This window comes from Lampetra fluviatilis, chromosome 15 (genome assembly GCF_964198595.1).
Source record: "Lampetra fluviatilis chromosome 15, kcLamFluv1.1, whole genome shotgun sequence".
NCBI classification, from domain to species: Eukaryota; Metazoa; Chordata; class Hyperoartia; order Petromyzontiformes; family Petromyzontidae; genus Lampetra; species Lampetra fluviatilis.
In genome coordinates, this window is record NC_136289.1 from 7,433,764 (window position 1) to 7,494,711 (window position 60,948).

A 60,948-nucleotide genomic window follows, 5' to 3' on the forward strand; every position below is an offset into this window, starting at 1 on the left:
CATCACCGATAGCGACACATCCTTCAGAGGAAAATGCAGCACAGCGTTTTGCAAAGCCACAAACAGCCAATTTCTCAGAGTTGCTACACATACTGCGCACCAAGAGTCAGATAATAAAATTCAGCACCCGAAGAGCCAACCAAGGAATTGTGCAAATCCGCTCAAATATGGCTTCGTTGCACTACACCAAGAAGCTGACACACGTGTCAGTCACGTGGCAGTACAAAGCAAACATGGATTGCACTCGCATATATATGTATATACATAGCTGTATATATATAACCCATAAGGTTAACCCGTATTCTTGTGCAGGGACATTGAGTTTTCAGGTCCATACGGCGTACAGCCGTTTCAATACGGGCAAAAAAATGTGTCTATTTGTTTGTGTTTCTCCCTTGTGATGGGACTTTGTAGGATGCACGTTGAGATTTATAAGGGCACGGGGTGACCAGTAAGGTCTGAATTGGTCTGTAATAAGGTAGGCACTGATAAGGGGTTGACAGGGATGCGTATATCTCCACGCATACGTTTCACAAAGTATGAACAGCAGCAGTAGCGCTCAAGTCTAAATGATGCACATTTCTCTTCTTGGTTCTTTCGGTAAAGTCACGTAGAAGGGAAGTAATAAAATAATAAAAATAAAACATAATAAAATAAAATAATTCTCACGACGTTTCGGCTACAACGCAAGCAGCCGTCTTCAGGTGAAGAATGAGACACTACCAAGCTAGGAGCTTATATATAAGCTGGGTTGGAGGTGGAAGAGCGCCTTAACAAAAAGAATGTGCATATGAAGAGGAATTTAGCATATTCATGGAAAATGCGTAGGAGGTGGGCGGGGGGGTTTCAAAGTCATATTATGCCCATGCATTATGCAGGATCAGCAGCACCAAGGGGGGGTGCAAGGAGTAGCATTAACAAAGGAAAGGAATGTTAATGATATGTAGCTGCAGTTACTAAACAACCACGTAGAAAACTAAAGTATAAACTACATAAAAAAAACTAAAGTATAAACTGCATAGCACCATCAGTATACTTACTATACTCTACAATAAGCTGAGTTACTAACAGCAAGTAATACATTACAATTCTACGTCGTAAAAATTATATAATATGCTTCCATCTAAACTTTATTCTCTTACATCACACGAGCATACACCGTACTATATACTGCCATAGATAAACCCAACATTAAATTATATACTGTATTGCTATAAACCACCTTATACATTTTAATATAACACTATGTATTATTCTACCCACCCTAATGTGTATCACACTGCTATATGTTTACTATACAATTACGATACTATATATTACTTTGTACATTGTACACATTAGGGTGGGTAGAATAATACATAGTGGTTTATAGCAATACAGTATATAATTTAATGTTGGGTTTATCTATGGCAGTATATAGTACGGTGTATGCTCGTGTGATGTAAGAGAATAAAGTTTAGATGGAAGCATATTATATAATTTTTACGACGTAGAATTGTAATGTATTACTTGCTGTTAGTAACTCAGCTTATTGTAGAGTATAGTAAGTATACTGATGGTGCTATGCAGTTTATGCTTGAGTTTTTTATGTAGTTTATACTTTAGTTTTCTACGTGGTTGTTTAGTAACTGCAGCTACATACTATTAACATTCCTTTCCTTTGTTAATGCTACTCCCTGCACCCTCCCTTGGTGCTGCTGATCCTGCATAATGCATGGGCATAATATGACTTTGAAACCCCCCCGCCCACCTCCTACGCATTTCCCATGAATATGCTAAATTCCTCTTCATATGCACATTCTTTTTGTTAAGGCGCTCTTCCACCTCCAACCCAGCTTATATATAAGCTCCTAGCTTGGTAGTGTCTCATTCTTCACCTGAAGACGGCTGCTTGCGTTGTAGCCGAAACGTCGTGAGAATTATTTTATTTTATTATGTTTTATTTGTATTATTTTATTACTTCCCTTCTACGTGACTTTACCGAAAGAACCAAGAAGATGAATCCCTGCAGTCACGAAAGCTTTAAATCGAAAGATGCACATTTCCTTAACTCGGTTTAACTTGTGTTTGAAACAACATAACGCAATTATCCTTGACATTTTAAGCCCGGAGTCAATGTCAACGCATTCATTTTAGCGTGCCCAGAGACCAAGGCTACAAAAGCGAGTTTCTCATTCGTAAACCCCAAAGTAATGTTGACTTTCGATATGTCTAAAACCGCCACGTTGCACCGCTGTGCGGAGGGAGCTGGTAGGAACGTTGGGTTGCTCGGTCAATGGCCAGGGTCAACGGCGGCGTGGTGTATTCCACAAATATGCCCGACTGTGAGGGCGGGCACAAGCCGGCGTGAGTAGGTTAAACGTTGAGTTTTATAAGGGCACCACGTGGTGACCAGCCCCTCCCCATCCAGCCCCACCACTCCCACCCCCCACCCAGCCCCACCCTCCCCACCCAGCCCCCCCACCCTCCCCACCCAGCACCTCGCCACCCTCCCCACCCAGCCCCTCCCCACCCTCCCCTCTCCACCCAGCCCCACCCCTCCCATTTTTGAATGCACGACGGACGGACACAATAATCCCCTGTGGGCTGGTGTAACCAGGAGGTTCCTACCAGTATAAGCATCTTGTTCAGGTAGTGGCGTAGTAACTGCATTGCCAAGCTCAGGGGGAAATCGGTTAGGTGAGGCCCTAATATTTGATGTGACTCGCACGGTCGCACCTTCGGCTATAAATCGCGGATCATCTTGCCTAAGCACATCGTTACATAAAGTTTTTGTTCTTTTACACCGGGGGGGGGCAAGGACCCCCACGCTAATTACGCTACTGTGTGTAACAGACTCACACAGAATCAGCTGGCGAGAGGTCACACGTTTCAAGCGAGTGATACGAGCAGGGTCCACGTGTGCCTGGGGCCATGGAGTCCAACCTGTATTAACGTGTTCAAGAGCTAACTCATTATTGCATGAGTATGGAATACATTTCTAACCTGTTTTAACATGTTTAGGAGATTATTTATTAATGTATTCATGTCAGAGCTGGGACGATCAGTCCATTAATCGACCAAAACATTATAATCCACTGCTTTCTTTGGCGGCCGATTACTCGGGGACACTTTTTGGTGCCGAAGACGACATCAACCCCCCATCAATCACGTCCCGTTCACCGTGGAAAACGTGGGAACAGAGGCGAGACTTACCCAACAGCCAGAAGTGCAATCCACTCGGGAAGGACAGTGCTATATCCCCTGCAAACTATGAATACTTGAGTCCATACGTCCATACGTACAAATTACAGAATGTGGCATGGACAATGCAACGCTCACAGTATCGTGTCCCAAACGTCGCTTTTAACATACTATTAGATTTGTCGGTAAAGTCACGTAGGTAAAAAATAAATAATAATTTAAAAATTTTAAATAATAATAGAAATAAAATTGTAATTATTTTAATTATTTTAATAATTATTCTTATTTTATTTCCATTATTATTTCTATTCTTTTATTATTACTTATTTTTTACCTACGTGACTTTACCGAAAAACCTTGCAGTCACGAAAGCTTCAAATCTAGTCGCTTTTATCATCACGGATGATGCACCTGATTAGTTCATTAGTGCCCCCCCCCCCTCAGAATATTGTCTCGGGCGAGTGGTGGTGTGTTGTGCTGTTTGGGTGGAGAGGAAGTGTGAGATTAGCCCCCGTTTAGTGAAGGGCATGGCACACATTCTAACATTCTACACATGGGGCGGGTCCCCGTGGGTGCATTTTCATTTTTTGAACGAGAACACACGCAGAGGCGTTACGCAATTTGACATTTCATTGCGCTCGTCAATTCCCACAAATCTACCTCCGTCTTTGGTGCATGCCTCGCTCGAAGCAAGATGCTTTAATTTCGAGTGGAAGGCAACACAATAATATCATGGCAGGTATTTTTGACGACATATTACAATTCACAAATATAGCACAATACCATGCTGCATGGCAAGTTAATAAAACTAATTGGTAATTACTTAACATACGTATGTCACAACATATTGGCACAAATACATCATAGTTTTTTTTCGGTAAGTCACGTAGGTAAAAAATAAATAAAAATAATAGAAATAAAATAAAAAATAAATGTGCTTTATTATTTTATTTCTATTATTACTTTTATTAATTTAAATTTAATTTTTTGCCTACGTGACTACCGAAAAAACCTAAGAGTATGAATCCTTGCAGTCACGAAAGCTTCAAATCTAGAACAAATACATCACTTATGTAGGTTACTTTACACACTCAGTAATGACCTGCAGAACTGTGGCCCATTTGGATTCCACCCAACAAGTCAGCAGACTTAACAACCCGCGGATAATGAATTTGGAGAAAAATTAAACGTCCAGCAACGTAATTGTCTTGTTCGTATTGTCAATTTTCCCCACTCAAGTGTGGTCCTTGCCTTTCCCGGTCCCTATTTCTCCACTCATTCCCATCCCAGAACTTCCAACGGGAGACCACCGTGAATGTAAGCTAAATTTCACATTTAATAAAAGTGTCAACCCATGACAAATGTATGCACGGTCGTGATGGGACCCTTCACACCCCACACAAGTTCGGCTTTCCTGGTTAACGGCCCTCGATGGCACGCGAGGTCTCACCCAACTCGATCATCGCGGATGTAACGCGATTTACTTCCCTAGCACCACTTTGCTTGTTGTTGCTGCTGCTGCATTCGCTTCCTATTTGCCTCGCCACACTCGGTGCCGTCACGCACATCATTTGCTTGCCCATTCGAACATTCCTTTTAACGGCGACGTAACACGCTGCATCGCACTCACGTTGAGAATATACCTCAAAGGTATTCTTTGCGGTGCAACCTCCGTGTCGCTGTGTGGGGAGCGGTGGTGTAGCGGTTAGTGCGCTGCGCTATGAACCCGGCCATCCAGGTTCAATTCTCGCTCACGGCCAACACCAGTGACGATTATCTAAAGCGGTCCTGGGACTCCCCTAGGTCGACTTAGCCTCAAATGAGTATCCGTTGCGGTGTAAACATCGCCACTGGGAAGACAAAGGCGGTCGGGCGTGGTGCTGGCCACCCACCCCCTCGTGTACCGTTCTGGCCTTCATAGGTGCTCGCTAACAGCACTTGTCCCTAGTCTGTTAAGGCTATACGGGGGTTTTTTGTAGCTGTGTACAAACTGTGGTGAGACGCGCCCAGTGAGACACTGAAGATACCTTGTAAGATTACTTATTTTGGCGACTACACCCGGCTGCACTCCAATGTCAGGTTATATCTTATGAGGCAGACGGACCATTTTTGTCCAACGTGATGCAGTACAATAGCATTATCAATCACTCGTAGATCTTTACTGCCCACCACAATGCTATTCATTGCCTTTTGATACAGAGTGCATGGTGAACAGACCACACTCTGCCAACGATTTGTACTCTACAGGAACATTCTTTGGCATCAACCGTCTATATATTCAGGCTGATTCATGTCATGCATTCCATTCTTTCAGAAATGTTCACTCTCCATGACACAAATACAAGATGTTTCGAATGCACTGACCATCACGGGTTACAGCAAGGGGTGGCTTTTACTGCCAGTTAAAAGACTTCACAGGTTTTAAAGCTGTACAAAGCGAGTTCATGAATTCACCGCACTGTGGTAACATCACTTTTAATTGTTTATTTCTTTCATTTTTTTTTCTTTTAATAGCTACAACAAAGTGCATAGCATATACCGTTTAATCAACAAGCATCAAGTACAATGTTCACCTTTCCCGATCGTAACATTGCACAAGTTTAACAATTTGCACACATTAGTATACATCATCCAAAAATCCAAAAACATATGTGAGATAAAGAAAAAAGCATGTATGTTATGTGACCGAAATATAGGACATTGCTTAAGCTCTCGTGGCTGATACAATCCCAAGATTTCAAGTAATTGTCTGTAAAGTTGATGCAGCCCTAGAAGTGTTCACAGTGCCTTCACAAGTGAGGCTTGGATGGTCAAGTGATGCACTTTCAGGGCTGAGTGAAAATCAAAATGTCTCCCAAGTTACAGAAGCTTACAATATGGAATGTGGCAATTAAATCAGCTTTGAAAAAATCCATTGCAAAGCAATGCATCAGTGTTTACTTTGGGGACTGGAACTAAACTGCTTGAATCCTTTGACATTAAACCTGCTCCAATAACCGATAAAACAGATGGAGAAACCTGGAGAAACACAAAAACAGCGTTGCAAAAAAATAAAATATTGAAGAGCTTCGTTGTCAAGAACAGCAGTGCATGCTGGTCCAGTTATGGCTGAAATAAAGCAATGTACAGATGATAATAACTTCCTAAAGTAGATTGGAGACCTTCAGATTGGAATGCCGTGTTTATAGATTCCATAATATTCATACTAATATGTTGTGATGGGCCAGGTCAACCATAACAAATGATAGAATTTGAAAAATATGAATATCTGACAGTTCAACAAAAAAATAAGTACACGCTGGGACCAGCATAAAACCAGACGTTAACACAAGCCTGTATATTCAAGACGCGTTCACATCTTATGTTTAAGCATCAATGGAAATTAATGCTTAATCTTCAATACATATTTAAGAGGTTAAATAGTATACAAGCATTTCGATGGCCCTTAATATCAACGGTTGCAGTGTGTTGCAAGACACTGCATGAACTGCAATTGTCTATCCAACGATGGCTGCATTCCTCCTCAACCCCTTCTTGACAATGCAATCTGGTTTTAATGACCCGTTACTTCTGATCCAAATGGGCCACTTTAGGATGGGGCCCAGTCAGCCAATAGATTAATGGCATTGAAACAGTAGCAAATTAGAATTAACTAGAAATTATCATGTTTAAGCTAAGGAACTCAAGTCAGTTTCTTTCTTTAATAATCTTTGCCATGGTGCAGGAAAGCAGTGACGTTAGTCTTTAGTCATCACAACTGCCTAATGATTTTTTCACCAACATATGCTGGAATACCTGTGGACTTAAGAGGCACTTGCATTATTTCATTACCGAATATTATTCAAAGCACAAAGGAGTTGCTTGGTTTCTCACTTGCTGATTCCAAAAAGGCAGAATATGATCGTTTAATTGTCTGCAAATGCACTGAACACTGTAGCAATGCATTTTAATGGATTTCTCAAACCTTAAGATAATGGCCTCAAAGACCCGTTTATATTTTATAAAGTACAGTTCAAAAACACATCTGGATTCTATACAGATACTACAAGAAGCCCACAGAAGAATACAGTCCCATATGAACAAGATATTTAACAAAAATCAGCTTTTGAAGAGATCAGCAGCTTTTATAGAAGACTTTAACTGTACTACACTCTACTTTGGCAACAAATACAAATCATTGCCTTAATAAGCATACCTACACACAAGCCTCTGACATACCCTTGATAAGGCATGCATCATTCAGGGATCCAAACAAAAGCATCTGTCAAACAACTAGCAATTTTTTTTAATAAATCTTGGGAATAAAGCCATATAATGGAACTGACATTCACAAGCCTGAAGTATAAACATACCTGTACCTGCTTAATACAACAATACTCCAGTCCTCAGTCCAAATGCTTCACCGAAGTCATTTATCTGTATGCCAAAGCTCTCCTAAATCAGATGTAAACTAAAGATACATTGCACACATGCACCAATTACCAAGTATGAACGATCTATCATGCCCAGGCTTCAGGACTGGAGTTTGTGAACAATTGGTCAGATGTACAAGGGTAGAATAGGTCGAGAAATCTACAAATATACAGTGTGCAATTAAGACTTGACAGCCTGTGTATTGGATTTCAATTGTACGAGGCTGTAAGTATATGTGTATATATTACGGCAGCAAAATTGAACAGTGAAAAAAATATATAAATGTAAGTGTCACACACTTTCCCTTATCGAATTTAAATTTCAGCGTGAGCGTTTACAATTCATCACCAACTATTTTGGTGAAAAAATAACAAGGGCAGCTGAAGCCTCTATGTGCGATATTGGCTTGGGAAAGGCATCATCATCATCAGTCGGGTTGGCTGCACCACTTCATTCATTCCACTTAGAGCATAGCTCCCTCCATCAATCTACAGGGGGGGGAACAGGCGGCTCCCGTCTGCCATTCTAAAGAAACAACAGATGCACTTTGTTAGCATAACATGCAAAAAACTCAAACACCATTTGTATTTTTCAAGACAGCCTGCCACAGCCTGGTTGTAACTTGTGAACAGCACCAAAGATTGACAACAATCCTGTTGGGCTGTTGTTATCTGATGCACAGAGGCATATTTAATTAGATATTGATACACAGCAAAAATGAATATGTACATGTGCACACAAAGCTCGCGTTGGTTCTGAATCACCTGGCTATATGTGCTTTACACAAATCCATAAAAATAAAACCCTGCTATAGTTAGAAAAATTAAGGTATTGCCAGGAGTGCATAAAATTGCATGAACAAAACTCAACATGTTCATCTTAACACTGCCTTGGAACAAAAATACTTAACAGGATACAATCTCCCAAACTGCTGAATAAGGACCATTACCTGAAACTCATAAGGCAGCAAGTACAAAGTCACAAGGCAGTGAAAAGTGGAGTTTTTTTCATATATTTGGCAAAGTTAAAATAAACTAAGCAGTTAAAGTGCAGTCTTTGCTTTAAAAAAAGACTTAATTTAAAGGCCATGTTACTGCAAAAAATATGACACTGCAAATAGAGCCAGAAACAAGCACATGCTGCAAAAACTCAAAGTTGGTGAATAACACTGCTGCTCTAAAAAGAAGAAAATATTAAATAGGCAATGTTTCAGGCAATGTTCCATCATCATCTCTCCACTATGAAGGGACATTGCCTGAAAAATGACAACATTATATATATACACTCCATATACAGAAGTGTTACAAGCAAAAAATGTTGAGTCTTGGTTACTTTAGACCGTGTGTTAGTCGAAATAGAGCTCACCTGGTTGTCGTGCCCGGTCGGCTTGGAGTCACCGCGGCCTCGCAGGCTCGACGGCCGAAACAGGAACAATACCAGCGCCAGCACAACCCAGCCCATCATCACCATCGTGAGCGTAGGGTCCATGCCCCCTGCAGATTGGCTTGGCCCAGGCACTGCGAGGGAGCAAATCAAGTGAGCAAAGCAGTCAACGCATGAGGGCGCAAGATTCTCTTTACTCATCTCTCAAGCCACAGAGGACAAATAAATCTTGAGATGTTTTTTTATTCTTCCAGCTTTTAAGCATATGCAGGAATTGTTTACATCATTTATACATCAACAGATATACCAAAAAAACGAAACAATATTTGTTATATCCCTGGTTCTTTCGGTAAAGTCACGAAGGGAAACAATAAAATAATAAATATATAAAACAATAAAATTCTCACGACGTTGACTGCAACACAAGCAATCATCATCAGGTACGATAACCACAGCTAGAACATTTTTATATTTTTATTATTTTGTTTCCCTTCTACTTGACCTTACCGAAAGAACTAAGAACATGAATCCCTGCAGTCATGAAAGCTTTAAATCAAAAAATATTTGTTATGCAAGGTGAACTTATTTCGCACCATATGTAGCCAACCGTGCTCATAGGAGGTGTGGTTCTGGAGAACATGCCCTAAATAGTCAATCACAAACACATGTGTAATTCTAATATCAATCCTGAAAAGGCTGCTATTAATAGAATGGTAGCAAACTAAATGAAGAGTTTAAACAAATCAGACGTGGAAAGCATCACGAGACACAAATAATATTGGAAAATACCCAGGTAGGAACTTCAACATCCACAGCCCAAGTGACAAAGTTCAACTTAATGCATTTCGAGTAGCACAGAATGTGAGTCAAGCTCTTGGAAACGCTTTCCGCTTAGATGATTAGGATTACATCGTATGTATAGCAGTTTTGGAACTACGAGTGTAGCTATACAACTATTTCATTTCCCAATGTATTTAATCAATGGAAACCTATTTTTAAGCTTTAGCTATGAGATATGCATACCCATCTGCAACATCAGTGACTATATGATTTCTATAACACTTACAAAAATACATTTGTACCATAATTGTCCCTTTAACACCAATGGTAATAACTGGCTTCCTTATGTAAACATGCTGTTAACCACAAATAATTAATATATATATATTCCCAAATGCATAAAACATTCTTGAATTCCTTTAGTTCTGCTGCCACCATGAAAAACAATCTTGGGATATCTACATTTAATGTTTATTTTATTACACCTCCTATTACGGCCTCTAGTTTATCTATGTAAAACCTTTACACAAATTATCTATGCAAAAGAGCCTGTTTTGAGGAACGCAAAATTGTTAACACTGCTTCCAGTTACAGTAATATCAAGGGTAGGTGTAATAGATGAATGAACCACTGATGTACAGGAACAAATTCAGCCAAGACCTTGAATAAAAAGGATATTTATATATTGACACTTACACTCCTGAAGGCATTCATTGTCGGTGCAGTAGCCCTGGGAATGGCGAAGCTGCAAAACAAACACAATTTTGGGCACCATTTTCAACACAAACTATGAATTTAAACATTGACGTTTTTCAGAAATGGCGCCTAACTTCCATGTATCATCGGGATGCAAGTTTTTCCAGCCTCGCATGACTTCAATCAAACACGGGTCTTTAGCATGCACAAACTGTCAAAAAATAAAAATTAGCATATAAATGTTGTTCTTCCAAATATAAAAAAATCGTTCTCCATGACAATGAGGGCACATGCAAATTTGTGTATTTAATAGCTTAATATTGTCAGCAAAAATTACAGATTTGTTGCACCAAAAGTAATAATAATAATAAGCCGATGAGCATCTGGACCAAAGTTTTTTCCAGCATTATATTTATAAGGATTCAATTTGTGGAATAGTTTTACTTTATACATCTAAAGAGCGGGGCATGATATATTCAATACTACTAAGGGCCCTCAATGAACAAACCCCTTCGAGCCCATTCAACACAGTACAGCAAAACTGTACACAATATATTTAATGAAATTGTATATCAGTTGTAAAAATGTATGGGGTATCTTAAAAATAACAATGAATCGATGACGTGCATCGTCAACATAACCAAATTATGTACGCACATAATTTTACTATATACCGTATGGAAATTGAAATGTAAGTATTAAGCATGATGAATATGACACAGAAGCACATAGCTATGGAAATATATATACCACATGTGGTTATGCATTCTGATAGAGGTAACACAATTAAATAGCGGTATATTCGAAATGATATAGCATCATGGAAACTTACAGAAATGTCCTGTATTTTAAACATTTATAAAGCAATTTTGCCAAGGCAAGTAGAGGGTCACAGGACCTCTGCTGTATGCCCAGAACAGTGCAATTGTAAATATTTGCTTTTCCAATTTACATGTGTTCTACAGCCAGCTATCTGCAGCTGCAACCACATTAAAGAGAACCGGGTTGGGTCAAACACATTGCACAACCAGGTGACAGTACATCCGTAAAGTCTAACATCGTTCAATCTTGATTTGAAGCTTTCGTGACTGCAGGAATCCATACTCTTTGGTTCTTTCGGTAAAGTCACGTAGGTACAAAATAAAATAGATCACGACGTTTCGGGCGCAACACAAGCGTCCGTCATCAGGTGGAAAAGCATGTTCTGCTGCTGATGCAGAATGTTTTAAAAGGTTTGAAATGGGTGTAGCCCAAGGGTCATAAAGAAGTGGCCGGGTCTAGTGATGTTGAAAACAAACGTAATCAATTCTAGATTTGAAGCTTTCGTGACTGCAAGGAATCATCTTCTTAGGTTTTTTCGGTAAAGTCACGTAGAAAGTAAAATAAAATAAAAACAAAAATCACGACGTTTCGGAGGCAACACAAGTCTCCGTCATCAGGTGGGACCGTCACGGTCCCACCTGACGGAGACTTGTGTTGCCTCCGAAACGTCGTGATTTTTGTTTTTATTTTATTTTACTTTCTACGTGACTTTACCGAAAAAACCTAAGAAAACGTAATCAAATAGATTTTTTTGTGAAAAGTGCACTGTACCTAAACAGTACTATAATTACGTAACCAAATTTTGCCAAATGTCAAATATTGCCTTTGCAGATGTAACAACTTGTAAATGTTGTGGATTTACTCTCCAACACACCGGTGAGCTGAAGTAGTGACTAATTATCACATTTTGTTTTCGTGACAAACCTTACTAATTGGCTGTATCGGGTGGTCGCGGGTTGACACATTTATACTCATGCGATTCAACCCACAAAACACTTTTCTTATGAATATTGGTCTCGAAAAGCCTACGTGTCATATATATTTTTGCTTAAAATAAACCTTACTTTAAAAATATAAAGTTTCAGAGAATTAAATGTGGGTCAAAGACATCTGGACCAACCCTGTAATACTGAGAACCCTTGTTAAAGCATGAGTAAGTCACACTCTTAGCATGGGCCTGGCATTTGCATGTCGCACAAATTGATGTTCTTTGGGACGACCGCTTTTGTTTCGATCGAAACGTCGTAGTTTTTTTATTTGCTTTGAACCTCTCTACGTGACTTTACCTCAAGACCCAAAGAATATGAATTCTTGCATTCGCCAAAGCTTTAAGTCAAGATTCAGTGAGTGATGCTCCACCGCTTCATGTTGTGAATGTCTCACTGAACGATTGTGGATAGTGCCGGTTCGTGAAGGGGAGGGGTAGGGGAGACCCATGATTGGTACAGATATCACTCACCACCACGGTCATCCATGGCTAGGAATATAACTCAAAATTGTGTTCACTGTTGCCCGTGTTATGCACATTAATACACCTAACCTGGTTAGTGTGTGTAAACATGCTTGCACTGGCAGCACCTAAACCCAGTTCCATTGTTTTATTTGTTTGGTTGCACTACCATGTATCCAGTCAGACCAGTTCAACATAGCACCTGGCCTCTGGTATGCAAGCTCGGAACGAGTTAGACCACAAAGTAATTTTCATATGAAACTTACAGTCATACAACTAGCTGTAAGGAACTCTGACTTTTATATGTTCATGGATGTGACCGTCCGTCCCCAACATAAGCTTAGGTAATTCTTACACCATCACTAATCAGGATTTTCCAATAAACGTAACTATTTTGACGATTCCTTAGCATAAGACAATTATTAAGCGAGCAACTCGGCGTAATATGAAAACATATTTGAGGAATACAATCATAAGTTCAGGAGCACACTAATATCTAACAGTATCCATTCATAAGTGACACATTTAAAAAAATGTATTTGCAGAAAATTTAGAGGGTATTATAGATGCATACAACATTAGAATGAGCTACAGAGTAATGATGTCTTTCTGACTTCAAAAAACTGGAGTCAACGGTACACAATTAGTAAATGTCAGGGAAATAACGTTGATTATAACCGAACTAATGGAAAGAATACAGCCAGAGGCCTATCCACATTGGCCACATCCTCTAATGCAGAGGATGTTCACGGAAAATTAAAAGCCACACATTCTAATTATGCATAGAAGCAGAAGCGCGGTTATGTGCACATGTCCTTTTTCCTTTTAAGCCAGCATTTTAGAAAACAAGTTTATGATAATTGTTTTTTTACCCTTTTATGTGGCAACAAAACTGACACCTTTTTTTTTTACAAGGAGTCATGTTTGCATAAACCACAATACCTGCAGTCGGAATGCAAACAAAAAACATAACTCTGATAATGTATGCACTGTTGGATCAGATGACGCCTTTTGACGTCATCTGGTCCTACACCATGTGAGACTAGGCTCTAAGGAAAGCTGTCTCGGGTGTGGACCAATCAACTTCAAGGACAGTGCATACATTATCAGAGTTGTGTTTTTTGTTTGCAATCCAACTGCAGGTATTGTGGTCTATGCAAACATGACTCCTTGTAAAAAAAAGGTGTCAGTTTTGTTGCCAGATAAAAGGGTAAAAAAACAATTATCATATTTTTCTACTGGCAAATGAGGTTCCAATGGTGTAAACAAGTTTATGTTTTAACATGTAGCCTTTCGCGACCAATATCATCCATAAGAGGTATTTACACGATCTAACTAAAAAAAACTCTATTATGAAGTTTATGTTTTATTCCACTAGGTTTTGAAGCCACATATAAGATGTAAATATCTATTGTTTTAACTAATACGTCTTTCTGAATGTAACAGGAATTAGAAATGTCCTCATGTTAACACACAAATGTTTCATGGCAATCAATTGTTTTATTTGTAAGGCAATTTGCTGTCCAACAAGATACAATTGTCTTGGACTGTACACCTTAAAGATGTTACAGGTTACCATTTAGATTTTTTCAAAACATGACTTCATAGACGTCTATTTAAACGGAGTTTTAAATGACTACAATCTTAAATGCTGGCCTGAAAATAAAATACGCTCTACAGTGACAGCTGCAAACTATCACGTGGAATTAAAATAAACTCAATGTTTGGAACGATGCTCAATGACAAATTGTCATGTCAGTATTCAAATTCTGCAGTTATCAAACTACGCATACGTTTATATTATGACCACGAGCTGTCACCAAAATGTTACGACCAATTTTTCAACCATTAAAAAAATAACTTACTGAACATTAAAGATATACATAACATTAAGGTAATGCCAATAAATTGTATTTCAGCAGGACTACAATCATCCAATAATTCCTGCAATTCGCAGATTATTGGCGGTGCGAGACTCCTCCCGTAATCCATGAGAATGTTGCTCAAGAAATCCGCGTTTTTCAGCGGATTTCTGGAAAATTATCATCATAAGGGTACTGTGAGCTTGAGGTGCATTATTTATTATGATTTGCCCTTGTCTTGCAGGAGCTGCTTATTTTCCCATAATCCGCGAAACACAACGTTAGAAGCATACGCAGAATAAACCGATCGACGGCAACCTCCTAATACGCAAATTTTTCATCAATGGAGTCATGCGGCTTTATTCTCCCATCATCCGTGGCACACCGCGTCGGCACAATTATATTTTTGGAAGATTACGGGACTAACCACAATGCCCCACTGATTACAGGATCTAATATGCTCTCCTCATATCACTGTGGATTACTGGAGTCCATTTATTTCCAAATATCAAAACTGGTGTTTTCTGTTTCTGTTGCAACATATTTATGAAATATGGATGATTATTGTAGACGTTTTCCTCAATCTGCACAGGCATCTTACCAGGTTAATAAGCCTTTGCATGGCATGCTCTTGAGAGCAAACACACTCGCATGGGTCAAAGCCTCCTTCCGCCATGGCTGCTGCGCTTTTTTTCCTGCAAAACAAACAGAAACCTTGTGTAGCGTTATTTTAAAACAAGCATCAATACAGACACCCAGCCAACCAGACTTCAATACATGGGCCAGTAATTTCATGTTAAACCGCATCCAATACAACTTAGTTGTTAAAAGTATCATGCTCGTGTGACAGGAGTGTTTAAATATGCAACGAGTTGATTCAAGCCAAAACCGTGAAAAAAACCACTCAGTTTCATTGTGTTAATTATATGAAAAGTCTACCTAAACTTTGTGAAAAACCTAAACTAGAAGAGACATGTTGCCCGTAGCATGGTGTACACAAAAGTACGTCCTCTTCTTACACCACTCAAAAGTAAGTGCTTAGCATAGATTATGAATTATGTACATGTGTAAGGTGTAAGATAATAGCAGATTTCTGATTAAAATACTTTATGATCTCAGGAGGTTTCTTACCAAGCCATAAAGGTTGCAAAGCACTTGCAGTTGGGATTTTCCAGTGTATTAAAATTTGGACATACCTTACATGTTTATATTTAGGTGTTCAGCACGGCGAAATATGGTCAAATAGACCGTACAACCTGCACAATGTAGTAGGGAGATGCTCATCCAGAAATATATTGTGCGTGTATATGTACGTGTTATTATACACCACAGGATAAATTCGATTCATCCTGTGGTGTATAATATTTCTGAAATTGTTGGGCATTACAGACAAATTTGAAAATAAAATGAAACAATACAAATCTACATTCAGGCGACCCATAGAAATATCCATATGGCTTTGGTACGTCTCAAGTACGTACTTAATCCTAACATTGAATGTCACTGTATATTCATGGCAAAAACCTGAAATGGATCAGTTTAACACACATAGATGACAGTTTAGATATTTTTAAACAACCGGGCAAACGTCAATATTTGCATGACAAATACGTACAGCATTTAAAATACACCAAAGTTTCCGATTACAACATTGAATACACATGCACGTATTGTGTACAATATGCTATGGCATACGCAAAAGCAATGCCGCGGACTGAGGGGAAGGAAATACAAAATCAAGTTTCATGTTCAGAACAATTTTTTTAATGAAACCTAAAGATATTGAAATGCAAACGTATGTCTCTCTTCGCTATGTATGTGCCTATGGCAATATCTCCACAATACCTCCCAGGATGTCTGAGATGTACGCTGTATACCAACGCATGACACCCTCTTCAAAAAAATAAGACTTGAGGGCGAGGCATTACGGGATAAATAAGACAACTATGAATCGTTGTGCATCGCAAATGTATATTTTGTTTGGGCTCAATGTCAAATGGAACCCACGCGTGCGTCATTAGCTAAGGGGGGCGCTGAAGTCTTTAACTTTTGACCAAATGAGCCTTGGGCGACTTCTGAAAGCCAACAAGAATCCCAACAAATACTTGAACTTAAAGTCTCGCAGTGACGTCTAATTATAAGCTCAAAAGGGTCATTTTTTCATTTATTTTTTTCAAACCATCTTATCTTTTTGGATACACAATTAAGACTAACTACTTATTAGTATTTTTTTCTCCAATCTCGTTGGCCTGCGACGCTTCCAAGCTCGTTTTGGTTCAGAAGCGCATCTTCCTTTTCATAGCAGTAACACATTTTGGCAACACGCGCTTGCGAATGTTACTATTGTGTAAATGTAACAGACGGCATTTTGGCCACTCCGCTGCTGGATGAGGGCCTACCCACGCTGTACGAATTGTGTGTGTGGGGGGGTGGTTTGGCCATATACTTGACCCACGCTGGTCATTGTGAGTTGATAAAGTTGTGGCGATAGAGGCGTAGTATAGAACACTATTATTGCACTGCCCTCTGCTGTCCACCGCGCATTCTACAGCCTATAGCACCTGTCAAACATGCGTGGGTTACCATTCACCCAAGCACGATCCGGGTTCAACCCTGCTTTCGCTTGTTGAGATACGAGATAGATTTTTATCAGTTTCATGGCTATCAACACATACGGTTAACCTGTATTCTTGTACAGGGAAATTGCGATTTCAGGTCCATACGGCGTACATCCGTTTCAATTTAATTTTTTTGTGTTTATCCATTGTGATGGGACTTGTAGAATGAATGTTCAGATTTATAAGGGCACGGGGTTACCAATACGATCTGAAAATTGCTCTGTAATAAGGTAGGCGCTGAAAAGGGGTTGACAGATTATGTACAGTATGTTGAACTTCTTTCGCACTGTTTGTAGCCAACCATGCTAATCTGGAGATGCGTGGGGGAGGGCAACAATAACAATTAACTATACAATCACTATTACTACAATGATAATGTTGACTATACAATCACTATTACTACAATGATCATGTTAACTATACAATCACTATTACTACAATGATAATGTTAGCTGGCGAGGATGGGGAGCACAGCAGTACAAACAATCAACATAGACTCCACTTGCCATCTTAACCATTTCTAATCAGCATTGCTACTAATCTTATATCTGCCCATCCGATCAGCACGGTTAGCCTACGTACGGTGCGAACAAAAGTTGAACACACCGTACATACAACACTGTGAGTAGCAAGGTTTAATTTAAGCCGGAGCTGTCCAGGGCCGAGCTCTGGGGACACAAATTCACCGCAACCCCCCCTGACAAACCCCAAACGACGACGATTTGAGAGGGAGGGGGGGGTGGTTAAAAGCGCCGCCTAAATGTTTCCACGAGAAAAGAATCGCCGGCTATTACAGTACAAGTAGGGTGACCACGAGACGCGAGTTAACAGCGATGCCAAGGAGGGCGGCCGGGCCCATGGGCCCTCGGGCTCGCCTCGCCAAAACAAACCCCGACAACAACAACGACGACGGCTGCTGCTGCTGGCGACCTTAGCGAGTAAATCGCGTGCCTTATAGCGTCGTGTCTCTGTGCTGCTGCTGTCGTCGTCGTCGTCGTCACGTTTACCTTGGTGGTCGTGAACTTTCAGAGAAGAGACGGCGAGCGAGAGAGAGAAATCGCGACGAGGGGTGACGAGGAGGATGAAGGAAGGAGGCGTCGGCCGCTCTTCTCGATCACGGCCACGCGCCACGTAGGGCGGCGTGAAAATACCCGGATGGACACGCCACGAGCCACGCCCCCACTCGCTGCTGAGCCACGCCCACCCCCGTAGGGCCACGCCCCCACCCCCGTAGGGCCACGCTCACCCCCGTATGGCCACGCCCACTCACGTAGGGCAACGCCCCTTTTTGGGAAGCCACGCCCCATTGCGGTAAGTCACGCCCCTTTACTTGAAGCCCCTCGTGGTAAGCCACGCTCCCCCCCATGGGTCGCTTGATTGGCAAAGGGGGCCAACTCAATGTTGTGGTTCATACTATTAGTTCTTTCAGTAAAGTCACGTAGGTAAAAAATGAAATTAAAATTAATAAAAATAAAAACAATAAAATCACGACGTTTCGGAGGCAACACAAGCTTCCGTCTTCAGGTGAAACTGTCACAGCAAAAAATCTGTATCAAGTGAGTATGAATCCTTGCAGTCACGAAAGCTTCAAATCTAGAATCAATGTTGTGTGTTTAGGGGCCACCCATTTAGTCCGTACGCATGGAGGGGTGAGGGGGTTAACCTAAATGCGTACGCTTGCGTATGGGGGGTCTACTGACAATGTGCGTACGTATAGGAAACGGGGGGGGGGGGGGGGGATGAAGCCTCGATAATAATTTGTCTACATTGGCCTTCAAATGAGTTAGATAGTCCGGCGGTGGACTATCTGTTTGCTTAAACACGTTAATATGATTAACCATTGACGGCCTTCGGCCAGGAAAGTCACAAAAAAATTGCACTCGAATGACGCATTCACGCAAGCACCCGATGCTCCGTTTTGAAGTTTTAAAATGAAACATATTTGAATTGTATTGTTTTGAATTAGATCATTTTATTTCTTCATTAAAATCTTGTATTATTTTACACCTGGAAGACTTAATTGAAAACGACATTTCGTGTGAATTTTCTCTCGTCGTTAAGTAGATGGCCTTGCTGGGGGTTCGGTTCGATGGGGACTTTCACCTGTTTGGGATTACGGGATCGATATAAGGCTACACAGAGCTGGCGGTGCGAGGTTACCGCCGTCTGCAGATCGATTCCAACGTAATCGAACCTCTGTCCGTGCGCCTCCATCGTTCATGCAGGGGGCGCGTAGGTTTGCAGCGCCCCCTGCATGAAAACGACGGAAAGTGCTGCGTTCATCACAGACAGATAAAGTTGTGCGCTTATATAAGAGTATCCTTGATCGTTTCTGCGTGGATTAAATATCGGCCGTTCTATAGGATTCGGGGGGGGGGGGGTGTAAAAAGTCCGCGTGCGTACAGGGAGTGGGGGTAGCGGTCAAGTTTTGACATATTTTTGCGTACCTACTAAATGCATGGACCCTTACTCTCAGCAACATGTAACCGGTGTGCCGACTTACTCCTCTTCATCCCCTACGGGACATGAGGCTACAATGAGATATCTCCATCTGTTACTGTCACCGGTGTGCTGAAGTAGTAACTAATTGGCACGTTTTTGTTTTTACGTGTCAAACTGTACCAAATGGCTGTGTCGGGTGGTGATGGATTAACGACACAATTATATTTACGCGATCTAACCCACAAAAAAAAGTATTATGGATAATATTGGTCGCGAAAGCCTACGTGTTAAACATAATAAATTAATACTCTTTGGTTCTTTCGGTAAAGTCACGTAGGTATAAAATAAAATTATGATGATTGCTTATGTTGCAATCGAAACGTCGTGATTTAATTGTTTTATTTTATACCTACGTGACTTTACCGAAAGAACCAAAGAGTATGGATCCCTGCAGTCACGAAAACTTCAAATCTAGATAATAAATTACATTTCTGAAAGTCTATATTTGGCGAGAATGTCTAGAAATCTGCACGGTAGCAAAGCCATCCGCGCTGCGTGGCACGAGCCTCGGAACACCAAAAGACCATTTGCACAGATCAGGTGGACCATGCTGCCCCAACCACTCTACTTCCGCTCTTGAACAATGGCCTGCATAGCAAACACATTTTTGTTAATGATGCTGCTGTAGTGCACGATGCTGTTCCAAAAACGATTAGAGGGCATGCCGTTGTAAAGCTGGCCCTGGCTCAATGCTGGCACAAGTGCAAGGAAGGAACACGGATAATTGGAAATATCCAAATGTTCACGATGTTCCCACGAACGAATATCAACATTTTGATTTAAAGCTTTCGTGACTGCAGGAATTCATATTCTTGGTTCTTTCGGTAAAGTCACATAGAAGGGAAAGTCACGTAGAAGGAATGGCACCGGGAAACCGCACGACTTTACTCCTAGGGACCCTTCGGATGAAAACCCGTTGTGCCAGGCAATCCCCCGCCAGCACACTACGTGTGTGCCCTGCGGGTGTGTGCTCAGTGTTGGGGGCCAGAGGGGAATCTCGGCACTTGCAGAGTTGCTCCGAGGCCGTGGCACCATATAACTCAGGGGTCACCAAATCACGAAAGCAAAACAGGTTTAGCTAAGTACAGAAATTAAGGAAAGAGATGTTGGGACCGTGTGTTATCTTGTGTGGTCTGGGACTGTTTTGTGGTCTTGCTGCCTTGCCCAATCTTGCATTTCGTGTTGAAAAATCGGCATGCAATTTGTCCTATTATACTGTCTTTTTTTCGTGACTTGCTTACCTTTTGTCTATTTTTCATACCGATCGTTTTTGTCCCTACTGGACATCTGTGAAGAACTTCGGAAGCACATAGGATTCCTCCAGGATAAAGATTCTGAAAATCGATTAATAGATACATTCCTGCTGCAAGACTTTGCTGTTTTTTCCAGGATTTTTCTGTTGCGTGTAGTCACTTTAAGATGTTTCTTGTTCATGTTTTTGTTTTGTTGCGGTTGCACCTGAGTCAAGAGCCGCATGGCTCACAAGGTTATACCTAATAAATGAAACTGAACCAATGGGTGGACTCCCCACACCATGTAAATCATTGGGGTTTTAGCTTACTTCATGCTGATCGGTGCCGGTTAGTGACGTGGGTGGTGTGGATGGGGGGTGAAAAAGTATTTGACCTAACTCTCACAACCCAAAACCTAAATAAAAAATATAAAAACTATTTACAAAAATAAAAGCTGATTAAATGACAATTCATAATACATCATGATTCATCCACTGACTTCACACCATCTCTCAGTACTGCAACACAACAATCTACTCATCACCGGCACAGAAACGAATTTCATTCCTGCATCTTCATGGTGAATTACCGGCATCTTGAGCACTTTCTAATTTGGCTGCCTGTCATTAGAATTGATCCTTACACGCACAATACATGCATCAAATCTGGTGTGGGAATTATTTTCAGTTGGTCATCATGTGTTGTCCATGTGCAACTCTCACACATATACATGCCTTTACTGCCACCCCTACCCTCATACCCGTATGGACACAACTCTCACACAAGCACATGTTCCTCACCCACCACCCACACCCCCAAAACTTGACAGACTTATTTTGTTTATTCATTCTAATTCTATGCAGTACAAAGACAGTATAGAGGAGACAGACATATGAGAGTGCAGGAGTACACACAATACAAATTAAACCGTACAGATAGCGTGAGGAACTGGCACAGACGACACAGAATGAGGCCGCACAGACTACAGTACAGAATACAAAAAAGATTAAAGGCAATGAGACAAAACAAGACCGACCCAAATCAGACGAGACAACACAGTAAGTTCCCAGTCCACCTTGAGGAGCTCAAAGTTACTTCACAAGGCACTACTTCAGGAGCATGTGTCCTTCCAGGGTCTGACATACAATAAATTCCCACTCCGTGTGAAAATTTACTTTTGTAAAGGGAATACAGCAATTTTACCCCATTAAGGTTATGAAAGAACCTGAACAATTGCCTCGTACTATCTCACCTTCTACCCCCCACTCACATTAGTCTCATGCAGCCACGAGGAAAACGTGCCAATCACTACAAGTCCCTAGCAGTAACCTCCTGGAATTGAGTCTTCAGAATTGGTCGAGGCATTTGTTATAACACAAAAGGGTGTGCACTGTTTGCCTTACACCTACATTTACCCTGTTTTTCCAAGATTGTCTTGTAAAATACTTGTCAGTAGGCTTTCATATGGCTTATGGACATAAACGACACTTACCTTTTGAGAATATGAAAATGTTCTTATGGAAACAAAGAGAAGATCAATAAATGAGCAAAGATGTCATAGTGCTTAAAAGAATTATATTTTGTACAACATTTGCACACTACAAATCATTATGCATGGTCTGAATATAAAGGTTTTTTTGTAAGGTACACGTTTTAAAAAATCACATTGCATTAAATGTACATAGCTCGACTGAATTACATTTTAAGTTGTTCACAATACACACGTGTAAAATGACAGTGTCTGATATTAACAAATAATTACACTTCACAATTGCTTGGCATTTCAAAATTATCAAGAAATTCAATCCTCCACATCATCGGGACGCAGGTAGCCACTCGGATCCTCTATCTTCTTGATCTGCTCCGCACCAACCTTTTCCGAACACATTGGGCAGGTGCTCTCACTTTCAAGTAAACTGTAATATTCAAAAGAATCAAATCAGCAACTGTAAATGTATTCATGAACAGTCCTCACAAACGCAGCTAAATCAGTATTCATACTGGTAGGAAACACCTGGTTCCACCAGCCCACAGGGGATTATTGTGTCCGTCCGTCTGTCGTGCAGGGAGGGGCTGGGTGGGGAGGGGAGGGTGGGGAGGAACAGGGTGGGGCTGGGTGGGGAGGGGCTGGGTGGGGAGGGTGGGGAGGGGCTGGGTGGGGAGGGTGGGGAGGGGCTGGGTCAGGGGGGCTGGTCACCCCGTGGTGCCCTTATAAAACTCAACGTTTAACCTACTCAGGCCGGCTTGTGCCTGCCCTCACAGTCGGCCATATTTGCGGAATACACCACGCCGCCGTTGACCCTGGCCATTGACCGAGCAACCCAACGTTCCTACCAGCTCCCTCCGCAGGAATGTGTTTTGTGTGGTGGTGATGATAACATGGCTGCAAGTAAAAGGGATTTTTTTTTCATCCCACAGTGAGCCTCACCTCTTGAATTCAGAATACAGTGCTGGAAAACTGCAGTGAGGGCAGATACCCCAGTCATCCTTGGCCAGGTGACGCCCCTGCATGCAATTCAGCCCAAAGAGAAGTTGATTGAGAATCACCTGTTTAAATACTGCATTTTCAATGTTATGGCAGCAGGTTAACCCTGATAACTTTGATTAAAGGGAATGAGACTGAACTAAAATGGCATGATTAAAATTTAGTTGGCTCTTTTTTTAAGAGTAAAGTCAAATTTATAAGAAACTTTAATCACAAGAAAATAAAAAAATAGCTAACCTTTCAGAATGGTCTACAAGTACTGTTCACAGTTAAAGGGAGTGTGCATTGATATGACCATGATCACTAACATGTTCTTTGCTCACCGTGGCAATGCAGTAGGGCAGCGTGTTCTTGCAGTCGGGGCACACCAGTTCACACTCAGGCAACTCAAAGCTGCAGAATGGGCATCGGCTTGATGGTTCCTCTGCCTCTGATGTGTCTGGCCTCCTTTGCATCCACACAGGGATAAGGGATGACAGATAATAATAAGCACACAATTAAAACATAATACAGTAAAAATACTCTTAGCCGGATTTTGCATTTAGCCAGATCATGTTGGCCAACAACAAAAAAACAAATGTACTGTATAAGAAATCAAACTAAATTTTAAAATAATTACCTTACATATGGACCATCAAAGTTAAACCTTTTCTCGTAACAATTTAAAATAACGCCTTTTAACAACGGTAGGAATCAAGCCAATATATTTTATATAGTTAAAGTTTTTTCTTGTTATTGCACAAAAAATAATGAAAATCACGACTTAAAGCTTTCGTGACTGCAGGAATTAAAAAAAAAATATCACGACGTTTCGATCGCAACGCAAGCAATCGTCATCAGGTGAAAAAATAGCGAGAGAGCTGCTGAGGCAGGATGTTATAAAGGTTTGAGATGTGTGTAGCCCAAGGGTCATAAGCAAAGTGAGCGGGACTAGTGAAGAAATTTGCATGGAAATGTAAGATCGGAGAGCCACCGCCACATCAAGGAAAACGAGCAACGGTGGCTGTGTTAGTGAGACATTTAACCTGTTAATGTAAAGGCAGTTAAACTGTTAATGTCACACCAGAGAGTCGAAAAAGCAACACATAGATCAGGAAACAAACACAACTGACAATTAAGAACGGTAAATGGGCTTGGGGATGACACATCGTAAGAAAGAATGATGGCCGAACAACACTGGAATGTCAACCAAATGAGAGATCATGTCCAATGACGGCCACCGCTGAAATGGAGTGCAGGAGTGACATGGATGGAAGTAGCACTGTACCGTGAGGGATAGCGATAGCTTGGAGAACCTTCATTCAGTCGTAGTTCATAGACAATAGCTCATGATGATATCGATCATTTTTTGTGAAGAATGAGAGATTGGCATGAAGCTGACCTGACGATGGCCTCAATTTTCTTCTTGTACTTGGGGTCAATCTTTCCACGGTACTCGGGCCGCATTAGCATGGCTGCGTAGCTGAAGGAGGAGTTCTTGAGGCCCGCGCGGTGACACTCAATCACTGTCGACGTCAGGATCTGCACAATGTCTGCTCCCAGGCATGGTGAAGCACAGAGTAGACAATCACAGAAACTTGAATGAGCATAAAACATACACATGTGGTTACATTTCAGCTTAATTTTTCACATGAGCTTTGAGCCATGCCTATGCTGTATGCAGGTGAAATGCTTTCTATAGACAATACTGCTTTACAAAAACAGGGTTCTCTTAGCATTGCAGCTATAGAGGCTCTCAAAGCTAAATGAGCTGTTTTTTATACTTTATTTAATATTGCATCACACATATAACCACTGAACATTTGTGTAACCAATGTCCATAAAAACACAATCATAGTTTGCGATGATAAATGATTCAGTATAAGTCTTTTTACATCCTTGACTGCTCATGTACATTTAGCAGCAGCCTCTCTAGGTGTAGTGACTCACGAGATGGGAACCTGCTGATGTTGTTGGCCACCCTGATAAGCATGCGGGCTCCCTTCATGTGGTCGCCACGTCGCACATGCATCTGTACAAGTAATCAGTGCACACCAGGGCAGAACGAGTGGTTTGCATTAACATGAACAGCGACATTTTGTACACATTATAACATGTCCATTATTGCTCAGTATTCTTGTGGAACTTATGCACAACTCAAAACTGGAAGTGGCAAAAATAGTTTTGAACACATCTCAAATGGAATGACCACAGTAAAATGTAAACCAATTTGAAGAGATCATTTGAATGTATGCTACTCAGATTTAATGGGAAAAACTACAGTAACTGCTGTGGCCTGTATTTAATGGTGAATTGGAATTGATTATGTCGATGCTGAACTTGATTGAACTACTGAAATAAAAGAATGCAGCCTGGTGCTGTTGAAATAGAAAAGCATGCTAATGTTCAGTGTGACATTTTTAATGATGCATATTGAGTAAGGGACGATTGGGCCCATACCTTAACCAGCACGTAGCTGTGCAGGATCATGAGATTGGTGGCCATTTCGGCAGGGACGCGGATCTGCTGCGCTTTCAGCTCCACATACATGCTGAACAGCATGTCATGCGCGCTTCGATAGTTCCCTGTTGCACAAGCAACCGGCGTATGTGAATGCTGAGCAGTGCTTTCCAATTTAATAAACTACATACATCAAGGGCTGGCTTAGATGACATACTAGTCATGATACTTGTTACTGGATTAAGGATATGATGGTTACAATGATATATTCTTGCAGAGTACATATTTGTGTGTATATATATTTAGAATTATCTCCTGATTTACGAACGTTCGTTTACAACATTTTGCATTTACACAATTGACAAATTATGGAAACAAAAATGTCTATGAACAAAATAGAACTTCCGTGTGACCAAAGTTTCACATGGCATGTGCCATGAGATCAAAGCACCCGGGAGGCTACGTCATCCATTTTTGATAGCGTCACAGTATCCCTGCAGTGCAACAGTAACGCCTCCAAATAACTTTTCCAGTCATTCCAACATGCAGATCTTTTGGTGACTTGCCTGAAAAAGTTAATTATTTGTAGTTTCAATTAATTATTATTTAATAGTTTTTAGATTTATATTCTTCATTACTTTGTCTTGTGAATAGTGAAATCTGTGTATATTTTTAGGTTAGGAGTAGAGTTGGAATATATTAAATAAATGGGAAAAGCTATTAATTTACAAACAAATTATTTTACACGTGTTTTTTGAAGAACGCATCCCTTTCGTAAATCGAGGGATACCTGCACTGTATTTAGAATGGATGGCTAAGCTCAAAATTATATGATTGAAATTAGAAAAGAACAATAGTGCTCTAGCAGAGCAGCTTGTGCCAGCCTTCGCGCATGGCCTGTGCTCGCACCAGCAGCCTGTTCCTCGCGGGCGATGATGATTGCCGTGCGTGCTGCCTCGTGGTACTGCTTGAGTGCCATGTAGAGCCGGAACAGGTACTTGGCGTCCTGAGGCATTTAAAAGGAATGCACGGCACACATGAGTACCGACGGTGCTGAATGCCCAGAACAATCCAGACCGCACAACCTTCTATGGCAATGTGGACATTTTTCTCACCATTTTCTCCCAATTATATTTCACTACGCACGAGATGGTGTCAGATCACGAGAAGACTACATTTCCATTTGGAACTGCTTTAACCAAAAGTAGCATCACCTGGAGTCAGAGAATGGCCCATGAAAGATGACGCCACAATACTACTCCTTTGAATTGCCTCGAATCAACACTAGGAATTGCATCTTTTCATATACCCCTTGTTGCATGACAATCACATTTCTTTCTCAGAGCTGGAATATGTCGAATTAAGTAAAAGAACAAAGTTAATGTGGAGTATTCTGCATTCATTGTTGACTGGTTTAAACACAGGTGGCTGAAACCTGGAATTTAAAAAAGTTCTCAGAGTAGGAAGATGAGTGCACTGACATGCCCATTAGCTTACCCAGTCACCCCACCATCTAAAATAAATGTTAACTTTACCTCCCTCAAACATGCTTTTTGATTCCACGTTTGAAACAAAGTAGCTAACAAATAGTTTTTGCAATAAATATGCTATAAGCTAATTAAATTATAATTATTATTTACCAATCCTGCAATGTTTTTATTAACCAAGTTGTGCATTCTGGATATATATTGGGAGTAATAAAAACACCCTTAATTTAAATATTTAACTTGGCTGATAATTGTTCTTTCAAATGTAGAAAGACAACTCAAAAACAAACAGACCTAATCTTGCAGATATGTACCGAGGCTATGTACTCTGTACAGTCTGACACATTATTGAAGCTTTGTTACTCAAAAAAATAACTTTAAAGTTATAAGCCAAGCAACTAAATATGGCAATATGGCACTCTAGTTACGTATCTGTGCTCACTCCCGAGCATTTTAATACAATGCCACCAGACAATGCTCCGAAGGAGTACCTACATTTAAAGTGTATTGCTCTTAATCAGCTTCAAACGAGTGTCAGACACTCAAGGTCACACAAATTAGTTGTGCATCTACAGAAGCATATTTTTGAGTTGTGTTTTCCTTAAAATGGGATGTGTTATTTTGTCCACATGCACTCTAAACATTAGTGGGTCATACAAATATACTATTTATATCAAGTCGCATGAGAGCTCGTTTGGATAGAAGCAAAGTTAGTCACGAAGAGAGAATCACTGAGCTACCAATTAGAGCAAGTTCTGTTCAGTGGACCGTGCTGCTCTGATGCAGTTTGGTCGGCACAAGGCGGTACTCACCGCAAGGCATTGATTAAAAAGCAGCATGGTGCAAAGAAGAACACAGGTCAATGTGGCAAGCGGACAATGCAAACAGATCACAAGGGAATGGAAAAACAACCAACACAAAAGAGAACTGGTGAGAACACGAAACACTTATTGTATCAACACAGTATGGGATCGTTAGAAAGCTAAGCAATACAACAAGACAAAGATGTAATAGTCTAAGAGCCTTTACCAATATGCCAGTGTCACTGTGAAAGACTAAATCAATGTGGAAGAAAGGAGGTTTTTATTTATTTTCATGCACCATACAGATCATTTAGCGAGCCACATCTAACACGAATATCCAATGATTGACAGCCACTGCTCTTAACCATCGAAGGGAATCGATGCAGAACGAGTTTTACCTTTGGCATCCCGTCCGTCTCTCCCATGAGATGATCAATGAGCTGATTTGTCAGCATCATATCCTTGGCCCTGCCAACCTTGGGGGAGAGTTAAACAGAAAATCAATATCTTTCTCTTTTCCAGTCTATTTAATTGTGTCCCCATAAGTAAGCCACAACTAAAGGCATCGTTTAATTTTGTGAACACTACACATGTGCCACAAAGATAATCACCCCTATAAACTAAACCATAAATACAATGATTTTCGAGAATTAAAAACAATGTGGAATTATTGTCTCTTTTTTATCAAGTTAAACTACATTACAATTAATGTTTTGGGTAAAAATTACTTGCAAATAAAACGAAAACTAGAAAGACTAGAAATGTGTCAATGCACCAACAGATAATTACCGTTTCAATGGCCATGTCAATAGCTTGCCCATTGTCTGCTCCCTGACAAAGCAGAAAGTGCTTCAGCGCCTGTAACAGAGCAAATGCCTGGTAATACATCAGCAAAGGCTGGTGGAGATATGGCTAACACACAGTAGTGTGTGCACAAAAAATATAGCTCAAATGAAGTTTCAATAACAACTGTCTGTTGTATGATAACATATTAAGATTTATTTTTACAATACAAAAGATTACTTTTAAAAAATAACAACTTTTTCAAGGCATCTTAATACACATTATGTCCCCAAAAATATACCTTTGAATATTGCTGGCACAACAGAAAAAACTTCCCAGCCAGAAAGTGTTTCTTCTCATTCTCAAAATGCATTGCAATGCTTTGGTAGTCCTCAGGAGTGGCATCCGCACCTGAAAACAGCAAAAAAAATCTGATTAACTTCTGTGCTACTTTATAAAGAATTACAGAAAAAAAAATATCAATGATTAAGATAAGTTTCACGGCAACTAAACATACACATCATGTATATCTATCAATTTATTTTAACTGCATATTTTTTTCACTAGTAAAATCACACTAAGTCTCTCAATGTATACCTCAATGTGTTTGTATGTGATCAATGTCAATGTCAAAGGGTGACATGTGACTTATCATAGAACACCGACTCGCAGTAATGAGACACATCTATGCCTTGGGCTAAGCTTGAGGAGGGACCGTTGCCTACCAATGATGTCGGCGTACACCTCCATCTGCTGGTGTTGCTGGGCCAGCTGGAACGCCTCGTTGTTGCACTTGGACATGACCAGGAACTGGATTGCAGAACCATAATCGCTCAGACGCAGGAAGAACCTGTGACCATATATGCATGAGCTCAGTCCAACAATAACATGTGTGCATTAAGTGTCCATTCCTTTGTGCGTGCAAACACTATTACTCAACTCTTTGAAATTATCAGATTGTGCCTGATTACAGTAACTCACTCGGAGATCACTAACATTGATAATGTTTAAGTCTGCATCACTATCTTGAATGTCTTTTGTATGGACTTAATTAGTATTGATATTAATAGATTATTGTATGTTTTAACCTTGTGATTTTTTTATTGCATTTGGTTACTAGATTATGAAAACTAATCAGGACCCTCATGGAATATAATGTTTGATTAATAGTTTCATATAGTATATTCCTGTCCTTAGAAATGTAAATACATGTTCATACATTTATATTAATATTGAAACTCAAGGTTAATTTCAAAAGCACAACAGGATTCAGAACAATGAAGGAGGGGGAAATGGGAGATGTTGAAATACTGTATGAGCATTCACAGGTGCTGTATCACGATACCTTGCGACCATCTTGGCACCCTCGATGGACTGGGTCTCGCGCACGACACGCACGGCTTCCTCAGGGCTATTGAGGTGGTCGAGCAGCACGCGGATCATGGCGTCGTAGTCCTTGGCATTCTCGTAGGCCAGTGCTGCCTCTTTGTACCTGCACCCCATTACCCCGACACACAGGATCAAAGTGAGTTTTTTTTGTGTGTGGGGGTGAATCCTCAGCCACCCCCTTGCTCTTCTCTATACATCTCCCTCTTGGCAAATTTTCTCCAGTTGTAATGTCAACAAAATCACTTTGATGCTGATGAGACCCAAGTATACATCGCCATTGCATCCATGAACCCAACCTTACTGTCAACACTCGCATCCTGCCTTGACGCAGTGTCATCTTAAATCTTTTATTATTTTTTCCAGCTAAATGTTGCCAAAAACATAAGTACTCCTCACCAGCAAAAAGCAAAGACTCTCTTTTAAGCATACATCTCCTGAACTCTGACATTACACTGGCAAAGAGTGTGAAAAACCTTAGAAATGTGTTTGATCCAGAGCTCGCCTTCCCACATATAAGCTCTGCGAGACATTATATCTCCATCTGCACAACATCTCCCACATCTTACATTTGTATTTATTTTCTCTGCGATAATTTTTTCTTGTTACGTGCATTTTTTTCTCATTATTTATGTATTATTTTTTTCTAAGTAGTGGGGTTTTCTTTTTTGCATGGAACTGGATAATTGATGTGCAGCATTGTGGGATGCAATTGCATGAATGAAGCTATATAAAATGGAATTATTAATATTCATTACTGCAGATGCTGCTGAGACCCACAATTTTAAGATCACCCCCACCATCTTAAAAATCCTAGACAAACTTACTCTTGCATATGTATTTCCTCTCATATCATTCTACTCCCCACCACAGCCTCTTCGCTCAAGAAACCAAGGCTCACTGTCGAAGCTCGCTGTCAACCTTCACTCAGTACAAGGTCACTCATTCTCCCGTGTTCCCCCATGGTCTGGAACTCCCAGCCATCCATGCTGTTGACCTGCTGCCCCTGATCAAGTTCAATTCCTCATTTTTTCCCAATGCCTATAACTGAATGCCTCTTTAATATAGATATGCCTACAATTTATGTAAAGCATATGAAGATGCAGTCACATTTATAAACTACCTGCTAGTCTCGTTTAACGAACGTTCTTTCTACGAGATTTCTGTATAACAAGCAATTTGAATTTAGACCCGTTTTTTTCCCGAAACGAGCTAAATGTTTGTTTAGAGTTCGGAGACCGATTGATATCCGTCTCGTGGCAGCAGTCAGCACACGGCAGCCTGCAGCTGTTTGCTTACTAGCTGTCCGTGTGCCCGTGTGCTTCGTCGTGTGAGCTCCCCCAGTGACAAACTTTTGTTAGCATTTCCTTTGCTGCTTATGGCTCCACCCCATCTACCATGAGTTCCAAGAGGTCAGTAAGTGGGCATAGCAATGGTACTCCAAAAGCAAAGAGGAAGGCCATTACACTCGAGATGAAGGATATAATAATGCGATTTGAAGGTGGAGAACAAGTTTGTAACATCAGAAAAGCTCTGAGCTTGACTACATCCATTATTTTTAATATACACAGGGACTGAGAACATTAAAGCCAGGGCAGAGAGTATGACGCCACTACATGCAGCAAAACTTATGAGGAAATACAGTGCATTAATGGAAAATATGGAAGAGTCGTTGGGCATGTGAATTGAGCACCAGAATCAGGGCAACATGCCACTCAACACAATCCTCATTTAAGAAGAAAGCTGGTGACAGTGGCGGGTGTGAAAAATGTGTTCCTAGTACTGGGTGGTTTGCAAAATTTAAGAGGCGCTACAATCGCCTCAAGATGACTGATGAGACAGCGAGTGTCGATGCCAAAGCATCTGAGGCACATGAGGATACTTTAAAGGAGATTATTGAGGAAGGTGGCTCCTACACAGAGTAAGTGTTCAGCGTAGATGAGACTGAGTTATTTTGAATGCCAACAAGCACATTCCTATCCAAAGAAAAGACAGCAACTGGTTTCAAGGCGTCTAAGGACCGACTCACTCTGCTTGTGGGTGCCAACGCAGCTGGCAATTGCAAGCATAAGCCACGGCTTGTGGACTACTCCGAAACACCAAAGGCTTTTAAAGACTGCGTCAAATCTCATCTTCCCGTCATTTGGCACTCCAATAACAAGGTTTCGGTCACTACTGATTTCTTGATTGGTTCAAGAATAATATCTGCCCAGCAGTTGAAAAATACTGCAGGGAGAAGAAACTGGATCACAAAGTGTTACTGCTGCTGCATAATGCCCTAGTTAATCCTTCAATGCTCTCTTTTTGGAACAAATCAGGGTGAAATTCCTTAAAAAAATAACCAAATCATTTATAAAGCCTATGGATCATGTATCCTTACAATCTGTCTGAATCATCTGTGATAGGCAGGAATTAAGGCCTGAATTAATATCAGTACATGAATAAATAAAATGCAGGAATGAAAGGTCACGCCCATGTAAAACCCAGACGGAAACAATGAGCATGTCCAGATAAACAAACATGTCTAGAGAAAATCAACACAAACCAAGCCTGGAATTCAACACAACATTTGCACCTTCTGAATGTATAGAGCAGATTGTCAGCTCGAGGAATGGTGGTTAGTGACAGCAAGTGATAGTCCAAATAGCCTCACCTGCCATCTGCCTCCTTGGCCTTGGCATACTGTAGGTGGATTTTGGGAGAGGCAACGTGGGACAAGAGCTCGCCCACCTTGACCCTGCCACAGAAATATCATTGTCAATTACACGTTGACCACACACACACAGCGTTTAGTAAATGAGAAAAGAGTTGCTGTATTTTTGCTTTCTCAATAAGGGCAGTTAAATGCTGCGTACCAGTTTTTGGAGCGGATGTAAACCGATGCTGCCTTGTCATGGTATTGCCCCTTCTCATAGAGCTGAGCAGCTTCTGAGAATTGCTACAAGAAAAGCAAAAACATTTTAACCGTTCAGATTATGTATTACTTACAGTCTATACACATAGGACTTCTATTGTGCCAACAAGATTATAAAAGCAGATCTTAATTATATTCCGGAGATGGAACTCAAGAGAGAGAAGGGATTTTGTTTGGCCATAACTATCACCCACAGGAGCAGATTCCTTCATGTAGTGAAAAATCACCATTTGGGTCACGATTCATTTCGAGAATTGACACATTTTTGATTCATTTGTACTGTCTCATTTGCCACAATAATTTCAATTCAATGAATGTATCAATCTGATACATGTATCATGTGCATAAGCATCAATTTTAATTGATAAGCCATTATGTGTATATGCATACTCCTCACAATGGAATGCTGACAAAAATAGCAGAATCCAATCATTGACCACCACATAATCCTGCTATGATCTACTGTATTATAGAATGTTTTTGTGAGCGAGATCTGAATAATTTACTGGGTTTTTTTATTCGACACCACTGGCTGACATTTACCACAGCTCCCTCACCTTCATGCTCTCCAGGATGGCAGCACAGTCCCTCTTGAGGATGCGACTCGAGTGTTTGAGTGCGAGCGAGACGCCGCGTCGGATGTCTCCCATGCGCAAAGCCATTCGCGCCACACCTGCCCGGCATGCCTCATCGTGCTCCGCGTACTGGCAGCAGGGACCGTCAGGGACAGTTTATTAGAATTTTCTTATTGCATCACTGGTCAATATCCAAATCACTCAACCACTCAATTTCCACGTCATCCAGTTCGATAACCTTGTCAATCAAGCCTCTAGTTGCCATGAGGGGCAGTCCTCGACAATGTGAACTGCTGTTTGGTTGGGCAGCTCCGCAGTCACTAATAGGGGTTGGTGCGCATAACAAAATGGTGCATCAGCCTGCCAAATTGACTGTAGCCAGATGCCAGTCTATAAAGCCTGATCCTCATGCAATATGACTAGCTGGGCCCTATGTACAATTGCAACTGCTTTGTAGTGGAGATATAGGTGGTTTGTTCTGGGTCCAAGACCTCCTGGCACCGCTTAGTTTATTATCGTTATTGTTAACCATTCTCAACACACTATTGAGTAAAGGCCATGGTTTACACGCTGTATTCTTTAGGATGCAGTCTATAGTGCTTGTGTATCAGCTTTGATGTTCATTACTTTGGCTGCCCATTACAACTATGTCCTCATCTACTTAATGCTGATCAACCACTTTTTTCTGTAATTTAGCATTCCACGTAACTTCACAGTAAAAAAATTATATCATAAACAGGGATAATTAAATAAGTTAAACTTACATTTTTGTCGTTAACTATTCCTTTCTCATAATGTGCCAGTGCATTCACGTAGTCTCCGCTGTACAAAAAGGAACATAAATTGAATGTTTAGAGTTTTTCACTGTTTCAGATTGAAAGAATTAAGGCAAAGTGATGCCAAGTAATAAGTCAGTATCTGTGGACTTACGTGAACTCCAGCTGCATGGCATACTCCTTTGAAATGAAGGGGATCTGGTTTGGGGCCAGACGCTTGGCCAGCTGAAGGGCACTGTCCCAATTCTGCAGATCCCTACGCATCTGCTCATGCCCGCGCACATAGCAGAGTAATAAGAAATAATTTTCATTGCATGACATCATCTATTCAAGTGGAATAAAAGGTCCCTATGGGTTCTATACAGATTGTAGAGCTTTGCAATGCACTTGCTATTTCAACATGTTTTCTTGGTAAACTGTGAATGTATTTCATGAGACCAAAGAAGAATGCAAACTAGCATATCAAGCAGACTTAGATCTTGTGCTGGCTATTGAATCCCTTACGTGCAAATCGAGAGAATGTGCGAGCTTACAGGAATTTGTGGCATATAACGCATCATATAAATTCTAAGATAAGAAACCATACACATCTATGGTGAGAAATTATCAACATGTGTGTATGTATGGAAAAGCTTAATTTCCTTCACTTTACCCATTACCTCTAACGCAGCCACCGGGTTGCTGGAGGACAGGAAAAGATCTTGTGCGAGGTTAAAATCTTCGCTTAGCATCGCTAGGTGTCCCGCAAGCAAATTGTGATCCTCTACTGCCTGATCAGTGGTGAGAACACAACAGCACTGCTGGAGTCATAAAATACAACCATTCATTACAGGTAAAAAAAAAAACATGTAATTGATTCACTGGCTTTGTCATATTTTATTACTGTCTCACTTTTAATTGCATTCAAACCACTAACCTTGATATTCTCCAGTGCTAGCACCATTCCACCGTTGGACAGTATGCGGTACACACGGATGGCAAACTCCACTTCCATGTGATACAAGCTGGCACGAGCCATCTCGTTCCACGCTGCCGAATCTGACAGTTGCTCACATATCGTCCACGCATCCTTAAACCTAACCGAAAGCAAGTGCAAAAAACAAAAGTGCACAACGTGTTGTTCCTGATTTACAAATCTGGTAAGGACATCACTTTAAAATGTTTCTATCAAACGTATGCGCATGTCACATGTGTCTGAGAATCTGCATGTTGGAATATCAACCTGCGTAGCATGAGACTCTGGGTAAGCAATCGGGCACACTCGGGCTGCGGCCTGTCAACCATGGGGCTCAGGAAGGCGTGCGAGCCCAGCAGGAGGTTGTTGGTCTTTCCGCTGCCAGTCTGACACGTCAGCTCTCCGTTGTAGAGCAGTAGAGGCTTCTGTGAGAAGGGCAACTTGGTACCGCCAGCCAAGATGACTTTGGAACCTGATGACATTAAATGAAGAACATTTGGTTAAGATTATGCCTGCTACTTTATGAGTCTCAATTACAGGTAAAAGTGCATATATAGAGTGGACGACATTTTTGCGAGAAATGTATTGCTCCTTCGTTGAAACTCAAGTGAACTGTGAATTTTAGTTTGTAAGTACCTGCAATGGTGTCCTTGTGGTAGGCATACGTGTATATTTTGTCATCGTCATAAGCTACAAAGACTCCACGGTCCAGGGGAAAATTTTCCCATAGGATGCCCTTGATGGTGGGTGATAGGTTGGGGATCTCAAACAGGGAGTCATTGACCTGAATAAGACCAGCACAAATACATATTTGTAGACATCACAGAACACCTCCACCGAAGTGCATTCAAATACTCTTTTATAATATACTCTAATTTTAATACATTCGTTTTTAAACCAACAAATGTGTGGTAATCACATTGTATATATGACAATGAAATATTTAAAGACCGGACATGAAAATGTACTGCTTGCCATACTTTTATATTTTTTAAATAAGTTTTTATTTTTTAATGACCATTAGATACAATGCCCCTACAAAATAACGTAGGCATCTGCTGTTGTGTCATCTTAAAATTATTTACTCACAGGGCTGTAGACGTAGCCATCACTTTTGTCATCAATGATGACCAACTGAGTTCCACTGGTGTCTGGAAAGAGCTTGCGGATACCAACCATGTGCTTGTACTCGTTTACAAACTGCCAGTCCTCCAGAAAAAAGTAAAATATACCACCGGCCTGTACATAACAGATAGAGGCACAAATAAATAAGCAAAAACTCACATGTGCAAAGCACACACAAAATAACAAGTCCCAAAAAGGAGGCCCTAAATCATAATCTACAAGTTAACCTCACAAGCAGATTTGAAAAGGAATATTCAGCAAAAATATAAGCATTGCATAACATTCTTGGCTATTTCATAGCAAATATTCCACTTAAAAGATGTGTTATTCAAGAAGGATTTTGCACGTGTATGCCCATACGTGCACAAACATTGCTGTCTGTGCATGTGCAAGCCTGCGGCTCACATCTGTGGCGTAGATCAGGAAGTCGGCAGTCAGCGCGTGACATGTAATACGGCTTCGATCATCCCCGCTGGGAAACAGCCGTGTCTCACGTTCTTCCTGGCCATCAGGACCCTGTGCTTCAATCTAGCATCACCAAAAACAACCTTGAAATCAGCACAGGTTCGTTACAACTTCGCTATTCCACAAATGCTCTGAGACCTACGCAAGCTCCGTTGCCAGAACTCTATACTTCCATCTTCTTGGTTCTTTTGGTAAAGTCACGTAGAAGGGAAGTAATAAAATAACAAAAACAAAACGTAATAAAATAATATACGTTTTTTTATTTATTTATTTTTTTATTATTTTATTACTTCCCTTCTACGTGACTTTACCGAAAGAACCAAGAAGATGAATCCCTGCAGTCACGAAAGCTTTAAATCGAAATCTATACTTCCATTCAAACTCTCAGCTGAAGCCCATGTGTATACTTTCACGCAACATACATTCACCACAAGTCTGTATGCAGTACCAAGGTTTTTTGCGAGTACTTTACATGTATATAAGCATAACTGAATAAAACGCCATAGAAAGTACGATTCACTGTAGCAATAGAAGTATTCACCTCTAGCTGCATTCTGACATTCTGATTAACTATCACAATTAAGAATCATAATTCAGGAATTATTCATTTTTTTATCAATAATGCAGTGTGCAGAATGGCTGCAAGTCATATCGACCATTCACATATAACCTATCTTGGCCTCCTCAAGTTGCCACCCTTCTTCAATGTATTGGAATGCAACAATCCATCGACCTCCTATACATGAGATGATCTCATCTCTCCATCTCTGCAGTAGTCTTCCTCTTTGTTCTCGCCTTTGGCTGCCAACCTAAACCAATGACCACAAGCTTTTCAAGCTATTTGTTCTCTGCAAGCCCACTTATTTTTATGAACTCAATGATTCCTATAATTTGCATGTGTTCTCTAATCCATGTGTCGTTCTCTCTGTCTCTCAGTGTACATGTGGATAGGATGCATAGACATTGACAAAGACATTTAAAATATATAAATTATACTAAATTGATTCTTAGACACGTAATGTTGTACCTGTATCATGAGCATACAAATCAATTTTAATGAATGATAGTACCATATGGAACTGGTAAAATCGTTTTTGCTATCACAGTAAACAAAAAAAGTACGACAGTCAATACCAAGTTTTGGGGGAATTAAAACACCCCTTAGGATGCAGTCCAATTGACATTGCTAGTTGTGCTAATTAGAGTCCGTTAAATCCACAGCTGGCACCTCAGTTTCACTCCCGCAGTGCACTCACCATGTGCAGTTGAACCTTTCCCTCAAACAGGGCGGCAGCGTAGTCAGCGTTCAGACGCATGCTGCTGACTGTGCCCAGGTACTCACGGTCCTTGAGCCGCTCCACTGCACCTAGGCACAGGTACCACACATACAGTGTCAAACACATTCCTGCGGAGGGAGCTGGTAGGAACGTTGGGTTGCTCGGTCAATGGCCAGGGTCAACGGCGGCGTGGTGTATTCCACAAATATGGCCGACTGTGAGGGCGGGCACAAGCCGGCGTGAGTAGGTTAAATGTTGAGTCTTATAAGGGCACCACGGGGTGACCAGCCCCTCCCCACCCAGCCCCACCCCCCACCCAGCCCCACCCTCCCCTTCCCACCCAGCCCCTCCCCACCTCTCCCATTTTTGGATGCACGACGGACGGACGGACACAATAATCCCCTGTGGGCTGGTGGAACCAGGTGGTTCCTACCAGTATTAACCATCGTCTAAATGTGGGTTGTAGCTGCCGGTGGTATCTGGCCCATGGCGCTGTGACCACACTGTATATTAGATGAAATGTAAAAAAGATTCTGTTAAAAATACTCTTATTGAGTTGATCTCCTATCTGGAGCTACATTAGACCATTTACATTGCAGAAAAGACGTGACTTAAAGTACAATTGAAATAATAATGTCCACTATTTAATAAGGTACCCAGAACAAAATATTGCCAAAAATCTATAACATTGTAAATTAACTGCAAGATATTGCTATATATACAGCCCTTTTTGTCAATCCACTGTTGGATGAGCACCTCCCCACACCATGTGGGTCATGAGGTTATACTTCACCACGTTAGCCATTGCGGGTTGGAGAAAGCAGGGAGCATAGATTTGTGAGCACAAAGTGAAGTGCAACAATGCATCTGCCCTGCAGCCACATATGACAATCTGGTGTGTGGCGTTCACTCATCCAAGCACTATCTAGGCTCAAGCCACCTTAGCTACTGAAATGTGATAGAGATCGGGTGCATTTTGGGTGATGACTATGAGCCTAATAACTAAAAAAAAAATGTTTACTCATATTATGTGTGTGGCATTGATTCTGACGGAGCACTATCAGAGGCTGCAATAATGTGAGCGTACCAGAATCGCTGAGCGCATACACCCATGCCCGGTTGTTCATGCCCACGGCCAGGTGGTAGGGCCCCACCGCGATGAAGTTGGGCTCCACGTCAATGGCAACGGTCACGGGCGGCTCCTGGTTATGGAGAATAAAGGACATAAACACACTCCTCTATTGCGAAGACTCGGGGAAAATGTTTTTTCCTGAAACTATTCAATGCTATTGGAATTACATTGTACAACAATGACATTTAATTGTACAAAAATTACATGTGTCTATCAAGATTATTTCTAACCTCACCAAGACTGCCCTAAGTTATTCACTATCAACTGTTAGAAAAAAGACTGCCTGATAATGATGCTGTTTCTATCAGAGCAGGACAGCTGACAACCATTTCAATCTCAAGTGTGCTCCATACTGCAGTCTCATTGGTTTAACACTACTCAACCCCAAAGTCATGTTTAGCAGGACTGAAATGTAACCTGATTATAAATTACTACTGCACTAAAGGAAACTACCTACTATTTTACCTTTACCTTATAGCACCAGGCTAAGCATTGCTAGGAGTAAGAAAATCTACATTAATGAGATCTGCTAGTCTGGCTGCGACCAACAAAGGTTGACCTTGGGGTCATACAACTGCTTGCAACTATGTATAAATACACACAACAGTGTGAGACCACTGGTGAGACGTTTGGCATTGGCTCCTCACCCCTTCCACTGAGTTGGCAATGGTGACCTCCAGCAGGGAGGTGAGGTAAGCAATTCGCGTCGAAAATGTGTCCCCCAGCACAGGCAGCTTGGTAAGGAACACGTGTAACGAGCCACGCAGGGTGGAGATGGCCAGTAGCTGCCCGTCGTCTGTCCATGCCAGCTTGTCCAGACCTTGTACACGCGCACACACATTGATGTAGAGATTTAATTAATGACAAAGTCCAGAAGTAACCAATTAAGTGAATTTTCAGATTTTGGTGCTCCATGTATTCCTGCTGAAGACTTCACTAAGATGAATGAAAAATAGGCATTCCAAATAAAAGCATTGGTTTAATTAACTTTAGACAATACATACATCTAAATTGAGAAATTTCAATACAGGTCCATTGCACACAAAGTAATATCCAGAAGCAAGAAACACATAATTTGTTACATAGCCTTTTTAAACATCAATATTTTCTATTTGTAATATTCTAAATAATGCAAGTTTGGCTTACATAGCATCAGAAAGACTTAGTTAACATCAAGGGATTGTATGCTTTATTACTATACAAGCTGTGTTGCAGTGTTGCGTTTAATAAATGTTTAGAATGTTATACCTTTGATTTCATCATCGAGGGTAATAATGGCATACATCTCTTTGAGCTCTGAAAGGTCATGAATCTTGATGCTGATAACAATAATAAAAACAAAAACGCAAATGAATCATGAAACGTTGTCTTTTATATGTACACATAAATTTAAGTAGCACATTGCCAACAATATACCTTGTGTCTGGGGTTATTCACTTAATGAAACTAACTACATCAGTAACAGTGGTTTAATGCAATGATGCTGTAACTGCAAAATAAAACACATTCCAGCGGAGGGAGCTGGTAGGAAAGTTGGGTTGCTCGGTCAATGGCCAGGGTCAATGGCGGCGTGGTGTATTCCGCAAATATACCCGACTGTGAGGGCGGGCACAAGCCGGCGTGAGTAGGTTAAACGTTGAGTTTTATAAGGGCACGACGAGGTGACAAGCCCCTTCCCCACCCAAACCCCACCCCTCCCACCCCCCACCCAGCCCCCCCCTCCCCACCCTCCCCACCCAGCCCCACCCTCCCCACCCAGCCCCTCCCCACCCAGCCCCTCCCTGCACGACGGACGGACACAATAATCCCCTCTGGGCTAGTGTAACCAGGAGGTTCCTACCGGTAACACTGTAACTGTTTCCTTTCCACTTTTTTGTGGACAAACTCACCAGTTGTCTCCGCAGGAGGCCGCCTTGCCTAGTGATTGCGAGATAGCAATACTGGTGAGGCTGTCCTTGTGGTTGTGAGCCTGAAAGAGCTCCTGGCCAATCTCACGCATGTGCGTGGAGATCACCACAAAGTAACCTTGCGAGAAGCCAATCATGATGTAACCATCGCCATACCTGAGGTGGGAATGAAAGTACTTTATGAAAGGTATTTTTTGTTACTTTCATTAATAAAGGATGTTACTTTGTCAGTGTGATTTAAAAGGGCGTTTTCCCAAAAGTTGTATGTGAGGTACCAAATCAATAAGATAATTTAAAATGACTTCATACAATAAAATATTTTATAAACTTAAAAAAAAATGTATAGTTTGAAATGTGGGGTGAAACAAAGCAAAATGAGCTTTCTGCATGTATACACTAGAATATTAATTTCACTGTAGTGAGGTGCTGTGATCTACTGATTTTAAAGAAACCCTTACCAGCGGTAAGAGACGATGCTTCCATATCGCTGCTGGAAAGCGAGTTCAATTGGGTTGTCTGGATCGTTCATATTAAAAAGAAACAGGGTCTTCTTTCCTACCATAAGACTCACCTGTTCAATGGGAAAATCAACCAAAATGCAAGTCAGTTAAATAATGGCGCAATTATGAAACTAATTATGCTCATGTCCATGTGAAGCACATGCTGATACATTGTTGCTTAATGCTGTATTACTCTATCCCGAGGCTGCATTGTGATTACAGCTGTATCACTCTATCCTAATTGCATAAGGCAAGCAGCCTACTATGCGCGGTCTTGCACTGAACACTTAGAAGGTTTGGATTCTGTGACTACATGCATTAAATAACTTAAGTGATACGTTTTCCCCCTTAAGTGCATGACTTTAAATGACAACATAAGGAATACCATCAATATATTTTATGAAATTGGCCACTACAATGCAGGTCAAAACATTTGAAATGGGATCTTTGGCTGACCGTATTCTCTCCATAGTTGTTTCGTTCGTCAGTTTTCATCACAGAAAAAAGCATCTCGCTTGGGTCTGCTCTGATGCTGGCCTGCAAAACAAAGCCCACAATACAATCTTCTAAAACATCACACATCCAAAGCATACGCTCAGTCAATATTAGCAATACAAATACAACCATAAACAATGCTGGTTGTTACTATTCTTTCACAAAAACAAGTTCATTTGTTAGACAACTCGTTTTAAGAAAATAATACCATCATCTCAAATTACAGAGTATTGCTCGACACTCTTGCAATCATGTCCACAATTTTATTATTGGCTACATTTAAGGACAATATCTTTAAGTTATTACAAAGTGTCTTTCTCATTCAGTCCAGTAATGATCTAAACAAAAAATCTAAACCTATACACAAACAAAACATTTGATTATTATGTGGAGCAAGGAGAGACAATGAATTTTGAAATAACAGGTGTCTTACCTGTCGTATAGTGTCACCCTCCGGGTTGCTGACAGTAATGGATTTGTCTTCACTGCCAAGCGCCAGAAGGTCTTGGGCGCTCCAGCAACCGCATGTTATGCGTTTTGTATGCTTACCTGAGAAATGCACACAAAGCATGTGACAATGCAAACATATTTTGGTTCATCCCAATGTTTATACCTTCACTGTGAATAAAGTACTGTACAATCTACGATACATTATTAATGCAGCAATAATTTAGAAAAGACTAAGATAAACAGCGATCAGTGATACTTACATGTTCTACATGGGATTATAACAATATCTGCATTTTTGTACTGCGATAATGAAGGTAAGTTTGCTCGCAATTCATAATGTTACACTTCAATGCACAAGCAGCGGTCACGTACCAAGTATGGGTATCTTGCGTGAAGTTTGATGGTTGTAAAGGAGCAAGTTTCCCTTGGCTGTGCCAACAGCCAGCATGGCCGAGGAGCGTCCCCAACGCAAGAATGTCATCTGGTCCCTGCAGTAGAGAGCATATGCTTAATTGGAATCCAAATTGATGCAAATCACTTGTGTGGTGTTGAATTACAAAAGAAGACCTACGTATTAATAACGTTAATACTTAAGTTACCAAGTATCCATATATATTTCTAAATGTGGGGTCAACATGTAGTGACGCTCTTGTGTCTAAGCAATGCTGGATTATGAAGCTATCTCACCTCATGCCACTATCCACCTGGCTGGTTTTGTGCGTATTGGCATCCCAGAGGTAAATGCTGCTCGACTTCTCCGCAATCAAGGCAAGGGTGTCGCCATCTTTATCCCAGTCAAACCCCAAGCACCTTCTGTAAAAGCATTAACAAGGCACAGTAAATAATGACATCAGTACGTGACACATGAACACAACTTTAACGGACTTTATTTTTAAAGCCCTTCTTACCCGGGAAGGTTGATCAAATCGATCTTCTGGCCATGCCGGTCATAAATCTTGGCAGAACTTTCTGACCTAAGAGGAAAATAGTGTATTTGATCAACACATGTCATGTAGATATCTTAAACCTTATTTTCTCGTGACCCTAATCTATGACAAATACAGGAGCAAAACCTAACTCTGTCAATGATTTGTAATGAAATATATATTAAATGTGGTTTTGAATAAGAATAGCAATTTAGAGTACGACTGACTTTACAATGATTAAGTGTTTGAAAACTGACCCATATTAACCCCAAAAAAATCTACTTTTGACATGTCTTTACAGTATAAACAACTATTAAACATGTTTACAGTATGGAAACTATAATCCTTTCAAATATACAGGCGATACGGTGCCACACAGAATAGCAAACAAATGTAAAAATACAAGCACACTCATAAAACCCAGGGTTAGCACTTTGTTACAAAGGTGACTGTGGAAATGTGTGAATAAGGTATCTTTGTTGTTTGTGTTTTATTTAATTCAGGTGGGATTATTCCCAGCCCAAGTGCTGTAGGTACCCAGACAGGGCCAGATAATTTCCAAGCGTCTTCTGCCAGCCATACAGCAACGGACCTCCAGTGTTATTCCTCTCCGTGAGAGAGAACACACGCTGAGACGAAATAAAGAAGACACACAATTTTCACACAACTGAAAATGACGATTTTTTTATGGTGGGTATTCATTAAGAATGTTGAATCATTTACTTTTATTCTCATTAATTCATTAAACATGTGTAAACAACATTTGACAATCATGTATAAAGTCATATTGGAAACAAAATCACTTGTGTGCCAGGCGCTGCATTTATGCAGTTTGGTCCATAGGGGTCCCAAGGACATTTATACCCAATTAAACATTAGCTGAAATGTTGAATAACTCTGTAAAAGATTCACATTTTCTTCCACACTGAATGACATATGCTTACCAACATAGCCAGCAGGCACCGTAACATTATCCCCATACACCTCAATATCCCCACGGCTGCGCACCCAATTGTATCATATCTCAGAAGCTACGCAGATTGAGTCTGATTGGTGCTTGCCTGGGCTGCAAAGTGACCAGAAGGTGGCAGTACAGCTTTGGATCCGTGAATCTATCTGTGCGAAGCTTTGACTGGTCACCACCCTTGTGTGCGTTTCCCGAATTCCTTCCACATGAATCCAACCCCTCAATACAGGAGTGCAACTGGTCAAAGATCCCCATGTAGTATCCTGCCCAAAGGGTCTTGCGACTCAGTGAGACTAAGCTCCGCGATTCTTATATTGTAAAACACATTACACTTAGAAAATAGTTGTTTTCCCCTTTTAATCTGGCAACAAAACAGGTGTTAAGTTGTCTGCATTAACCACAATACTTGTGGTCAGAATGCAGATATGATTCCTTGTAAAAGGTTTCAGTTTGGTGTTTTAACATCTTAACACCTGTTTTGTTGCCAGAAACCTATTCCCATATTTTGGTACTGGCAAAGGAGGTCCCATGATGGAGCTGCTCACCCCAAGCTCTCATTACTCTGATAGTGCATTGTCTTTGTGCTGTACGCCTTTTGGCGTCCTCTGGTCTAACACCGTTTGAGACGAGGCTCGAAAGAAAGCGGTCTCTGATGTAGACCAATCAGTTTCAAGGACAATGCATATACGTTTTTTTGTTGCATTTTGACCACAAGTATTGTGGTTAATGCAGACATGATTCCTTGTAAAAGGTTTCAATTTGGTGTTTTAACAAATTAACACCTGTTTTGTTGCCAGATAAAAGGGGGAAAACCTATTCTTATATTTTGGTACTGGCAAAGGAGGTCCCACATTACCCTGTATTCATATTTATACCGTATATACTGTCGTACCTACAGAACCATCTATATCGTAGTATTCGCAGTGTATAAATATTTAATAAATACAATTCTATACATGCCATAGTAACTACCATTGTACAATATTGTAAATGTATGCCGTATCGTACACTCGGGGCCATGGTACTGTAATTCCCACTATTGCTGTGAATAAAACAACGTTAAAGTACGAAACTTAAGGCACCGCATCACAATGGAATGCCTTGTACAGTAAAGCTCGCGTTAAACTGGGACCCCGTACCTTATTAAAAAAAATTTACGCGTACACTCCGACAAACACACCAAGTAATACCAGCTTAAGCGGCGCAAAGTTGTACTTTAGTTCACTATTTAACACATTCCTGCGGAGGGAGCTGGAAGGAACGTTGGGTTGCTCGGTCAATGGCCAGGGTCAACGGCGGCGTGGTGTATTCCGCAAATATGCCCGACTGTGGGGGCGGGCACAAGCCGGCGTGAGTAGGTTAAACGTTGAGTTTTATAAGGGCACCACGGGGTGACCAGCTCCTCCCCACCCAGCCCCACCCCCATCCCTCCCCACCCAGCCCCTCCCCACCCAGCCCCACCCCCTCCCTCCCCACCCAGCCCCTCCCCACCCAGCTCCTCCCCACCCAGCCCCACCCTCCCCACCCAGCCCCTCCCCACCCAGCCCCTTCCACCCAGCCCCTCCCCACCCAAACTCTCCCCACCCAGCCCAACCCTCCCCACCCAGCTCCACTCTCCCTTCTCCACCCAGCCCCTCCCCACCCTCCCCACCCAGCCCCGCCCCTCCCATTTTTGAATGCACGACGGACGGACGGACACAATAATCCCCTGTGGGCTGGTGGAACCATGTGGCTCCTACCAGTGTTAAAAGTCTTAAGTGGCAACTCGTCCCTGAGACGGGGGGGGGGGCCAAGCCGCCTCGAAACCGTCCCTGAAACCAGCCCTGAGTTCGCGTCGCGACACTCTGCCGACGTGAGCGATGCGTTCACCTTCATCGCGACGGCGTGTTTGAGAGCCTGAGAGCCGTCTTCTGCACGGACTCGTCTCTGTTGTTGTATTTGTTGTTGTTTTTGTGTTCAGCCGAGGTTCTTCTTCACTCAGCGAGCCGCTATCCGAGCCTGGGGGGAGGGTGGGGGGCGACTCGGCCGCGTCACCGTGGCAACGCGTGGCGCGCCCGCTACGGGTCGCGCGAAGAGGCACGTTTGCTAGGAACGCGTTTCGTAACTAAAATCGGCCGGGGGCTTGTAACTTTTATATTCTTGGTTCTTTCGGTAAAGTCACGTAGAAGGAAATAATAATAAAAAATATAAAACAATAAAAATTATCACGACGTTTCGACTGCAACACAAGCAATCATCATTAGGTGTGAAATCCACAGCAAGAAATTTTGAAAAAAGTGATTGTGTTGCAATCGAAACGTCGTGAGAATTCTATTGTTTTATTTTTATTATTTTATTGTTTTTTTATTTTATTGCGTTTTTCCCTTCTACGTGACTTTACCGAAAGTACCAAGAATAAAAAATTATAAATCACGACGTTTCGATCGCAACACAAGCGGTCGTCCTCAGGCTAAAGAATTTAGAATCCAGCAGTGGACTTGCTGAACCAGCAAAACGTGCCAATTGCCGCTTGTATTGCGATAAAAACGTCGTGATATATTAGTTTTTGTTTTATTCTATTTGTCTACCTACGTGACTTTACCGAAAGAACCACAGAGTATGGATTCCTGCCGTCACGAAAGCTTCAAATCAAGACTGCTCCTGACACATTTGCGCTTTTTAGATTCACGTGTGTTGATGTCACTGTCAAGAGCTTACTTGCAAATTTACCTAACATCTTTCTGGCGTCTCTTGCTCTCGTTATAGTGATTTTGCATTGTGTGTGTGTGTGTTTATAAGCGCGTGTTCTCTGCAATAGTGATGTATTTTGTTGTTGCTGTGCTCACGCAGGTAGCAACCACGGATCTCCCACCTGTAAAAATATCGTGACCAGCCGTTAAAACAAAATAAACTCAATCTCCAAAGGTGCGTTGTCTTTACTCTCAGCCTGAGAAACTAATAACCGAAGCGAATCATTTTATTTACTGATAGCTGCTAGCAAACTCATGAAGTAGCCCGTCCCAAATATTGATTCGCCCTTTACCTGCTGCGTGACATGTCCATTTGGGGCGCCGCGGTGACTAGATGTCAACTACCTCGCCTGGTGTACAGGAGGTCGTGGGTTCGATCCCGATACCGACCCTGACGCCTGCTGCTGTTTATTGGGAGTTTGCGTGTCTCTCATCATCATCACGGTGGCGAGATGTCAACTACCTCGCCTGGTGTACAGGAGGTTGTGGGTTCGATCCCGACCCTGACGCCTGCTGCTGTATATTTGGAGTTTGCGTGTCTCTCATCATCATCACGGTGGCTAGGAGATGTTAACTACCTCGCCTGGTATACAGGAGATCTTGGGTTCGATTTCGACCCTGACGCCTGCTGCTGTATATTGGGAGTTTGCGTGTCTCTCTCATCATCATCACGGTGGCGAGATGTCAACTACCTCGCCTGGTGTACAGGAGGTCGTGGGTTCGATCCCGACCCTGACGCCTGCTGTATTTTTGGAGTTTGCGTGTCTCTCTGCCCGTGGTTGCGTGAGATTTTTCTCCGGGTCCTCTGGTTTTCCCTCCACATTTAGAAACATGCGTTTCGAGTGTATTTGGCTGCTATACATTTGGCTGCCACGTGATAAGCCACTACGTTGAACTGTCATTTGTGGCCAGGTCGCTTCTGAAAAAAAGCGATAAAGCTCAGTGGGCCTTAACTGGTCAAATAAAGGTGAGCTTATTTGCAACATTGGGACTAGGGAAGCGATCCTTCGAAATCTTGTACAAAACATCAAGGCCAGGCATCTGCACAGGCGGATCACTGATGAAGGCCTTGTTAGGCACATCCACGTCTCCATTCGTCGCCCTGTGGTAAAGGGCATTCAACTTAAGACGCACGGATGCAGGAATGAAGATGTCCCACATCCACCTTCTCCAGCATTCTTGGTCACCGCAGGTGACAACATTTTTTATGGGGGAGATGTTCCTTAAAACTGGTAGCCACGGCAGTGGGGTTCTCATTCCACCAAAGATGGTTCTCATGGTGACATTCAGCTGAGTGTGCACAGTGCCATGGGACTAAGTTACTTCTACAGTCAGTACAAGTGAATTATGCAAGACACTTATGGAACGTAAGTTATCACTTGATTCTGTTTAAGTAGGCTTGAAATAAATCTGCCATCATTTTCATCTCAGATAATATCGATTTAGGCTGTTGCCCCATCAGCTTCTGTATGTGGGCACCAGTGACGTAATGCTTTGTTTTAACCCACATGACATGGGGATAATGTGGCAGAGTGCCTACAACCAGAGGTGGGACAAAGTCATTGTTATGCAAGTCCAAGTCGAGTCGCAAGTCATCAAATTCATGACTCGAGTCTGACTCGAGTCCAAGTCACATGACTCGAGTCCACATCTCATAGGTGGGACAAAGTCATTGTTATGCAAGTCCAAGTCGAGTCGCAAGTCATCAAATTCATGACTCGAGTCTGACTCGAGTCCAAGTCACATGACTCGAGTCCACACCTCTGCCTACAACCCACGGTATTGTAATACCGTCATCAATATTTGCCATATATAGTATAACCTGAGACCACTCTATGTTCTAAAAGCAACAACACTTTACACTTCTCCAACCTTAATATTTTATTTGAGTTCCACATAATGGTAGACAATGAGTACAAAAAAAATCAACGTGATTATATTACACACAAATAAGCATGGGAAGGTCCACATCTCCTGTATATAGTCCTGAGTCTGGTGCAAATTATACATCTATATAGTGTGGGTGAGATACTTCATGACACAAACACTGCTGTGTGTTTCCACGTAAGTATCTATTTTATCGACCCTGGATGGGAGAAAAAGGTCTGAATCAACCCCAGGGCTGGAGTTTCAACGGACAGCCTCATCGTGTGTAGCTGTAATTATAGTGGCGAATCGTACTGTGAATATGAAAGTAGAAGGGAAGATGAATTGCAGAGCGAAACCTTACACAATACAGATATAATGGATGTAACTAGCTACGGGTTGGAAAGTATGCCATAATAGACTGTCTTCTATTTTGGTTTACCAATGACCAAAGCTTTGAAGATGCTCTCCAACCCGTAGCTGTTCACCTTCCAAAAAGAAAACCTGGCAAAAAGTAAAATCTATTACAATGGAGGTTAAGTCATAAAAAGTATGGGCAATCAAATCAGTTTTTATATAAAAAAAAAAAAGTGTTACCTGTAAATCATTGTTAGTGTATACAGTATTACCTCAGTGACACTGCATTTATTAAAATATATACATAAAGTGGTTAATTTGTAAATTATCCCTTCAACTCAAGTTTAGGTTCCGTCCATTGCAAAAAAATGCAATACTATTGTAAATACTATGTAGTATTGACACATTTGTTTGCCTTTATAAACAGACGAGTATCAAATATTATGCTATCTCATTGGCTAAAAATTCCGAGACTAAAAACAAAAGCATGCAAAAAATATATTTAAACCAACAAATAAATTACATGTTAATAAAAAAAAACGTATTCGTAAAAGATGGCATTTATATTCTTTGGGTCTTTCAGTAAATTCACGAAGATAGGTTGAAAGAAAATAACAAAAAACTACGTTTCGATCGCAACACAAGCGGTCGTCATCAGGAAAGGGGGGTTAGCTTCTAAAGGCAAACTGTTTAAAAAGGTTTAAAATGGGCGTAGCCCAAATGTCAGCAGCATGGGTGGGGCAGCTGTTAATTTAAGTGATGGGCAGCAACCGCGATTGGCGGTGGAATTCCACCAATTAAAAGGCTGCCAGGTAAAAATTATCATGTTAATGTAAGGTCGGTGAGCGGCCTCCATGGCGAGCGCGCTGAGGTGGCTATGTTAATGTTAGAGATTATCATGTTAATGTAAGATCACAAAGCCTCTGCCAGGTCGAGGTCGGCGCATGAAGGTGGCTGTGTTGGTGTGAGAAATTTAACCTGTTAATGTAAAATCGGAGAGCCGAAAATAACTAACATCGGAAGGTGGCAGGATGGGAACATCACAGCCAGTTATGACTTAAACTGGTTAATAACGTCCTTCCAATGATTACTAAGTTTGTACCAATCTTCTTCTCGGTTGACATTGTGTCTGTGTCTGTATATATGGATGGCTTCATGAACGAATCTTGGTTGATAGCCAGTGGGTTTGCAAAGTACCTTCGTCTTAGATAAATCAATTTCGTGAGCCCACCACATCAAAACAAATGATCAGACACGGCCGAGGTATTGGTCCGAGTGTGTTTCAGATCTGCCTTATGTTCACGAACACGGTGCAAGACATGTCGCTTAGTTTCCCCAATGTAACTACTGCCGCAGATACAGCTTAGTTTGTAGACGCCGGGGTATTGCATGTCAGGGATCACATCCTTCACAGATGGGATCAGATCATGATCGAACCTGGAACTTGTGTTTGCTCATGTTTTTGAAAATATTTTTGGCGACCCCTGCTATGTATGGCAAGGTGATGGTTTTGATTGGGTCCTCAAATGGTTCTTTCCCAACAGTTGGGGTGATAGCTTTACGGATTGTGTAGTCTGAATATCCATTCATCTTGAGAACTTAGTGTACGTGCTCCAGTTCACTTACTAGGTGATGGTCGGAAATATATCGGGCTCTATAGTGTAGAGTTTTGATGAGGGAATTCTTCTGGGATGGATGGTGGTGGGAGTCTGGTTTTAGGTAGGCATCCGTATGGGTAGCTTTCCTGTAGACAGTGTCCCATTGAGCCATCTGGTCTCTTTTCGATTAAAACATCCAAGAATGCTAGCTTGCCATTCTTGGCATTTAGGTGCACATTTCTAGATATGCATATGACGTTACCAAACTGTTAGAAAACCGAAAGAACCAAAGAGTATGCTAAAAAGCCAAAGAATAAACAATACGTTCATAATTTCATAGTTCGTGCCATCAAGGTCTGAAATGATTTTCATAAACAGTACTGGACTGTAAACAGCACTGTAACAGCACAGTACTGTCTATGCCAATAATTTAATCATCAAGGCCTGTGGCAAAAGGAAAGACACCTTTTATGGCATTGCTGCCAAAATGCATAAACTTAATCAGATTTAAAAAATCAAGAATGATGATAAACAATCAAAATCAAAACAAATGCTTATAGCATATTGTTGCTTGTTGGACACCTATAAGGTGACATTAGTACAGCCTGCACGCAAAGCGAATGATTTGCAGTAGATATTTACCTTAGCATCACAAAGAAAATAACAAATAACGTTGGTGTCTTCGAGCAACACACCTTTGAGTGACTACAGGACTTTAAACTTATTTTACAGATATAGCGTGTTAAAGCTGACCGGGGTTACACACAAAGGTCTTTGGACAGCATTTTAACATCTTGTAGTATTTATAGTAATATCATTTATTGATATGATCAATACCCAATGTTCCTAGATGCCATTTAAACAAAAGGTTTGTAAACTGTTGCATACTGAACTCTTATCACTGACCACACGGCCACCATATATTTAAATGGCAGAAGCATTCGTGCAAATTAGCACATTATGACCTCTTAATGGCCACATAAGATACATCATTAGGGTGTTGTCTAATTTTAAATGGCATTACGGATATTGTAGCACTATTAATGGTAGTGGCTGACAAGCACGAGTGTTTTTAATAGCTTGACTAACTTGATAAACCTTACTAGCTGAATGGTTCGAATGTTTAAACATTGTAGAAACTGTGTATTTATTTTGTGTTGCTTACTCGAACTGGCTTGATGTCGTATGCAAAAAGTCCACACAAAGAGTAAGCTACGTAGAATTCTACTTCCTCAATGTACGATCGACAGCGGGTATAAGAAAGATTGGAAGGAGTCACTGGAATGTTTAGATCTTCATAGGCCGTGCTAATAAAAATCTTGTCTTGTGACCGGACAAATCCACGTACGCGTTTTAGCTTTTCACAGACTTCTGAATTAGTCCACACTTCCTGGAACCACCATTTGCGTTGCTCATGCCATTGCTTCAGCTCACAAAATTGGTGCAACTGTGTGCGGTGGACAATGCTCGTGTAGCCCTCACCTTGACCCAAGTATAAAATATTATTTTTTGTGGAAAATGTAAAAGCTTTTTTTGCTGCATGCCGTTTGTACAGATTATACATCTGCTCCAGAGAATTTACAAGATACCTCGTCTGCTCTTCAGTAAGATTTTCCAAGTTTGGCAAAAGGAGGAGTGCTATAACAAAGTATGGATAAGGTGTCGATTCGTAAATTCCACGACAAATCTTGCCTGCAATCTCCAAGCCTTTGTCGTACATTTCTTGGAAATGTGTGGCCTTGGTTCCTGATGAACCATAGTAGCATATTGCACAATTGACTATGAAGTAATGCGGAAAGTACTTCATGTCCTCGGTGTTCATCAGGTTCTTTAACAAAGTGAAGATATCACAGAGCCTTTTTTCCATTTGTGGATCAAACAACTTCTTTAAAAGAAATTCAAAATTGCTTCCACCGGCCATTTTCAGCTTGATGTCATCACCAACTGCGTTGGCGATTATTTCCTTTTTTTTGGAAAGCTGCTGGGGACTGTAAATCATTTGGGACACTTCTGCGTACGTTTCACAGAGTTGGTGGTACTTTTTGGTCATAAAGTCCGATGCTTTATGATACAGAACTTCTTGGATAACCCAATCCAAACATCTTTCTATGTTGGCAACCAGATTTTTCAGATAATCATGATAAGGTGCCCATAAACTCGATATGGATGAAGGAAGGGTTTCTGTGTCCTTCATCAAGTAGTTTTGAAGTGACAGCTTCCCTAAAGGAGAGTCGCAGTGAAACATTCCAGTCAAACTAAGCAGTTTGATAATGTACAGTGCAACATCCAACTCATCGAGGAAACCAGACACATTAATAGTCGTACTTTCTTGGCTTTGCGCTTCCTGAGATTCTTTGAACCAATGTGAAGCATCTTTTGCAAGTTCCAACGCTTTACACAGTTCACGTTCTTGAATCCTTTCTCTCTTCATCAGTTTTCTTCTAAAAGTGTGTTTCATTTCAGCTCTATACGTCTGCCCAAGTGTATTAAAAATAAAAGGGTTATTCTGCCTGATAGCACAGGCTTTCTTGGCCCATATTTTGGCATCATCATACTTTTCACTTTTAATGAGTAACCTAGCTATGGCCTGAGCAATAAAGGCTGAAAAAGGTTCTTCACTCAGCATTTTAAATGCTTTCTCAAGAACCTCAATAGCTGCAGCTTGCCCGTTGCTTTCCTCACATATGGCTATGACCAAATTGGAAAAAAGTGCTTTGTCTAGTTCCAATTCTTCAGCGTCAATTTGTTCCGTAGCCACATGTCTTACGCTGTCCAATGGGTGTCTGTGCTCTTTGTACTGCCGCTTAATAAGCATTTCATTTACGCTTTGCAGGAAATCGTCTTGGGCAAATCGATGATGGAACATGGCTTCTTCTTGAAAAAAGTTAAGCGCAATTTTTGTCAAATCTGTTGACATTTTTGAAAACAGGTGTTTTAAAATTTCTTCAGCAACCATTGGGTGAACAATACGAATTGCTTTATACAAATTGTACTGCTCTCTTTGCAGATCAATTAATAGAAAAGATATTGCCTTGTGCAAAAATGTTCTAAAATTACTCAAATATCCAGAGATGCCAAAGAATTGCTGACAGTGTGAGACAGGAAGGGAGAAATCCTCAACATACACACTCAGCAGTGCAACATAGGCCAAAAAATCTAACTCTCTTTTAGAATTGGGAACCGACTGCAAAGAATCTTCCACTAACTTTGTTACGTAGTCCCTGGAAAAGTTATTTTTCATGACCATGAAAGAGATGAAGGATTTCGTTTTTTCTAAATGCTCTTTTTCTAGTTCATGGTGCTTTTCCACAATTGCTGTTGTCTCAGTTTTTGTCAGAGTGTGAGTCAGTGGGATGCTTGTATTCGGGTTTTCCTGGCACAGTGTTTCAGGATTTGTAGCCCGACAACAGCTCAGGATGAACACAGTCGGCCGTGTGACTCGGCATCCTTTTGCATCGATTTGCTTAGAAATGTTTTTGCGTAACTGCCCAACATCGAATGCGGCATTGTCAACCAACAGCAACACGGCAATGAAACCATCTTCTTGTCTTACATTTGTATCGTCTTCTTTGTTGTAAGTCAATAGATGCACCACATTTCTTGCAATTTCCAATGTGTTGTGCACATTATCATTCACAACTGCACACCTGAAGTCTCTTCGCAAATCCCACAAAACATTCATGCCCATTGTAGTTCCGCCACAACCTGGATGATGAAACAAGTTTACTATTTTCACAGACTGATATGTATTCAGTTCTTGTCGTGTAATTGCTCTTTTAAGAGTATCATAGTTGTCCCGCTTAAACCAACATTTAGAGTATCCTCTATCTGTGAAGTAAAATAACCACCAGGTGATCTTGCCACCTTTGTAATAGTTTGTTTCTTCTTCAAGCTTGAATTTTCTAAACTTGTTTTCATCTTCTTCTATAGCACAGTCTTCACATTGGTTAAGGTACAACACATTCAAAGTGGACATGTCTTTTTCAGTTTCATCATCCACAATGCATAGTGCGCCATTAAATTCTGGAATGAATTTTTTGTCCATGCGGGTCTCCTTTTTAATGCTGAGGACTGTATCATTCACTTCACGCATTTTCATCCCTTTCATACAACGATCCTCCAAATCTTCTGGTTTGAGAATACTTTGTAGACTGATCCACTTATCATAAGTGTTTTCATTGTCTGCTAAGCACAGCATATGCTGGTGTCCATGCATTTCTTTGTAGAAGCATTTTAATACCTCCAGCATTGGGTCTTTTTCTGAATCGACTGTGCTCAAAAGCAGGAATACCACCAAATGTGTGCCTGTCTGTAGAACTCTAGTGCAGAGAAAGCTGATCACATTAGCCACAGCTGAGCTACGATCACGATGCCACATGTCAACATCCATCCATGCTTCTTTTGAATCATTGAGCGGAGACCATCCGTTACAGTATATCCATTGACATATCTTTCCAATCTTCAAGTCATCACAAAATTTGTCCAGGCCCTTATACCAGCCATCATATGCCTGTGGTGAATTCAGCTGAACGGCCAACTTATTATCCCTAAACATTTTGTGCAATCCATTGTAATAAGATTTTGAATTAAAATCTAATACGGCAAGCCACGGGATTTCTTTAATAAACGTTAAGTCATTCAAAATAGAATCTGTTTCAGGACTATCTGTGACCAATAAATAATGATCATAAGTAGACTCGTCAAGTGTTTTCTCACCACCGGTAATAAGTTTAGTAAGTTTTAAGTCAAGACCGGTGTGCATTGCTTTCCTTTCAGTTTTTGATGTGTGCGCTTCTTCACATTGAAGCCTCCGATTTATCAACACCGGTAAATTATTTTCTAAGTATTGCTCAATGTTGCCGATCTTTTCTGACAAATCTCGATCCCGTTTGAAAGCTATTTCTTTTGCACCCTTCCCTGCATCTGGTATCAGCTTTACACGCACAATCTTATTTCCACATGTTTTATGGGCTGGCACTATGTCAACTTCGATCACAAATAGGTTATTTGCCAAATGTGTACCGGAGGAACTTACTTTTACAAATCGAGGTGGTCTCATACAAGAGCTAACAATTGTTCGCTCATCATCAGTACATAAACATGTGGCGAGGCCATCCAACAACCACTGCTGATAGTCTCTCACATCGGACACATCTACTCCAAGAACTTCAGCATGTAGGCAACCATTTTCCTTGTCCCCCACTCCAAAATGGATAGTGCCATTTGTTCGACTGTTTATGCAAGCTGAAGCAAACCTGAAAGTTTCATTTATAAAAGACTTCTTTTTTTTCTCCTCAGAAGTACAAGTCCCAGGTTGAAAAGCCTTGTATTCATGGCAGGGTGTGATCAAATTCCCTTTGCCAGATTCGGGAGGTAAACATTTCCCTTTGCCATAACTGTATTTAGAACTATCACTTTCAAAGGGGCATGGGTCAATCAATATAATCTCTCTTCCTTCATTACCTATTGTTAATGTACACTGAGGATCAACCATAGCAGGTGTTTCTGCAAACCCTTTTGAGTTGCGTTTGCTCTGAGGCAATTCCTTTTTCTTTTCCGACTCAGATTTAGCAAGATCTGTTGTCAGTTTAGTTGTGCTGACTGGCACTGTGTCTTGCACAGATTTAGAAATATACTCATCTCTTTTTTTAATCAGTAAAATCATCTGCCCTCGAGGTATCTTAAAACTATCACAATCTTCTTTACTTAAAACAACAAGTACGGCCCCCGTGACTTCTTCTTGTTTAAGTTTGTCACACGAAGACTCGTTAAACTGGATCTCACGCAGCCAGTTCTGAACGTGGTTGTCCTTCCAGTCTTTCATATTTTCTGGACGACGCTCTGTAAAGCCAAACATTGCAATAAAGGCAAACATAACAATAAGCAAAAATATCAAAACACCAGTACTGTATATCTATATTACATAACAGTGTATTAACAAAATATTGAATGTTTTCTTTTATAATTTTCAATGTTTTATTTCTAATTTCAAATTTTTTTTCTACGTGACTTTACCGAAAGAACCAAGAATATGAATTCCTGCAGTCACGAACGTTTCAAGTCGAGACTCCTAACTGGCAAATTAAAATCAATCCCACAGACTTGGTTACTCCTACTACCCCATATTGCACCAACACACTCCATACATAATTACATCACAGAAATTGTATTTCCATACACTGTAAACTGTGCATCTTGAGCACCATCCCTCTTTGAGAACAGCAGGTACCACAAACATGGTTTAGTTGTGATACACGTGGTTGAAGACCTTTTCCCACTCATCTATACCACTGCCATGCATTTTCTAAATATGTACGTGTGGCATATGCAAAACTTGCATTGCATTGTCTAGCCTATGTATAAAGGCACGAAAATCATATTGTATTTATCAATAAAAATACAAACAAGATTCCTCACTCACCTTCAGTCTCCGAAACAGTTTTGTTGACCTGAATATTTCGATTTAGCACTCGTCCCTTTGAATCCAAACCATCTCCTCCTTCAAAAGGGGACGTTTCTGCACCACCTGATGCTCCTTGTGAGTCCACTTTGTTAGACAGCTGCCCAGATGAGGGCTTAGTTTTAGCAGTGGCTGGTTGCTGTGTTGGGGAGGTGCTTCCTGACTGTGAGCTGACAACTGGATTTTTTTTCTTTTTCTTCACTTTTGATTTCTTCCATGTAGCACCACCTAAGAGGCACAATGTAACCAATGCAATATTTAAGATACAAAGAAACACAATTAAAGTACTAAAGGGGACGAATTGTGCTCGAGTCGGTTGTGCTATAAATGGTGGTACACATTTCCCACTCACCTACACTCCTCTTACGCATCCCAAACCAACTCCACTCGGAATACCGTTCACGCACTAATTAAGCTGCGCACAGCAGGAGATGGTATGCATATGTGCACAAGCAACTTTAAAGCTAGAGTGCAAACTGTATTTATCTGTTAGACAACATTCTGGAGCCTATTTCCTTGAACGGCAATATCTCATTGTTTTCAGTCAAAACTCATAGAGCTGTCCTTCCCCCGCACCTCCAATGAGGACGGTTGGCTATGTACAGCGCGCGTAAAAGAAGTTCAACAAACATGCATAATAACCACAAATGACACTACATCTGTGTCTGATTAAAACAGACTGATAACTAACGTTTAATGTGTTTGTTTATTCAGCACCCTTGTAATGGGTTGCCAAGTTATGGCGCTATAGAAATTTGCATTATTATGTTTATGTTATTCATAAAGATAATACTTCAAGCCAATCAAAATCTATTCAGCTTTCCACATCTAGTGAATCTAATCCTTCAACATCTGCTTCAACGTGATGTCAATTATTAGAAATGCACTGTGCAAAGGGGAAGTTTTGTGATTAAATTGTAAATACATTGATAATTGTTTTTTTACCCTTCTATCTGGCAACAAAACTGACACCTTTTTACAAGGAGTCATGTTTGCATAGACTGCAATACCTGCAGTCATAATACAAACAAAAACATAACTCTGATAATGTGCACTGTCCTTGAAGATGACGCCAAAAGACGCCATCTGGTCCAACCCATGTGAGACTAGGCTCTAAGGAAAGCTGTCTCGGGTGTGGACCAATCAACTTCAAGGACAGTGCACATTATCAGAGTTATGTCTTTTGTTTGTATTATGACTGCAGGTATTGCGGTCTATGCAAACATGACTCCTTGTAAAAAGGTGTCAGTTTTGTTGCCAGATAGAAGGGTAAAAAACCAATTATCATATTTTTACTGGCAAATGAGGTTCCCATAGTGTAAATACATTGTAAAGAAATCGTTTTACGAGGTAATTAAAGTATAGATCTATCTCAAGTCGTTATTATTTGCAGGATGTCAGATATCCCCAATAACTGAATGTTCTTCAAATAATTAGTCTGACTTTGGGAGGTTTTACTGTACCACAGAAAACTCTGAACTAAATTTCTCACTCACCTTCAGTCTCTGCAATAGCCTTATTGGCCTGAATATTTTGACGTAGAACTTGGCCCTTGCAATTCGAACCATCTCCTCCTTCAGAAAGGAAGCTATCTGTACCACCTGATGGTCCTTGCATGAGTCGGTCCTCAGAGTCCACTGTGTCAGACAGCTGCCCAGATGATGGCTTCGTCTTAGCACTGGCTGGTTTCTGGGAGGTACTGTCCGACTGTGAGCTGACAGCTGGACATTTAGATTTTTTCTTTGCCTTTGATTTCTTCCATGTGTAGTGACAGAACGGTCACTACTGTGTTGGCCTGTACGAAGGCTGTGGGCCCCAAGGGGGTGCCTGGCGGGTCACGTGGTGGAGGGATTCGGACCTTCCCAGGGGTGGGGGAAGTGGGGCGTGTCCTGGGAAGGGAGGCGTGGCCTGAAGAGAGCCAGCCACGCCGGGGCGGAGCCAGCCACGCGAAACCAAATATAAGCGTGGTGTGAAGGCAGAGCGGGGCTGCTGTTGTACTGTACTCCAAGGGGAAGACATCACGAGTCGTCAAGTCCCGAGTCGTCGTCCTGGGCCAGGCAGGCCGTTGCCTGCCTGGTCCAGTCTGTGTCGTGTTCCAGAGTGTTAGTGAGTTGAGGAAGGTGGTCACCACCTCATGTAGAGTGTTATATTATTTACCGTTTAATAAATAGTGTTGCCTCCAAGCTGCATGTGTGTGTGCACCTAATTAGAACCTACTACTACATTTGGCGTCAGAAGTTGTGGAAAAATAGATATTGCTAGGTGTTATCCTAGGGAAGTAAAATGGGCACACGAAAAACAAATATAAAACTCACCTGGACGCCTTCGTACGACGGGGACGGTGTGACGACCATCCTTCAGACAGCCCCGGGGATGGCAGCCCCGGTGACAGAGAGAGATGGCGCTGCACGCGGAGCGGCGGGACTGGCATCGCACTGCTGCTTCGCCGCCATTGGGAACGGAGCGACGGAGCCGCGGGGAGAGGACACCATCGTCGCTGCGGGGGCTGGCGGGGGAGGCGGGCCACGCGGTGGGCCCGCCATTTCGAGCGGCTGGTCAGGGCGCGGTTCCCGCCAAAGCGCCGCTCCCGCCATTTCGGCGGCGGGTCGGGGCGCTGTTCCCGCCAAAACGCCGCTCCTGCTGCCGAAATGCCGCTCCCGCCGACATCAACACCGATGAGGGGGAGTTCCAGTCTTCAGCTCGAGCGCGAGGGGTGGATGGGTTCGCAAGAGCAGGCCGTGTTCACCATGAAAGATTCTTCGGGCCGTCCCAGTGCTCCACCTTGCCGCCCTCCACTATTCACAGTTTGCCAGGCGAGTCGTGACATGACAAGCACCCGGCCCCAAGAAAAATAATAATAATCTTCACCCATCTTACGTGCGCCGGGTTGCGATCGCGTGTGTTTTTTTTAACTCGCTGGGTTGCGGAGCGTGTTCGTCCGGTTGTGTGCGTGATAAATTGACGTGGCGACCATGGGGGTTTCTGCTTGTAACAAGTGTTGTTGTTAAATACGGCGTCGAGATCGGTATCTTCTGGGTGTAGTTAATGATTAATTCGTGTTGGTGTCCCGAGCTCCGTTGATATCCTGTAGGTTGCCGTGTTAATGACTCGTGTTGTTACATCGTTTTGTTGCGAAATCGCCATTGTTAT

General features: G+C 41.4%; 3 protein-coding genes across 5 annotated transcripts; all 3 read right to left on the minus strand.

Annotated features, from left to right (window-relative positions):
* Nucleotides 1-5,652: 5,652 nt before the first annotated feature.
* On the minus strand, nt 5,653-18,374 carry SMIM14 (small integral membrane protein 14). Its single transcript, XM_078863036.1, has 5 exons — nt 18,215-18,374; nt 15,191-15,284; nt 10,456-10,504; nt 8,962-9,113; nt 5,653-8,121 (listed from the first exon to the last, which is right to left on the minus strand). The coding sequence occupies exons 2-5, from the start codon at nt 15,263-15,265 to the stop codon at nt 8,080-8,082; spliced, it is 318 nt and encodes a 105-aa protein (XP_078719162.1). The 5' UTR covers nt 15,266-15,284; nt 18,215-18,374; the 3' UTR covers nt 5,653-8,079.
* A 4,127-nt stretch (nt 18,375-22,501) lies between these two features.
* Nucleotides 22,502-46,739, minus strand: WDR19 (WD repeat domain 19). Of its 3 annotated transcripts, none has more exons than XM_078863039.1 (36): nt 46,658-46,739; nt 44,359-44,450; nt 43,804-43,869; nt 43,583-43,708; nt 43,268-43,383; nt 42,879-42,994; nt 42,407-42,487; nt 41,909-42,021; nt 41,433-41,606; nt 40,792-40,862; nt 40,191-40,363; nt 39,499-39,613; nt 38,391-38,500; nt 37,075-37,197; nt 36,634-36,783; nt 36,181-36,328; nt 35,812-36,016; nt 35,506-35,665; nt 35,249-35,359; nt 34,744-34,853; nt 34,578-34,635; nt 33,796-33,942; nt 33,180-33,262; nt 32,978-33,061; nt 30,284-30,430; nt 29,664-29,788; nt 29,240-29,349; nt 28,945-29,013; nt 28,554-28,631; nt 26,775-26,871; nt 25,866-25,990; nt 25,356-25,437; nt 24,808-24,958; nt 23,750-23,870; nt 23,370-23,446; nt 22,502-22,857 (listed from the first exon to the last, which is right to left on the minus strand). In XM_078863039.1, the coding sequence occupies exons 1-36, from the start codon at nt 46,661-46,663 to the stop codon at nt 22,743-22,745; spliced, it is 4,035 nt and encodes a 1,344-aa protein (XP_078719165.1). In that variant the 5' UTR covers nt 46,664-46,739; the 3' UTR covers nt 22,502-22,742. The 3 variants fall into 3 exon arrangements, 2 of the variants coding, with proteins under 2 accessions (XP_078719165.1, XP_078719164.1); XM_078863038.1 differs by having other exon boundaries at nt 23,750-23,873; XR_013637383.1 differs by lacking the exons at nt 22,502-22,857; nt 23,370-23,446; nt 23,750-23,870; nt 24,808-24,958; nt 26,775-26,871 and adding an exon at nt 28,382-28,407.
* A 2,647-nt stretch (nt 46,740-49,386) lies between these two features.
* On the minus strand, nt 49,387-59,580 carry LOC144936143 (sterile alpha motif domain-containing protein 9-like). The gene is made up of 3 exons (XM_078863040.1): nt 59,295-59,580; nt 57,760-58,026; nt 49,387-57,179 (listed from the first exon to the last, which is right to left on the minus strand). Exons 1-3 carry the CDS (start codon nt 59,413-59,415, stop codon nt 52,486-52,488), a joined length of 5,082 nt encoding a protein of 1,693 aa, XP_078719166.1. The 5' UTR covers nt 59,416-59,580; the 3' UTR covers nt 49,387-52,485.
* Between the last annotated feature and the right edge of the window lie 1,368 nt (nt 59,581-60,948).

Bases quoted from the DNA above. Each gene is read 5' to 3' on its own strand.
- WDR19 (XM_078863038.1), bottom strand. The intron at 41,607-41,908 runs GTAAGGGTTTCT...TTCCCACCTCAG, and splicing joins AGCATCGTCTCTTACCGCTG to GTATGGCGATGGTTACATCA. The intron at 25,438-25,865 runs GTATGGGCCCAA...TTACTTGTACAG, and splicing joins ACAGCTACGTGCTGGTTAAG to ATGCATGTGCGACGTGGCGA.
- LOC144936143 (XM_078863040.1), bottom strand. From the start codon at position 59,415: ATGCAAGGACCATCAGGTGGTACAGATAGCTTCCTTTCTGAAGGAGGA. The intron at 58,027-59,294 runs GTGAGTGAGAAA...TGTGCCTCTTAG, and splicing joins GGCTATTGCAGAGACTGAAG to GTGGTGCTACATGGAAGAAA. The intron at 57,180-57,759 runs GTGAGTGAGGAA...TTGGCTTTACAG, and splicing joins AACTGTTTCGGAGACTGAAG to AGCGTCGTCCAGAAAATATG.
- SMIM14 (XM_078863036.1), bottom strand. From the start codon at position 15,265: ATGGCGGAAGGAGGCTTTGACCCATGCGAGTGTGTTTGCTCTCAAGAG. The intron at 10,505-15,190 runs GTAAGATGCCTG...TTTGTTTTGCAG, and splicing joins TGCAAAGGCTTATTAACCTG to CTTCGCCATTCCCAGGGCTA. The intron at 8,122-8,961 runs GTGAGCTCTATT...TTGTTTCTTTAG, and splicing joins CGACCGGGCACGACAACCAG to AATGGCAGACGGGAGCCGCC.